At 35.4% G+C, this 72,089-nt stretch overlaps 1 protein-coding gene across 1 annotated transcript; it reads right to left on the bottom strand.

The window, feature by feature from the left end:
• Window positions 1-5,139: 5,139 nt before the first annotated feature.
• LOC149802440 (bone morphogenetic protein 3-like) lies at window positions 5,140-54,353 on the bottom strand. Its single transcript, XM_089951663.1, has 3 exons — window positions 53,645-54,353; window positions 18,060-19,033; window positions 5,140-8,797 (listed from the first exon to the last, which is right to left on the bottom strand). Exons 1-3 carry the CDS (start codon window positions 53,934-53,936, stop codon window positions 8,606-8,608), a joined length of 1,458 nt encoding a protein of 485 aa, XP_089807789.1. The 5' UTR covers window positions 53,937-54,353; the 3' UTR covers window positions 5,140-8,605.
• Window positions 54,354-72,089: the final 17,736 nt, after the last annotated feature.

The following is a 72,089-nucleotide window of genomic DNA, read 5'->3' on the forward strand; positions in this document are numbered from 1 at the left end:
CTGAACAGTCTTAGTGCAGCGCGATGTTTAAGGGGAACTTTAAAGGAGCTTCCATTCAGCTAGTGATCGGCGTATCTCCATGATTTGACCTCCTTTGTTGTACTCTGTGCTAACATCCTCTTCAATATGTGTTGGTGTATACAATTATACTGTTAAATGCAACCTCGTTTAAATTTCGAGCATTTGTCTTCAACCATTTCAAAGACACGAGGTATTGGTTGGTAGCATGTTTGTGTCAGCGATAAAGAAAATGTGATTGTAACGTTACATTTGGGCCCAAAAATAACGAATATATATATATATATATATATATATATATATATATATATATATATATATATATATATATATATATATATATATATATATATATATATATATACATACATACATACATTGTGTAATAACATCTCTAATATACACGAATAACATAAATACTGCTATACGTGGATTTAATGCAATTGCGACTTGAGAAGTGTTATTTAGCTCGTCGGTTCTTACAGATTAAACGAGTGTAAAAGGAATTGACGAGATTAAACGAGTGTAAAAGGAATTGACGAGATTAAACGAGTGTAAAAGGATTTGACGAGATTAAACGAGTGTAAAAGGAATTGAAAAGATTTCGTTGCAAATCGTTCACGAAAGCAGGTTGATGAAATAATTAATCATGGACAGTCATCGTTTTATTTATTATAGATTTTAATATTTATCTAACTGACACTGTATTTGCTGCATTTTTTTCCGAAAACCGAAATGAAACTGAAATATATACCGTGGTGTACATTTTAGTACTTGCATTTGAACTACGATAGATAGATGGATGGATGGATGGATGGATGGGTGGGTGGCTGGGTCAATCGATAGATAGATAGATAGATAGATAGATAGATAGGCAGATATGTAGGTAGATAGGAAGGTATGTAGGTAAATAGATAGATAGGTAAATAGGTAGGTAGGTAGATAGATCGGTAAATAGATAGAAAGGTGTATATATAGTTAGGTAGATAGACAGTTAGATGGGTAGATAAGAAGGTATGTAGGTAATATATATATATATATATATATATATATATATATATATATATATATATATATATATATAGATAGATAGATAGATAGATAGATAGATAGATAGGTAAATAGGTAGGTGGGTAGATAGATAGGTAAATAGATAGATAGATAGATAGACAGATAGATAGATAGATAGATAGATAGGTAGGTAGGTAGGTAGGTAGGTAGACAGATAAGCAGATCGACAGGCATACAGACGGATCAGACAATTGGTTAGTATGTTGGTTGATTGGTTGGTTGGTTGGTTTGTTAGCTAAGTAGGTAGGTATGAAAGTAATATAAAGAGAGATAATGTACAGACAGATGGCCGTTGTGCCAGTACTGTTGTCAGGAGTTGTTGACATTAGTATGGCATCCTTGCATTATTATATAAGCAACTCTGTGTGGTCCAGGGGTTTAAGAATAACAATTCTGTATTTGAAAACACTCCACCCGATTGCTCCTTTCTCCAGTGTCATCTTTAAAATTTTGACTTCATCTTCATTCAGAATTTCTTAAAACTCCCCGACAACGCTAAGTGGATGTTAAACATGCCCCGAAGTCAATTTGTAAGCTCCGTGTTTACACAAATCCCACTCAATGGCAAACCGGGTTCCACTTGTGCCTTTAGTAAAGGCCATTATGGAAGATCTAAAGCCTTTTCATCTAGCGTGATTTGAAACTTAATTATGTGTACTAGAGCCGTCTCTTATGCTTGGACGGAGTACTAGAGCCGTTTCCTATGCTTGAATGGATTATTAGCACCGTATCCTATGCTTGAACGGATTATTAGAACCGTATCATATGCGTGGAAGAAGTACTAGAACCGTATCATCTGCTTGGACTGAGACGAAGATAAAGAGCATTTGTGAAAAACTTATAATTTTCCTATTTTTTTAAATTATTTTTTATATAATGAAATCAGGTGGAACCTTTTCTACGTGAGTGACAGATCGAATGCACCCAGTCTTTGGGTAATCGATTGTAGCGATTCTACTGTATTCTTTTAAAAATAATGTATACCTAGTGTATATGCATGGTGAATTATGCACACTTATCAAGACATAAATATCAAATCAGTGAATATGCATAATGTATCAGTGAGTGTATTGACGAACCGATTGTGTTATGTGTGTGTGTGTGTGTGTGTGTGATTATATATATATATATATATATATATATATATATATATATATATATATATATATATATATATATATATATATATATATATATATATATATATATATATATATGAAGTGTATTTGACGCATGCAGGAATGACGATGTGATTAATAAGGACTTGAGTTCAATTCCCGGTAAGGACGAATTACAAAACTAGCATGAATGCAATTATGTTTTCTGCACGTGATTTACTTCATAACATCACGCTGTCTCCGGTAGGATCAAGGGACATCACTTTCCTCTCTGTGTTTGTATCTTACCATAATGATTTCTACATTCTTTGATGTCTGTTAGAGAAATCTTGTGTTCTTTATATGCATTGATACAAGCAAAGATGCGTCATTAACTTGTGACCATGCTCACGTGATATTATAAATAGTCGCCTAGGTTAAAGATACCTTACGTAAATCAAAACTTCTTTTTCCGTAATAAATTAAAGATCCATATTTGTTATTAACTTTCTGAAGAAATATTTCTTTTCAAAACTTAAGTCAATATGTCACAGCGAGTGACCATTCTTTACCATAGCAATTTCTCCGTGAATTGTTGTGCATTTCAAAGGCTTGATCCTGCCAGTGAAACCTCGCAAGTTCGCGCGGGATATGTAGTTTCAAGAACCCTGGACACAGACAAAAAGAAAAAGAATAATTGTTGTCAAATGTTCTTTTCTCCCGTTTTGTTATTTCAATATCGTAGTTTAATAATGCAAACCTTCTTAAATATGTTGTATTTGAAATGATTCTTTGCATGAGAAAGCTGCTAATAAATTGTTAGAATTTTCTAGCCGAAGCACCAAGCTAAACTAGTATCAACACATTAAGGTTATGTTTGTGATAAATGTCAAGGGGGGTAGGGGGTAGTAAGTCATTTTGTCAAAACAACAATATAAACATTTTGTTCAAATCATATAACGACCTCTCCAAATTTCTTTTATGGTTAACAGAAACGATCATATCTTGTTCACTCTCTCTTTGACCATGTTCTTTGCGTTACTTCGCTAATCTCAAAACTAAAATAGTTCCATGACATATGGTAGGGTTTCTTGCAAGATTGTAAATAAGTTCTCATACCCAAATATCATCCGTTAAGTTGACTTTATCAAACTTTAGATAACATAGGGTAGAGAATAATGTTATTTTATTTTGTTGACTTCAAAATCTGTTGAATGAAAACCCATTTTCCACATTTCCGGAATAATCAGGGAACCATTCAATAATAGCTGAGGACACAGCAAATGAGGCATATTACAATGTTACTTTTCATTCCAACAAAACATATATAACTCACGCTCTACGCGAAACATATTGAAAGAACATCGCATTCTTAATGTTATTTTACGACCTAAGTTCACAAAATATACAAAAGAAATTTAAAGCAATAAATTAAACTTATGAATGCACAATAAAACGGCCATCCTTCTGAGATTATAAGATCAAACAGATTGGTCATGATTTAAAAGGCGATTAACAACAGATAGTAAAATTTCTTGTAAAAAAACCTACCACACCGAACGCCTAACTGCTATTTTAGGACTGATTCTATTATCTCATTTGTAACTCAGTTAGATATGGTTCTATAGTTATCACGGATTGGTAATTAAATGTTGCTGTTGTTGTTGTCGTATAGTTTAACGCCATTTTTTTCAGCACACGATAGGCTATACATGGCGGCCAGTATTAATGGCGGAGGAAGAACCCGGGAAAACCCATGAAAGAACCACCAACCCACGAGAAGCTACTGGCAAGCTTTCTCATATATCCACATTGGCTGAATCCGGGTAATTAAATGAGATATGGATCTATAGTTATTACGGATTGGTAATTCAATGAGATATAAATCTATAGTTATCATGTATTGGTAATTCAATGAGACATAAATCTATAGTTATCATGGATTGGTAATTCAATGAGATATGTATCTATAGTTATCCCGGATTGGTAATTCAATGAGATATGGATCTATAGTTATCATGGATTGGTAATTCAATGAGATATTGATCTATAGTTATCACAGATTCACGGATGTAAAACAAACTGTATGAACATAAGATCCTACTCCTTGCATCTTAAATGTATACATTGATAGCAAAAATATGTCACTAGCAGTAAAATAATTTATACATTGATTGCAAAAATATGTCACTAGCAGTAAAATAATTTATACATTGATTACAAAAGTATGTCACTAGCAATAAAATAATTTATACATTGATTGTAAAATATGTCACTAGCAGTAAAATAATTTATACATTGATTGCAAAAATATGTCACTAGCAGTAAAATAATTTATACATTGATTACAAAAGTATGTCACTAGCAGTAAAATAATTTTAATATGAATACTGGTTAAATTCAAGTTCTGCTCAAGCAGCAGCACTGGGACATATGTTAGGACGAAGACAACGGGTAGAGTTCAGTATAAATGCAACTACTATCACCATCAGCACTGGGACATATGTAAGGACGAAGACAACGGGTAGAGTTCAGTATAAATGCAACTACTATCACCATCAGCACTGGGACATATGTTAGGACCAAGACAACTGGTAGAGTTCAGTATAAATGCAACTACTATCACCATCAGCGTTGGATATATTTTATTCTAAATATTCATGTCCGCTCCTCGAGGAATGAGTTTTATGGACTGAGGGTCTAGCCTAGTATGAGAAATGGTGTAATACTTCAAATTTGGATCAATAACACAATTAAAGCAACAACACTCCCCCCAACCCCCCCCCCCCCAAAGAAAAAAAAAACAACAACAAAGAAACAACAAAAACGAAAAACAAACAACTGGTCAATGTGGTCGTTGTATCTAATGCTAGTTACCTCAAAGACAGTACAGTAGGAATAGACACTAATGCTAGCTACCTCAAAGACAGTACAGTAGTAATGGACACTAATGCTAGATTTCGAACACTTTATTCATGATTTTCACGTACAGTTACAAATTGATAGGTAGTTTTATGAACAGGTTATCGACTTAACATTTAAAGAAAACATTCAAAACATGGGCATATACAACAAATTTCAACATTGGTAGAGGTAACATTAAATATATGGTGATGAAATTTACAATGGGGTGTAATGATAGAGTTTTCATCCATTAGAGAAATAAGTCATGACACATATATAACGACACCGACAGTTGTAAAACTACTATCACAACAAATTACCACATTGACTAAAGTACTTATCATGAGGTAACCCCGCGGATTCGGCATCGCCTCTTTTGTCTCACTTTCTATAAGAAATTCTTCTATTCTAAATTAAGCATTGTTAAAATATTGTCAGTTTCTCAGTCATTACAACAGTAGAAAAAGAAATTTAACTTGTTGCTTCAAATCGATTCCACCATTCTCGCAATCGGGTTGGAAATCGTAAAACTCATTTTGATCCTGACAATGAGTTCTCATTATCAATTAATTCAAGCCTGATGATTAAAAGCAGAGTTCTTTGTGACGGGCTAAGACACAAACTCAAGCTTAAACTCAATGGGATTTCCATGCCAGATTGGTTATTTGACTGCATATATTACAAAGCCAAAGTCACAACACATACATGCATTCTACTGTCGCAGTCGATGTTATTTTACCCATATAATAGTAATAAAATACACGTTTCAATAAAATGCATGTTGACTTCCAACAGATCGTTCTGTCGATTGCTTCTCTGCAGAATGTAATTCTAAAAGTAAGCTTGTCTTTTGCCTCACTTTCCTTTGACATTTCCATCGAATTGGGGTCAATGTAGAAGTTAAAAATTTCATTCGGCAACAAAAGTATAAAATATTCGATTTCTTCAGATCGAAATAATTTGTCTTAATATCGTTTACTACGATTGTTTTATTATTTCGACTTCGTTCAGACTGCAATTTAGCTGCCTTTTCCCTAGATATCAGTTCTATAGAGAAATGAGTTAATCGCGTTGGAAACTTGTATAATGTCCATATATTCCAACACTATATAAGAAGCATTGAACGTTGGATATCGCATTGTTCTTGTACAAAGAGCGTCGAAATACGGACAGCATTGACCAAGATCAACAGTTGCAAAATGCACCCGCAGGGCTGGATCTATTGTGTTCCTTCCGCTTATGAATTCAGATGAACAGAGCGAACCCGGATAAGCCTGTAATAGTTGATGGCACATGTGGGTATACGTTGTTTGTAGTTGTTGTTATTGTTGTCGTAGAGTTCAACGCCATTTTCAGCACAAGATAGGCTATACATGGCGGCCGGTATAAACGATGGAGGAAGAACCCGGGAAACCCATAAAAAGAACCATCGACCCATGAGAAGCTACTGGCAAGCTTTCTCACATAACCACATTAGCCGAATCCGAGATTCGAACCCACGCAGACAGAGGTGAGATGGCAGTGATCCGTAACGGTGAGCGCTTTTGACCACTCACCGTCATTCACGAGCGAGTACAGTAGATGTTAACAATTGGTTAATTTCTGTGGGGTTAAAGGTGAGGTGAAACGACTTTGTGTATGCGAGATGCAGTAATTCCTTTTGGTCAACCGAGAAAAAACAAAAGCCAGAAAAAGGGTAATGAAACCTGGCTTGACATACCTGGACCTGGGACTAGCAGGGAAATAAAATTGTTTGGATGAAATGTATTTGTGAGTATGTGCCATACAATCAATAATTGCATTATAAATGTTTCCACAAACAAGTATCTAAAATCCTGCAACGTTTTCTTTTCTTCTTTTGTTAGTGAGATCACCCAATATCTCAATTTCAAATTGTTGTATCAAGCGACGTTATTTATCATCATTCGGTCTCATCTAATGAAAATACAATTCTTCGTTTTCCTAGCAAACTTATAATTAGCCCCTTAATTAGCCCTAGTATGGGATCTAGATCAGTCGGAACAACTCGTGGATTTTCTGTAAAATTAAATCTCAGATATACGTTGATGGGGTGATGCAGCTTAAAATGGGGGAAATCATGAGAAAATGAAGGAGAACTCAGTCGCACGTTAAAGTACGACATGAAAATTGAACATTGTAAAAGTCAGTATGGTACTTGTTTGGAATTGTTTGTATATGTTCAGTAAAAGAAAGTTCTTTAGTGCTTCAAAAAGAATTTAGAAATGTTTCGACCGAGAATGTCACTCAGTTAAGTCGGGGCCGTCATGGTGCGTGGTGTGTTGCTCATGACTTTTTTGGTAAACAAAGAACATTAATGGAGGCTAGAGAAGCATTTTCGAGGAGTTTTCCCAATCACTGGCAGAAAGGCACGAGCGTGTTCCGACTGGCTCTACATGTAATAAACACACACACACACACACAAATGCACACGCGCACGCTATAACTCATTCGTATATCATAATATAGTTATATAGGATCAACAATGAAGAGTCTGATGAGAGTTTATTGTCACGTTATTCTGAAAATGAGGTAGAATGATAAATCAACATTTATTCTACGAGCTTTTCTGGTAAACAAAACCGAGTTCACATGTGTGTGTGAGAGACATTCTTTCTTAACTATGTGAAGAAATCCAGAGATTCGACGTCCAACTATTCGTAAGGACCAACGTTCTACGAGTTCACTCTACACTAAAACACTGTTAATAAAGATTTCGAAGCCCACACAAGCCGCTCATATTATACTCCCCAATTCTTTGTCATTCATTGTACGAAGCACCGCCCACTTAGGGATCGATTGCTATAAAAGGAACGCATTAAGAATGTAACGGATCGTTTCCGTCCTGCCCTTTTTTTTCTTTCTGAAAACACTATACAAATTGAAAATATTCTCGCTGTTAGGTTTCTACGCTTCCGTAAGAGAATCATCCATTTTCTTTTGAATCCGAGTCGTGACAGTCTTGTGTCAGTGAGAATCGACATCAAGAAATTAGGAAAGAACACAACATCCTCGGTGGATTCGCATGTATTGTTTATTGTATGAAATATTCAGATGCAAAGAACATTTACCACATGAGTTATTTTAATATCCGTCATCTAGGATCCCTTTCAGAACATGGGTCCCGTGTACTGGCCAAAACAAGATACAGACGACGGCGTCCTTTGGTAACGTAGCTTACAAGTTTCCTCCTCAGTTCATATGGAATCGCTGTGATGATCACAAAGTTGTGAAGATCGCTGTGATGATATCACAGCTGTATTGCATCTAAGTTTCTGAGGAATTTTACTTCTTTATTAGAAGCACATAAGTATTAATTACTTACAAAAATGCAAGCCAATATCAAAACAGCGGGATTATGTTGTCACAGTTTACATCATGTAGTTTGCTTGTCAATAATTCTAAAATAGTCTCCGTTACCCGTGGGCCGCCTAAATATTACGTTTTCTTGCCATTATTTGTTAAAGTGACTTCTGAATAACCGTCTTATATAAGCACTACCGACAGGCACACGTTTGTACTGTCATTCCTGGGTAATTCTTCAAAACGACGTTTCTGTTCTCGTCGAAGTAGAGCAAAGTCAATGAAGACAGTGAGTCGGGCACGCAACATGGCGCTGGTACGTCGGCATATATTCCTATGGCATTTACTATACTCTGGATTGTGGCGTGATTAGATGGCCTCAGTTTCTGGAAAAAAGGAATAGATCAGATTTATTTGTAAACTTTAGCTATACATTGACTTGGCTTACCAGCGCCTTTGTATACATTTATATTTGTTCCCTTTTTAAATACCTCTTTTGTTTCCATCCTCCCATATAGTTTCCAAGCAACCGTATTATGCCTCCTTTAGTAATTAATCAACATCTAATAGTAGTGGCCAGTTTAGAAAGTTAGATATTAGACATCGTTCAAACATTACTGAAATAACGAGTCAGCAATTTTAAGTCTTTGAAATAAGTTGGTTAGTAATTAGTAAGCCCCTTTCAGTTGTGAGTATGTGTTAGACCCTTAAAACGCTTGTAATTAGTAAGCCCCTTTCATTTGTGAATATGTGTTAGACCCTCAAAACGCTTGTAATTAGTAAGCCCCTTTCATTTGTGAATATGTGTTAGACCCTCAAAATGCTTGTAATTAGTAAACCCCTTTCATTTGTGAATATGTGTTAGACCCTCAAAACGCTTGTAATTAGTAAGCCCCTTTCAGTTGTGAATATGTGTTAGACCCTCAAAACGCTTGTAATTAGTAAGCCCCTTTCAGTTGTGAATATGTGTTAGACCCTCATGACGCTTGTAATTATTAAACCCCTTTCATTTGTGAATATGTGTTAGACCCTCGAAACGCTTGTAATTAGTAAGCCCCTTTCATTTGTGAATATGTGTTAGACCCTCAAAACGCTTGTAATTAGTAAGCCCCTTTCAGTTGTGAATATGTGTTAGACCCTCAGGACGCTTGTAATTATTAAACCCCTTTCATTTGTGAATATGTGTTAGACCCTCAAAACGCTTGTAATTAGTAAGCCCCTTTCAGTTGTGAATATGTGTTAGACCCTCAAAAGGCTTGTAAATGTTGATCCTTTCATGCATAAGATAATTAAATAAAGGGACTTCATATGATTATATATATATATATATATATATATATATATATATATATATATATATATATATATATATATATATATATATATATATATATATATATAACTGGTTGGTTTGCTGAGAATATCCATTGACCATCGAGAATTGTAGATTATATTTACAAACACAGAACAAGAATATACATTAGGTGTAATATCTGTTGACATTTCATGAAGTGACAAGAAATGTTAGATTTCTCAAATATTGTGTTTTGTTTTCTAAGATATGTTGTGGAGAAAATATTGTGGGGAACGACACGTATTCACTCCATTGCATTCACAGAGGGATAAAGGGAACTAGTTTTGTGTGTGTTTCAACTTTTCAGAATCAGCAATGGTGTTTTTCTGACCCTTTCATAGCGATTTCAAGAAAATTGACCATCAGCTTTGCTTGTGTAGAATTCTGATCCTTATTTCTATCCACAATTAGCGTACCAAACAAACTATCCTTCTCGCTTTGGAATCAATTCTACAATTATCAGCTAATGGGTGGAATGAATACCGCTAAATCTTACGTACTTGCACATGCGTGTCAAGGGTTTATTTATGTAGACAGATCTATGTCGTATAATAATACCCAGAATAAATTGTTTTTAACTCTTCCTGTCTAACAAGACTCATCTACTGACAACAGTAGCATATAAACGCCTGGTCTTTGAAACAATTTCTGACACACTAATAGAGTACTTACATATACTCAGTTCAAATATCACGTCTTTTAAACCTAAATCTATGAGAGTCATCAAAAGAGATAAGTTTTCAGTGAAAAGTTTCAATACTCGTAACTTGAAGATAATCTGTAGAGTGTGAAGCCCTGTTTCCGCCACATACCTGCAGATTAGTTTGACACAAAATCTGCTATACAATGTCCAAAAGCATATTTAATTTAAAGACAAATAGCAGATTTACATCTCAGAAGATGGATGCTATATGAACCTTTCTAATCTCACTCTCAGTGTGATGATGGTTAAGGTGTGACTGCATCCAAGATATACTCATCCTAGTTCGCAGCACATTTCACAAGGGCACAAAGAGGTTCAGATCTTTTGAAGTGAAGTCAAAAACGCTTGACTTGGTGTCTTTTGCGCTAAAGATGACGGAGCCGAACTCGAGCCCTTTGCCCGAGATAAGAAACAGTTAACTAGTGATACTCGAGAGCTACGCTGTTTGCATAGAGACGTAAGGACAGATTCTTAACTCACCAGATATATATTGTAAGTACAAGTGGCAAGTTTATGAATGAAGTCTTTCCACTTGAGGGCCAGAGAATACAAAGACACAAAACACGATGTGTAGTACAACGTATCGTATTTTGCATAGAGTCTAAAAGAATCGAAATAAAAAGAGGGAGTTTGCTACAAAAGATACAAACAATCCTATCAGACTTAAGCTTTAACTTGTCGCTTAACATTCTGGAAGTTTCCCTGAGATTGCGTAATAGGGTAGTTTCCTCCTAAACTGACAATATGACAACTGTGTACTTTAATCTTATAAAGTTTTATCAAATTGTAGCAAGAAGCAAGACGTGGATATTGTATAACAAAAAGTCATAAAAATTATCTTTTATTTGACCCACCATTTTACGATGAAGAGCCTCAAGAAATAAGAACAGTTTCGGACGCTGGTGTATGGAATATGTCTCTCCTTTTGTTTACCTTAATATCCAATATTTTGTTTACGGACGTGCCGACAAGGAGGGATAATGGAATGGCGACAAACACTGGGCCTTTGAGGTTGTTTTACTACGTTGTTTGAAAGTTTACTCAAATACTTTCGTACAATTGAAATAGATTAAGGGGATTAGTTAGATGTTGACTGAAGAGTCATTGTCCAACCGGATCAAGTAGGAAAATAAAGCAAGCGAGTCAATACAGATTCCAGGAGAAAATTCACGTGGAAAATTGACAAATTGAAGATGAAAATGAAGACAACATCAGTCAATTGTTATTTTAATTTCACTAAAGTTGTAAAACTTGACCAAGATTGTTATCTTTCAAACTTTGTAAAAATATTAAGACAAATTCATGTTAATGATTTTTAGGTCATTTTTCTTTCAAAAAATCGACTGAAAAACAATTTATTGATCAACAGGTACAACTGGGAAACAAGTCCAAAATACGCGGCAAAACGGGTGAAAAAGAAGCTGTGAAATAATTGCATAATTATGTCTCATTTTCGGCCGAGAATTACGGTGTCAAAGAAGACCGTAACCATTATTGTGCCAGCTGGTCGCACAGGGGATCACATGCTTCCGGTTCAAGTCAGAATGTAGATTTGCCGTATTTACGGCTGCTTATTGATACTGTCTGAAAGAGACCTCTCAGTCATCTCAACTGTTTCGACTGTGTTTAAAGTACTTTGGTACTGTATAAGTACTGCCTTTTGCCCTTTTAGTGTTGAATAATGAACGGTGTCTTCTGGCATTGAAAGAAAACAAGAATAATTAGGTGCCAGGTAGAGCAAACAGATTTTGTCTAATAAAATGTCCTAAGTGGTTAACTTATTAACGTTCTCCTAGTTGTCGACATAAACGCATAATTTTCACTCGTAATCTATATCGAAACATAGCACCTGCGTATTCTACTTGTGCCGCTAATACATTTTTCAACCTTTTACGTTGTCTGCAGGAATAATAATTACAATTTACTTGGCCATTAAAACAGGCATAAATATATTTTTCTTTCATAGTATTTCTTTGCATAAAAATATCTAAAATATTTACACCTGTCATATACTTCACAAAACAAGCAAATTACACAGGCAATCGAAATCAGTATATCACTACTTTTTGTGAACTTTACGATGAAGTCTCGAATTATCACGTTTCTCTGGGCAAGGTCAAGCGTTTCTCTCGTAAACATTGAGTTTATACCCCGGATCATTGGTAAGCAGATAAGATAAACACCCGCGGGATTCCAATTGTTTCCTTTCGAGCAGGGACCAATAAAAAAAATTACTGACAAGAGACCATTAGGAAAATTAATGACAAGTGGCACGGGGCTAGTAAACATTTGCGCTTACGCACAAATTAGAGCATGAAATTGTGTAAAGGAAGACAAACAACGCACAAGGTTTGCTAAATATATATATATATATATATATATATATATATATATATATATATATATATATATATATATATATATGTGTGTGTGTGTGTGTGTGTGTGTGTGTGCGTGTGTGTGTGTAACAAAGAAAACTGACACATTTTTACATATCAATATTTCTTAACAAAGCGTTTAGGAAGAAATGTGTAAGCTAGTTATTATTATCTTCTTTACATTCTCAGCATCATGCTTCTTGTAGCATACAATGATTTCGACATTTAAGAGAAAGTAGACATATTTCAATCTTATCGACAGATTTCTAAATATAACAAAATACTTAGTAAAGACCTAATAATGTTTCCTATCTTAAATATTTGCAGCATGTTTTTATGTTTTCTAATTTCATGGTGTTTGTTTTTTGCAATCATATCATTATATGTTTTTTTTCTGTTTTTTATGTTATAGGTGTTGTCTAATGCTGTAAAGCGCTTTGAGCTTCTAAAGATTAGGCGCTATACAAAGTCCTCTTTATTATTATTATTATTATTATCTAATAAACATACTCCAACAAAATATTTAAAATAAATTTGAAGAATTCAGTTTCTTTTATCTTTTGCAACTTCTCTTATTTTGTAATGATCCATTTCTATGATATATACAGTGTATTGATTCAATGTCGAATGGAAGAAAAAATGTGTGAGTCAAAATAAAAAGAGATTGTTGGGGTCCACTTTAACCCGAAATTAAGCTATTGTCAACGACTAAAGTAAAAATTGCAAAGCTATTGTTCTGGAGGAGTCAATTCGATTTACAGCAGAAAACTTCAAAACGTACCTACGTATACGAACCAACAGTATATTCAATTATCTACTCTTTGATCACTGATCCTTCATATGAAACCAAAGATGGCACAATCTGTTCTTGTATGAAGTTTTCGAAGACAACAGTATACAATGTCGATATATTTGGTCGACGCAATTTGATGGGTGTGTCTTGGTCAATCCATTTCTCTCACCTTTTGTTCCTTTAAAAGATTGCACTAGGTGCTAATTAATGGCTACTCGAGCACATCATAAATATATTACCTCCAGTAGCAATCAGGAAAATTTATAACAAACACTGGACGAGTGTGTCTACTGCAACTCGATTATCTTGAAGCCACTCCTGTTAAAGTGAAATAAGAAAGCAATGTTCTGTGCTGATATGCAGATGTGATATTTCCTCAGTACATACATTTCCACATCTGGGGTCTAGAGTTTGTGTTTTGCTTTTCGTTCTTAAGTCTAAATAAGGTCTACAAGGGACCATCATTCATCGTGAGAAATCTAGATGTGAAATCACATTAAAAACAATTTTCTAATTTTAAAAAGAATTGAAGCAGTTCACAAGAACAGTCTAAAATATATAATTCACTGTGTCCCCAAATTCCAATGACAGTCCCATGAGCGGCGATCTTCACATTTTGTGTGATAGCAAATACTTTTAGCAAAATTCGACGATCATATCGACGTAAACCATGGAATATGTTTAAGAAAGATACAAACTGTCTCTGGAAATATTGGAACCAGTCTGGTAAGTAGCAAAGCCAAACTGCTATCAGATTTGTCTTCTGAAAGATACATATTATCCCATAAAAAAACAACAACATTGGAACCAGTCTTGTTTGTAAGAGCCAAACTGACATCAAATTTGTCTTCTGCAAGATATATATCGTCCATGAAAATATGCGAGCCAATCTGGCACATAACATAATCAAACTGCTATCTGATTCTTCACTATCCAAACAGTGATATGTCTTCTTCCTTAATCCAAAAAAATATCGCAGTTTGGGGTATTTGGACAGACACTGGTACATATCTGTTATCTTCTAAGAAGCTACTAGTCCGAGTTTCCTCTGACCCTTGCCACCACATTTTTAATATTTTGACATTTATGTTGGGGTGTAGGGTCAGAGTCCATTCCCCATCGAAAATGTTGGAATTCGCCGACACCATTTGGTGTCGGCATGGGGTAGCCGCTTACTAGCTGCCCCAGAAAAATTGAACGACCTTTCATCGAGATGGACCTGTGTGAAATAGATAGGAATATGATTTATTTTCTCAAAAATTGCGATCATAGCATTCGTTCTGTATTTAATCCGCTGACAGACGAGACAAAAATACATCGTTGCTGAAATTTGACCTATATCTGGGTATTTGCATTCTTAGACACGTGACTAAACAACTCTCGCAAACTACATGTCAATGGCATCAGGGGTCGTACAGTCACGTGCTATCAACAATAAATAATTTCTAGTGTTGCTGAAGGAAAACAAATCAAACATAGATGAAAGTCATGTAATTTTTATAAAAAATGAACAAATATAAACTTCTCAAAATATTTATTGTGAAAACAACGACCGAAAATCTGTAAATGGTGCAGCAGTTTGAAGAAAACCAGAATCACAACGCAGAGAGCATATGTCAATATAGTAGTCACGTGACACCAACAAAAACATCGCTGACACGTGCTCGGTACTTCTTGAAAATGGTTTTCTCCTCTCTGCTGCCATACCGACAGCTTTCTAGTCGTTGTTCTCAGAACAAAATTTTTGAGAATTAAGTGTGCATTATATTTACTAATAAACATTAAGTGACTTCTATATAATATGTTCAAATTCTATGTACAACAACTTTGGAAATGTGTTTGTCGATATCACGTGACTATATGACCTCTATGTCACGTGACTATATGACCTCTATGTCAGTTGCGAGATTTGTATAGTCATGTGACTCGGGATGCCAATGGCCAGATCCAGGTCAAATTTCAGCAAGGACGTACTTTCGTCTCGTCTGTCAAGGGATTAAAGACATGACGAATGCTATGCTCACGATTTTTTAGAAAATAAATCATATTCTTGTCGATTTCATGCAGGTATATCTCGATGAAAAGTCGTTCAAGTTTGCTGGGCCGGCTAGTAAGCGGCTACCCCATGCCGACACCAAATGGTGTCGGTGAATTCCAACTTTTCGATAGGGAATGGACTCTGACCCTACACCCCAACATAACTATCCAAATATCAAAAATGAGGTGACAAGGACCAGAGGAAATTCGGACTAAGAAGCTACTGATCCGCTGTCTGAAAAAAACCATAGCAGCATCTTGGCTTATTGTCGGCACCTCTTTGAAAACGCAAATATCATACGATTTGCTTAGAAATTTACCATACTACGGGCCGCGTGTATTAGAACAAACCGATGTATGGCCAAACAAGAAATGCAATGTAGACACTATAAAACTGGCCTAAAATAGTTTTCACAATATCGCAAAAATAGATTTGTTTGAAAACAAGGGAACAAAGAAAAGCGCGAACAAATTTATTTTCCAAGATCTGATATAAAACGGCGGAAATTAACCGATCAACAAGAGTTTCAGAAACACTCACCACTACCCTGTCTTACAAAATGTAATATCACGGAGAAAACGGTTGATAATTTGCCTTGCGAAGACTATTATTCTGTTGAAAACGTTGCAGATTTTCAAGGTAAATAGAGCTACTGACCTGTGAGTTCTGAAACTATCAGGTATTGGACCTGGCAGTAGGTGATTACCGTTATTTTTGAGACGAAGAATTAAGTCGTAGCAAAGCGTTGATTTATATCATGGTTCTAAACATTTTCGAACTATTTATTGTTGCTACACACGAACAAGGAGCAACATTTTTACGTTTCATCCTGTAAATATAAATTTTCAACTGAAAAAAAAGGATTTTTAAAGCATGCCGATTAACAGTTAAAGGTGATGAAGAATGAATTTAAGTAACTCAGAATTCTTCGAAAGTGTTGTTCTTGTAGAGTTTAACGCCATTTTCAGCACGATATAGGCTATACGTGGCGGCTAGTAGAAACTGTGGAGGAAGAATCCGGGAAAAACCCGGAATGAACCACCATCCCACAAGAAGCTGCTGGCAAGCTTTCTCACATAACCACATTAGCCGAATCCGATATTCGAACTCACGCAGAGGTGAGATGGCAGTGATCCGTAACGCTGAGCGCTTTAGAACACTCGGCCACTCGGGGCCCCTTCGAAACTTTTGTTAATATCTCATTAGACAAATGTAGCATGATTATAAGACAGAATTTTGTTAGTAAAGTAATACGATTGGAATTTTCTCTAAATTGTATTAAACCTAATTTTTCATTAAGTTATATTGAAATCAGTTTCAATATAATTCAATGAAAAGTTACTTTAAATACAATTTAGAGAAAATTCCAGTCTTATTACTTTTACTAAAAGATTCTGTCCAAATACAAGTAGCAGCTCATGTTGAGTATACACGAGAACTCGTCTGCTTTACAAGCTTTCTCTTTTTGGATCAATTTTGAGTGTACACAAGAACTCGTCTGCTTTACAAACTTTATCATTTTTAGATCAATTGCAGTTTTTTAAACGTTTGTATGCAAGTCGATTCATTATTAAAAAAATAAAAACTGAGTGTGCACGCCACGTGTAAACTTTCTGAAAAATGAGGCCACACCTTTAACAAGATGCAGAATGTTCAAGATTTCTTTGGAATATATACTTAGAAGACGCCATTAAAGCATTTACAGACTCTAACCCATTGACCAGGCAACGGTCTTTCTTGTGTTGTTATTTCTTTTTCCATTTCTTGTTTTGTATTTCTGTTTCCATGCTTAGTAAGACCGTGACTTTTACTATCACCTACCCAAGGTTGAAATCGTATGGAAACAATAAAACCAGTCTTATATTAGGCACGACATATATTTTGTAAAGTTCCAGTCTGTGAGACCTAGACGGGTTTATGCAGCACAATGTCGCATGCGAAGCGATTTTGGTAGTTCGTTCTGCAACAGACTCTGTGTGTGTGTGTGTGTGTGTGTGTGATTTAGATTTTCAACGTAGCTTTAACAATTTTCCAGTCATATCGCTACGATATCTGCAGTGTGGCAATTTAAAGTGATGTCTAGGACTGGGGCATCATGCCGCCGACATGTAGCATGACGTCCCACCCAGTCACATCCATGTCGACCAGTCATAATACTAACATCTTAACGCTGAGTGCCTAGCGAGGCAGCTATAGAAGTCTTTGGTATGACTCGGCTGGGGTTGGAACCCACGACCTACCGCATCCAGGGTGGACGCTCTAACCACTAGGCCACCGGAGCGGTCGTAACAGACTATGTATGTATGTATGGATGGAGTTTATCGCCACGTCACCACAATCCTAGGAAAAAAAGTTAAACTGTGAAGAAACATTGCTGCTTACCTTTGTTAGAGGAAATGGACAACTCCCTGAACAATAATGAGCTTCAAATGACTTTGGAGAAATAATCCATTCTCCCCAGCCAATGTCATTAAAGTCTACAATTAGCTTTTTCTTGCTACATAACCTTCCACTGTTCTCTTCGGTTGCCATGTTATCATGATAGTCATCCCATTTGAACGGTAGTTCTTGCTTATTTTTCTTGTTTCTATTTTTCCTATTCTTTGTGTTCTTTTGCCTTCTTTTCCACTTTCGCCCGTTTCTGATATCAGTGCTGGAATTTGGATATGGGATAAGTCTGGAGTCAGACGGGCGATGTTTTTGTTCCTTTCTCGCTTGCAGCATTCCAGGGTGTGTCTGAGGCATGTTAAATCCGAATGCATACTTCCGATAATCATTGGGGTCTTCCGGAATTTCGTTTGTGAACAATGATCGAGATTGTCGGAAAGCGCCATCGTTTGATACACCACTTAAATCCCTTTTCGAACGCTGAGAATTTGAACCTGATGCGTTTTCATCTTTGTCTGCATTTGTTATCGCTTTAAATGATTCTGTCAATTTGTCCAATTTTTCCAGACCAACGTTTTCAGTATCATTTGAATATACGATGAGATACGGCACTGAATGGTGATGCATAAATTTTTTCAAAGCAAGTATGGTGTGCTTTCCATTTGGTTTCTCTGATCTGAATTTCAAGGCAAACATGTAAGGATGATCACGTCTGGCGGCTAAACAGCTCTTGACCCCTTCTGTGACGTCAAACCACTGCCATCCGAATGATTCGGCCCTCATAGTGATCACGCTAGTCTGGCTAATATAGTGGGGAGCGATCTCGTATATCAACAGTTCTATGTCTAGGTTCCTCCTACGTAGCTTTTGTTTTCTTTTATACAGATGTATCTCGGCGCTAATCATCTCCTCTGAGGTAACTATTGAGGTCAGGTTGAACACAAACATCGCTTCTCCATTCACCTCCGCTGTAACGAGAAAGAATGTACTGATGTGCTGAAAGCTTTCGGTTTCTTGATAGACTAAATGCAATAGAATATGAGATAGTCAAGCTGATAGACAAGTACAGAAAGAAAGAGGTTAGATTAGCATAAACTGAAGCAATCACATATCAACCTAAATGTATGATCAAAGCGACATCCTATTAACGTCTTAACTAAAGATTTAGCTACATTTTTGCCCTTGAATCAAGTTTGAAAAACTGTACATAAATAAATCGAAATGTAAAAGGTAGATGCTTCGCTGAAGCCTTAATTTGTAGCCTGTTCAAGAATCTTGCTTTAGGGAATGAAACAAGGAAGTTCTTTCAGTCTCCGTTTTGGACATGCTAACTGGTTACTGATCGAGATGGATGCAAGCCTTTCAATCTTCTAATGTAGTAGTACAGTTACTCACAATCGCAGGTATAGAAAAACACGTCCCATTATTCAGTCAACATACAATTAACTATACATTTTTTGTGTCTTAACAGGTTCATTTTCAAGTTCCGTTGAAGGGTTTGACAAGTTCACAGTTAGCATCGGTCCCTTATCTTTATGCGGAGCATTTGTTTCTCCTAATTTTTCTTAATCATGGTGTCTATTTCTTGCATATATCAAACTTATTAGCTCTTAATGAGACACATTTTTTTATATGTTATGCGTTTCGCGTTAATTAAAGAAGGCAGGTGGTGAACCAGTGCTTAGTAGTGCGCTACAGAACGAAAAACGCAAATTGGACGCAACATGCTATCTGCCAGCTTTCTTTTGTAATATACGAGGGTGGTACATAAGTCTATGAACGGTTGGTTGATATTGAAGCAAAGGTACAGTAATAGAAAATATATTTGTAGAAGAAATATCATGTATCTATGTTGTTGTCTTGATGATTTGTCAAACGTTAATTAAGAGCCCTTCTATGCAACTATGTTTATTTGCGACGGAAAGGGTACGTACTACATTCGGACGAAATAATTATCTATTAAGCCGTTGTGTAACTGTAGGTATCAAAGGATTAACGGGTTTCATCTCGTGTCTAAGACAGGAAGTACACACGCCGAAGCTTGTCGTGCTTAGTATATCTGATGAAAGCCGGAGACTATCAATTTCAACGATAGCGACCAATGTTATCCGCATAACTTGGTTGCCATGACTTGCGGCTCCAGTGTATGTACACAGGGATCATGCCCTCAATCGGAGTTTATCAGTTATCTTCCCAGCGACAAGCGGTCTGTGTGCTGTGGCTTGTTGCATCTTGTTGATGGAGAAAAAATTGAAGAATTAAATTCCCTCAAACAAGTCACTTGATAAGATCTTAACCAGCACGAGTGTGAGCGAGAGCTCGGGTCATTGAGGCTAGATAAGGGCACACAAATTGAGAGATTATTTGGATATTAAGAAGGTTGTAAGTACTTGGTAAAATACATAAACTTCGAGAAGAGATTGAGGTATCAAAGTGTCACAAGTCAATCTACGTAAAGGTGGGGATAATTAACGTATTTCCTTCACAAGCGTTTCATAAGCCCCAGATATCATGGGAGAATCAAACATTGATTCCTAGCTCACGATATTCAGGTGTTCATATCTTTATCTTTAAACTTGAAGACTATAATTTATGGACATATTGGAATATGTAAAAATCAGCTTGCTTCCGCGGAATTGAAGTTACATATGATTTGAAGTGTTTTCAACGTTGTTATCATACATCATCAGAACTACGTTTTTCATTCTGAGTCTATAATGAGCCAACAATTAGTAATGTCATGCAAATAATCGAGAATGAGCGATTTTAATACAGTTAATATGAAAAACAGGAACACAACGTCAAGGAAAAGAAGTAAACTTGAGGTCCAGATCCAACATAGTCAAATTTAGGCAAGGATCAATTCTAACTTGGCTGACATTGTCAATACTTTTATTACTATAGGAAAAGAACATGGACCCCATACACGCATCTGATTGGCTGTATGGTTTGTGTTACCTCTTTTCGACAGGTGACACGTGATTTATAACCTTTCACTGTTAAATAGCTTGAATGGGAGCTAATTAGTCTAAACTCCATGCGCAATCAGATCAACCAAAATATGTTAGATTTTTTCCCACCTTGTTACACCAGGCAGACCATGCATATCACAAATAACACCTTTCTTGCCCTACCTGTCTATTTCGGAACTCGTCCTTTAAATAACTGATGCAATTCTCTGTAATAAATCAGGTCTTTAATATCAAACCCAAAAGTGAAAAACTCTGAACTACCTTATTCCATCATAGTCAAACACATTGTACAACAGACTTTCGAATAAGCCAAAACCTGAGACCAGAAACCATATGCTTAGCAACTGGACAGTTTAATAGTTAGCAATACACCGTAGAGTTTGCTTTGTATTTCTAGTTAAACAATTTTTATAGTAAATTTTATAATTCTGTCAGAGAGGGAGGATGGGTGTTGGCTTGCTGTGCTTTATCGCACATCAGCACCTGGTGTTCATGCCGTGATGAGGCATGGAGAGTAAAGCGTCTACCAAGAAACACTTCACGGCACAATACCAATCGCGCTGCCATGTCCATCAAACCGGCCATGTCCATCAGATCGGCCGTATGTCCATCAAATCGACCATGTCCATCAAATTGACCATGTCCATCAAATCGAGAAATAACCGTGGAAGCAGTCGAAGGAATATACAAAACTTAAGTAATTCGCCTCCTGCAAAGTGCACAACAAATAAGCGACAAAAGCGGAATATGTTCCGAGTGTGGCTTTGTCTTCTTCCGTCGCCATATTAACCTAGGTTATTTCTGCGAGAGAAAGATATTCTTCGGGTCAGTATTTCAGTACAGTAACTAACAGGAGAAAGATCAACATTGTGTTTGAAAGGAATTTTTTTGTTTGTGAAAATGGAACTGCAGTCTATTCGGACGACTTTTACAACTGGATTGACCAGAAAGTTGCGAATTAAATAAATAGTTCCATGCATTCGTAATTTCTCTGTTAATACATGTTTCGTAAATAGCCAAGTTTATCCATATGGCAGCTATCGGCACCCATTCGAAATATGATCCACAGGATTGATCTCTAAGTTGCGCATGCGCCATATCGTAACGTAAATTCCAAATATATAATTAGTGAGAGCGAATTGCATTCTAGCTTCTTTCTTTCTCGACTTGCCGAATGCTCCGATCCACCTCTGCTGTCTGACTGGACTGTTAGCTGAAGCCCGGCCTAAATTGACAATCAAATATCATAGGCGGTTACTAGAAAAAAATGTTAGTCGTTTAGTGATGTTCATATATATATATATATATATATATATATATATATATATATATATATATATATATATATATATATATATATACAAATTTTGAAAAGCATTTTTGTCTCCAAAAGTGAAAATGGGATTCATCTAAACAGAGAATAGTGTCAATAGATTATTTATGGCACAAACGGAAACAGCGTTTGTACTGAAACTGACCTTCGCTAAAAATAGACCACGATGTCATTGTTTCAGCTGCTTTTTAATCCACCATCTTGATCTCGGACAGATTATCCAGGTACTTTTGAAATTTACAGACAAGATATAAATTTATTTTGTGATTTAATTATATACGATGGTGACCTTAAAGTATTTTGTATATGACATAGTTACATTTAGTCCTAGTTTCCTCTGACCCTTGCCACCCCATTTTGGACATTTATGTTCGGGTGTAGGGTCAGAGTCTCAAAAATTGCGATCATTAGCATTCGTTCTGTCTTGAATCCGCTGACAGACGAGACGAAAGTACATCGTTGCTGAAATTTGACCTATATCTGGCCATTTGCAATCCTAGTCACGTAACTACACAACTCTTGAAACCTACCTTCAGTGACAGCAGGGGTCATATAGTCACGTGCTATCAACAATAAACAATTTCTAATGTTGCTGTAAGAAAACAAATCGAACATATACATGAAAATCACGTAATTTTTATAGAAAAATGAACAAACATAATCTTTTTTGAATATTTATTGTGAAAACAACGACCGAAAATCTGTAAATAGTGCAGCAATTTGAAGAAAACCAGATTCACTACTCACAGAGCATATGTCAATGTGGTAGTCACGTGACACCAACAAAAACATCGCTGACACGTGCTCGGTACTTCTTGAAAATGGTTTTCTCATCCCTGCTGTCATACCGACATGTTTCTGTTCGTTGTTTTCAGAATAAATATGTTGAGAATTAAGTGTGCATTATATATATTTACAAACATTAAGTGACTTGTATATAATATGTCCAAATTCTATGTACAACAACTTTGGAAATTTGTTTGTCGATATTACGTGACTATATGACCTCTATGTCACTGACATGTAGGTTGCCATAGTTGTTTGGTCACGTGACTCGGTATGCCAATGGCCAAATGCAGATCAAATTTTAGCAAGGACGTACTTTCGTCTCGTCTGGCAGCGGATAAAGGCATGACGAATGCAATGCTCACGATTTTTTTAAAAAATAAATCACATTCCTGTTGATTTCATGCAGGTATATCTCCATGAAAGGTCGTTCAGGTTTGCTGGGCCGGCTAGTAAGCGGCTGCCCAATGCCGACACCAAATGGTGTAGGCGAATTCCAACTTTTCGATAGGGAATGGACTCTGACCCTACACCCCAACATAAATATTCAAATATCAAAAATGGGGTGAAAAGGGTCAGAGGAAACTCGGACTAAGTTACATTGTATCACATCAAAAACATAAAAACCGACAGAGTTCATATGATGTATGATGTGAAGCAAGCAGTATCGAGACACATCAATATTAGTGTATAAATTACTTAGTTATATACCTTCAATTATATTATCAAATATTTTTTTATATATATTTGAACGGCTGAACATATCCTAACATATATAAAAAATGCTTTCAGATATGTTTATCTCCCTTTAATATAAAAAAATATATTTCAGACAAGTAAAGGTTGTCCAGGACACACACACACACACACACACACACACATATATATGGGGTCTGGGGGTGTGGGTCTGGGTCTGGCTGTGTTGAGGGGGTTGACGTACATTGCAATCATTTTGTAACTCCGTTGGTTTCAGAAAGCGGATATCAATCAGCCACAAGACGCCAGCACGACTATCTGGTGTTAACGTAACATTTGGTATGTACAGTTGTTCCGAACTGATGTGACCAATAAATTTGTTACTGTTGTTTGCATGCGAGTCCTGTTTATTGAGTTTCAGATCTAATTATGTTAGAAGATAGAAAGAAATCATGGATTGTAGTAAAAGGGAAATGCAAGACAAAAATAACAACAATATCTTGACATTTGCCCTGTCTGTGTCGTCGTTCGCACGTAAATGGGAACATACTATAGCTGTAACATAAACTGTCTTGGATTACCGCAGATCTGGAGCAACTACTACTTAGTCTAACGCTTGTAACTTGTGATATAAACTTTCCCTTTAAATATTACATCCGCAGAGTGTTATCTGCAAAGCTGACTGGCTGTCGCCAAACCTCTCCTACCACAAGTGATTTGCTTTGGTGCCTCTTGTGTGTAGTCCCGAACGTCGGGCCCTGTTGTATGTGTGTTTAACACTGGCGCCATCCCGTGCATTAAAGTGCCTACAAAACTGCGGGACCATGTGAGCTAATCTCAGTATTGTAACGTTATATTGATACAAGAATATTACCGTAGTTTTCAGCTCAACACCGTAGTCAATTTCGATTACTGATATTCCACATTTGCTTCTCAGTTATGGCGGTATAAGTATGATGATCTTCAACTGTACAGCTGTCAACCATGCTGGATCAAAACTATCGAGAAAAAGCCTAGATTTTCATAAATACTTCGTGAACCACACACACTCACACACACACACACAGACACACACACATTCTTTCTCTTTAATAGAGATCATATTCATCTCTTATTGTAAAAAAGAGTAATGATGACATCACCTGTCTTCATGAACCTCTCAAAAAATATTCGGCAGTCAATGCTCCCTAGCAAAAATATGTTTATGTTACGGAAGTTTGTTCTTATCTTTTCTATGGTAACTTTGTGAAGTCTGAAATTTTGTCCACGATAAGTTGACAATAAATTCGCAAAGTAAATTAATAAATGTTGACGGTATGCATGCAGTTGTGTGGCGGCGCGAGGGGGGGTAGGGGCAAAAGGGTGCCGTCGGGAGCTTTCTTGCAGCTAAAATGTAATGTATTTCATTTTTACCTTAGTATAACGGTGGCAAATTTTCACGAAACTTGTATTTCAGAAGGGGGGAGGAGGGAGATTGACTATTGACATAAAAACTGCCCTTCATGGCTCTGCATTATTTCAAGAGTTGAATGAATCCGTTATCAAGGAGATGTGACGCTTATTCACACAAAGGTTCTTGCAACCGCGACTATTTGTTGTATCTGGCATTCGGTATACCTCATATATTTTTTGATATTTTAATTTTTTTATACAATTAAAATTTCGTCTGATCTTAGTTACCTATCTAATAAGAGCCACGTAACAGTACACTGGATTCCTTAAGCTGCCAGACGCTCTGTCAGTCTATCCAATCTTAAAGCAAAACATTGTTTCAAAATGGCAATATAGCTTGGGCAGGCCGTAGAAAGCCTGGAAAATTACCCAGTTTTGCAGTGTTTCTGCACTGAATATACACTTTGATTTTTTAAATGATTAGACTCTTAAGTGCTCTGTCTCTAGTTCAACCAGAGAACCAGCGGTATTTGCAGTTCTAGGATTATATGATTACTCCAAAATTTCCCTAACACAGATTCACCATAAAACGGATAGTCCAGGCATTTTCTTTTAGTAAGACCAAAATCAGTGTTTTATCCAGACTTCGCCCTTGCTGCTCTTTTCTTTACAATAATATAAGCACGTAAACAAGAACAACTCGCCATAAAAGATACAAAAAAGCCTGTTACATAAATGTTAGCTTGCGCTATGTGTCCCGACTAATACGTAAGTCCACTAAGTCACCAACACGCATTATTTATCACTCAAGCGATAAGGCAGGCTTCTCACTGACAAAGAAGGCTTTCCTCATCGATTGTGTTCTTCTTAATCCAGAGTATAGTACAGAATTTGTTTCACTTTTATTTACGCCGAAAATTAAACGACGACTTGGTGTAAATTTGTATACTATGAATATAGAGATCGCAGAAAGCGGCTGAATTGACGATGTCAACGTAAGAATGAACACTTTCCCTCAGCATCGGTCACAAGTACCGGAGTGATAGTTCTGTCCATCCATCCACGAAGCACACTAAGCACGTGCTTAGGTGCACCAGTGCAACAGTGTCACCATAAAAAATTTAAATTGATTGTGACGTGACGGGTTGTTATGCCGCCATTGTGGTAGGTGTGTTATGGTTGGGGTGGGGTGCCCCCAATATTTTATTTAAATTATTACAGATGTCCCACCCAGGCTCGATTTTGGTTGGAAGTTAAATTAGTGAAAGAAAGATGTAAAACTCCAAGACCCCGGTCAGCAATGCCGACGGTTAAATGATTGAATATGCAAAAAAGGGAAATTCAACGAATAACAATTTAATAAGAATTCAATAGTCAAGTGCTTCAAATTTCCCAAATACTCTCCTTTCGCTCGACCCTGTGATAGCCTATTGCCTCATTTGATAGTAGTGTGAGATAGCTTTCCACCTGTCCTTGTATTATACTCATCTGTTTATTCTTCTCTCCTATTCTTCCAATTCCTTCTCCTCTTCGTCTCGACTTTCTCTAAATTCCTTCTCCTCCTTGACTTCTCTATACTCCTCCTCCTTATCCACTTTCTCCTCCTCGACTCCTTTTCCTCCTCCTCCTCGGTTCTCTCCACCGACTAATCTTGTCGACTCCGACTGCTCTGCTAGTCTCACTTCCGTTTCCCCTCTTTGAGACTCAAAACTTAACAGAACCGGAAGTTCTTTCTCCCCCAAAAGATTCCTTTACGTAGCTTTGTCTCTCCTTAGAATCTCCTCTCTAAGTTATACCGCCAAATTACGAGTGGCTTCCTTGGAGTAACCTTATATCTTCCTAGGCGTGACTAAATTTTTGTTTCCTAATTAGAAGTTATAATTCGGATCGAAATTGTTATCACATCCTCTATTTCAATTCCGATTGGATGTCGTTTTGACCCGATCCAATCAAACGTTGCGAACAATGTCCTTCTCGCTGTCTGTGCAGGTGGGGACGGATTTAGAACACGCCCGTTCCTCGCAGGTTCCTCTGATATTAGGACTAAGCTGTAACACATAAGTGGGAAGTCACGCGATCCAACGCCTGTGCCGATTAAAGATGCGGATCTTCTCTCTGGTCACGGTAGCCTTGCGTAAGAGATTAACTTTAGCCTGCGGCAATGTTTAGACATCAAACCATGGCTTGTAATATTACCTTAGTTTATAAACGACTTGTGAAATGTATCTGCGCGAACGTGACACTGATGTTGAAGAAAAAATTGAATGAAGTATATATGATCAGTTTGATTTGCATGTACGAGTATTTTGATTTGAAATGATGGCAACACTGGTATTTTCCCACCTTTTTACCTTTTAATTTTGTTTAATTTGTTTAGTTTAACACGTTGTAGAGGGGGATGGGCACCATAATATTTTCAGTACTTGGGGTCCTGGAAAGCCTTAATCTGGACATGTGCCCACCGAGCGTAACAAATGCACAAGAAAATGGAATAATGATAATGCTTATACCCACCCCTCCCCTAAAAAATGGTTGTCTTAAAAATTACCAAAATTATGGGGAAAACATGATTTCAATTAGGTAACAATTGCACATCACTCCCAAAAAGCTTACTGTATGAAGGGCACTGTTCTTCGGTTCTAATGTATATTGACTGTAGAAATACTTAAACTAAATTAGAACATGTGATAAATATATGCTAGTTTAGTTTAAAGTACGTTATAATTAAATATCAATTTAGTATCAAAGTATGTAATAATTTAATTTAATTTAATTTAGTATCAAATTAAATTGAAATTAAATATCAATTTAGTATAAAAGTATATTATAATTAAATACTAAGTTTCAAAGTATGTGGTAATTAAATACCAATCTATTATCAATGTATGTGATAATTAAATACTAATTAAGTATCAAACAATGTGATAATTATGTACCAATTCAGTACCAAACCATGTGATAATTATATACAAATTCACTATCAAGAGAACTACTCGTATGAATTTACTTCAGTAAATTAAGTGAATTTTATGTAAATGTGATGCGTAATGGGCAAGTAATAAAAAAGCACAGCCCCATACTCAAATAAATAACACCCCCTCCTGGAAAGCACAAAAGGTCCGAAAAACTCAACTCAGAGAAAGCCGGAGAAAACACTGCATTGAAACTCTGTTCAGCAAATGATCACCGTGTAGTGAGCATGAATGGCAGTATGTCAGTTCACAAGATTTCTCGACAGAGATATGCTGTAAATCTAAACGTAGACTACTTTAACAGTAGGTTTCACTGGCTCTTTCATTCAAAAATCATTACGTCAATTTAAAAAGTTTCTTAGTAAGATTATGATGGACCTAAAATAGGATTGTACCCATTAAATGGTATCGTACTCTCTCTCTCTCTCTCTCTCTCTCGCTCTCTCTCTCTCTCTCTCACACACACACACACACACACACACATATATATATAAATACACCGTAATAAATTTCATAAATGTGGCTAGCGCCGACTTTCACCAAACACAAAATGCACATTGGGTTAGTGAAACCAATTATATTTCTTTATGATCGTTAAGCAAACCTCTGCAGTCAAACTGACATTTCATTTCAGCTGTTATAAAAAAAATCCAATTACTGAAATTAAATGACTTTTAAAAAATTTTCCATTATTTAATTGATTTCGAATTGTACCTGCATCATGTACAGGTGAGTGCTATGCAGGTAATAATGAACCAAATCTGCACGAACTGTCGATGTGCAAAATCCATGGAGTGATAGGCAGGTAATAATGAACCACATCTGCCCGAACTGTCGATGTGCAAAATCCCTGGAGTGCTAAACTGAACACTGAGCCGCATTCGAAGCGTTGATATAAAATTTTCTCAACCGGGTCTCTCAGATAAAATTACAACTTACTATCATAGCAGGAGAAATTTTAATTGAGGATTATTTCACTTTATCAAAGAGAAATTATGTTCATTAATTTTTCCAGCATTTTTACATAAATTAAACATTGCAACATTCGGACCAACAAAAATTTAACATGTGGTAAATCCAGGGACGTGATAAAGATAGGCAAGAGGACTGGACTGAATTTTTATGTTCAAATTTTATTTCGAAGAAGTGTTTACATAACGAAAAATAAAAGTGAAATAAAAATTGATGACATTAAAAAAAAAAACGATTATCTCAACTATTTTTCTCAGTCTCTGAAATGGCATAAAAAGTCAGGTATTTCTGATGAATAGGTTCAAAATTAAAATGGTTGGTATATCTGAAAAATCAGTAAGCATTACAACTAAGTATTTATATATTCTGAAAAGCAGTACTAACAATATTCGCCTTTTAAAGCTGATCTGGCATTTTTTAAAGGTTCGCATCACGTGATTTCTTTCGTTCTTTGTTTTTGTTATGAAAAGATGCCTGCATACTGTTTACATCTGAGAATGCATGTATATAATGCCTGCATGCTTTTTTTCAAGCTGAGATATGTGCAATTAATCTTTTTCTATACTTTATTTCTTGCATTTTTAATTTTCTTCTCCATATGTTTCACAATGTACAAATCGGTGACCTCGATGATCATATTAGGTAAAACAAAGTTTGAGGCGTAAAAAGGGACAACGCTTTGAAGTTATCATAAATCACAAAAAACGCATAGTTAAATTATCTACGGAAACTAAAGAAGTTCCATCTGACAACTAACAGTCAAATAACACGAGAAAGGCTAATGACTGTAGTGCCGTGGGTTACTGTTTTTTTGTGTCAATCAGCTTGTTTGCATGCCCCTGTCGCCATGATGGATTGGCCCACGTTAACAGTGAACAACACACGAATTACATATTCATTTCAGAACGTAGTAGCTGGCATACATTATTCCCCAAGCCATCAAATACTCGTAAATTGGATGTTTATATCGCTCTATATCAAAGGTGACATGGCTTTCTTCTAATGACGACGTCGAACCAGGGCAAAATCTTAAAGTTTGTGTCTACGAGGGCGTGCCGTGGTTGACTCCCGAACAACTGATTACGTCCCTTGAAATAAAGGTCCATAGTTATCACTGAGATCAACTACATAGACATTTGCCGACCTAAAGCACTCAAAGTTGTGACATAAATAAAACAAACAATAGCAGTGAGAACAACAAACATGAAAGCAGAAAATACTGCAAAGTAGCAAAAGAAAATAGTTTTACAGGTTCTTTGCATACCTATTTCGTACATATATTCTTGGCTCCAAACTAAAAGAAATGACGACACAACAACTCACCAAAAGAGTAGGGCAAAGAAAGAATGAGAACAACGAGAAATCAATGTAGAAATTAACAAAAGTGAATTAACTATTTAACTATTGTTCCCAAGAAAACCCCGCACCAGAGAGGAAAACTCCGACAAAAACAAGGGAAGAAGCCAAAAGAAACATCATAAACAGAAACCTAGCAAACAACAACCATTGCTGAAGACAACGGGCAAAATAAGCCACAAGGGGGCGGGGGGGAGAGGCAACACGACTCAACACAACACCTAAAAGAAAAGCATGAAAAATGGAGAATGACTCAATCGGGAGAAGCTGAAAATACAGTAGCCGGAGATACAAATAAGACACCAAGGCACGAAGCACCAATTCAGGCCAGATTATGAAAGAATATCGGGGGACTCACCGACAACTAAGAAAAAGAATATATTAATTAAAGTATTGATAAACGATAAGTCTATAAATCGGACCTAAAGCCCGCTGAAACCAAAAACCAAAACATAGCAAACTATTAAAACAATATATAATGTATAAAATTAAATTATTCCTAAAACAAAAACAAAATGACATCAGGGCAGAGGTCACACCTTTGAAACAACTGGTTAAGAGGAGAAAGGAAAGGAAAACCGACCAACAAGAAATACCTAAAGTCAGGTGAAAACGGATCCCGAAACCGATAACTCAAGAAAACTTGAATATTATGGAAATCAAAACGAGGAAAACCTCGAGCCAACGTTTTTTTTTCAAACATAATAAATACTTAAGCCTTCGGTATTCAGAGTGTTACGATGGGACATTGCTAAAGCTCTAAGCAGCCATATATGCTAGGATGGACTTGGAGGTGTCCACAAATAAAACATAAAGTAATTCATTCAATTCGCTGGCTAAACTGGAATTCATTGCCTACATAAACAACGGTTTACAAAGTAAATTATTCAAACACTTGCCTACTGTTCTCTCAAATGAAAATATCACATGTGTGTGGATTATCGCGCGAAAGCAGCCGCTATTCCTACCCGGTAAATGATTGGAGCAAGTGAAGAAAATGCAATTCAAATGTGCGAAATTTGGCTACATTCCTCCGCACCTCCATCACACTTGACTCGGACATAATGGCCAAGATTTTAGAAATTAGGGTTTGAAAGCCGTTTGTGATGCCGTTTATATATATTGATATTATGTAGTTGCAATGTAGTTCTCTGTTATGCTCGATTTAACATACTCATACGACTAATCGAAAAACCTTGTTATTACTTTTTGTCTCGGCGTGGTCTCTGCGCATAACCAGACGCGGATAAATACGTGTCTCTTGGACCCCGAATGAATGTGTGAATATGAGAGAGAGAGAGAGAGAGAGAGAGAGATGCATGCTTATGAACCATTCAGTTCGAAGAGATACTTTTATACGAAACATAATTTATAATTCATTTAATATGCGGGGCACTATTAATCATTAAAAAAATCATAACAGTAATACACATGTGTGGAATTGTATTCGTCAGGAGCAGAATAAAAAACTACCACCGACAAGTAAATATTCCACCTTGACTAGTACATTTTTCATAACATTTTTACGCCATAGATATGAAATATGTAGAAATGGAATTAACGACCTAGAAAGTAGCAATTATATACTTTGGACTACACTCGAGGGGTTAGGATGGTTACCGTTCCCGAGCATGCGCGCACATATCGTAATCAGCATACAATTTTCTCACACATATTCAGGCTAATTATAACACATTAAACTCCCAAGAGGAACATTTTTTGTTGTTGTTGAGTTTAATTATAGTGGCGTGCGCACAATTGTGCATGTGCCACTTTTTTTCTGACTGCACCGCAGCCTGCTAGTTGCTCCTGGGGAAGGGAATGGTGCCACCTCCCCCAGGCTTTTATGGGTTCAAGGAACCCTGATAGTTTGGCCTCAGTCTGTGGGTCCATAAAGGTCCCTTACATTTGAATGGTTGGCTGCCATTAGTGGGAAGGAGAGCTCGGGAACGGTCCTGGTTGCTTCACATCGCTGGTTTCTTGTTGCATTTGCCTGGTGTTTCTTGCGTTTTTTTTTTCTTCTTTTTTTCTTTTTCTTTTTAAACATGTTCTAAAAAGGGGGGTGTTCTATGCTGTTTATAGAGGTTGTTAGTAGAAATCATGTATGAAGAGAGATTTTCAAGGTTATTATGGTATTACTAGTCGAGGTGTTTAGGGTGTGCTTCCTACAATTATGTTATTTATAAGTTTTTAGATATTGCCCCTTTAAGTTATTTATTTATTAATCTTTTTAGAGATTGAATGTTATTTATGCTTTATTTAGCAAGAGACCGGAGTCCTAGCCGATTACACGGTTGGTTAGGACATCTAGGACCGGAGTCCTAGATGATTACTCAGTTCGTTAAGGACATCTAGGACATCCGATTTTGCGGTTTCCTTAGTTTCTGATAGGTGCTTTGTGACATAGGAACATAACAATGATCTGACCAGTTATTTATAAATAACTATTGATTTATTCGATGGACTGTAACTAGAACATGACAAATCAGACAGGCATACCAAGGAGTACATAGAATAAATATTTTATTAGTTAAAAAAATATAACGTGGGTATTAGAATGCACTGCAGTCATACACAATAATAATAATAATAGTACCACCATGTCGGACAATTCTGCGCGTCGGGTATATCTGCGGAACGATACGTCATTTCTGTAAACATTGGATCACGCTATTTTGGGTAAAAAAAATCCATTTTGTATCAAGAAAGAACGATCGTACTTTAATTAAGAAAAGTAATATTCATAAAGTGTGCAAAAATATCCCACATTTCGACTCGAAATGAATATAAAAATATGATTTCTAAATGTTAACATGAAGACCCACTCCATGACCTTCTTGAACCTGTAACCCAGAAAATCCTATTTACTGTGTATCTTTTAGAATCATACAAATAAATACATTATATCAAAAATGGAAAAGTATACCTTAAAAAATTCTGCATCTTAATCGAAGTTTCCAATTTTGCAAGAAGTTGTTCCACACGTACAAATTGTCTGCTACCCAACGTATCAACTTGCCTCTAGAACGGTATTCTCAAGAAATTCCCCAGCGTATAGTCTGTTTCTAAATTGTTTAGTAATTTTTCCCCATAAACAACACAATGTAAACACATTACATTCTAATCATTGTTATTTCTCTTCCACATAATAGCTTTTTTTAATAAAACGTTGAACTTTCGTAATTTTTAGTTTAGTTTGCTTAATATCTCTTGCTATTTATTGACACTGTTATGCTGAATTTTGTAAAACTAGCAATAAATCTGACCTAATTACTCGACTGAACTGCTGACAGAAACAGTCCAAAGTAATGTATTTCATTTCGAATTTTCGATAGCCCGATGGATAAACATTACATCTTTTCAAAGCTGTGTGTAGAATGGGCCGACATATCACGTCATGAAAACACCGGGGTGGTATCCCGTGTGTCAAAAATTAACATTATTTTGAACAGAATATTTTGGTGACAATTGCCCCTTTTCATATGGTAAGCACTGCAATATTTTATTTTCATCAATTAGTCGAATTAGGTATGCGTTTTTGCTTCAATATTGGAGAGGGAAACCTTACGTGCGCAGAAGTGCCCGACAGCATTGTAGTAATAGTACTACTACGGCTGCTACTACTAACAATAAATCTTCTTTTCAACATCATCGTCAGTATCTTCTTGTTATTATTATTATTATTATTATTATTATTATGTTATTATTATTAGGCCAATGCTATACAGATGAGGAATGTAATTTAGGTGACAGATAGGTAAAGTAGTTGCCACGGTAAGTGAATAAGAACTTAAGTAGGCAGGTAAGTATGCAGATAGGTAGGTAATTAGACACAGATTGCGAGACAATTAAGTAGACAATGTTCAATTTTTCATTTACAGTTGCTAGAGAAAAGCTACCTCATTGCAAATTTACAATAGAATAACAATAGTTTCGTTAGTTGAGAGTTCAAGAAAGAGGCTAAATGTGTGTGTGTGTGTGTGTGCAGTTTCATGGTAATCCTAAAAGAAGTTTAAGAGGAATAACGATAACAAACTTTGATTCTAACTGACAGACCGACGACAAAACAACAATCCATCCCATAATCTGTCCTCTATGACCAGTAGAGTTAAATTCAATTCTCGTTCTATTAGGTACCCCCAATGAGAATATCGTTATCTGTACAAGAATATTGGAGGACAAAAGATAAATTAACTTTTTATGGACTGATTTTGAATTAAAACAAGGAAAGTATGAAAAACGAGAGAGATTGCTATACAAGTATTCAGAAATACCCAATGAATCAAGATTAACGTTTCGGTTTGTTCGTTCGTTGCGCTTTATAACTCTTGAACAAGACGGAAATGGATTTGCAGCTGAAATTTCACAGCGACATTTTTACGTCCTTCAGATATGAAATGCACAGTTTCACATCATTACAGCGTAGATTACCATAGCTTTTACGTGGCATTATCTCAAAGTAATTACAATAAAAATGTGACTGCTTCAGTACGCCTTGACACTTAGCGACATTCAGAGGTTTTGAGAAAATACTTATCTAGACAGGAAGGGAGCACCGTTTTAGTCCTAAGCCATGTATGATACAGGGACACGTAATGAATGGAAAAAATACTATCAACACATCTACAGGCACAGGCCTATTCAGTAAAATTAAATTCTTCAATCATAAAGTTCCTCGTGCTTGACGTATTTTTAAGGCATTCTGAAAGTTCTATGGAAAACATGTTAGTTTTAAATAAGTCCGATTAAAGTATGAACTTTCTGTTAGTTAAGAACGTGCATAATGGCAAAGACCTGATATTGAGAAAAGTTTTAAAGGTCTACAATTTTTACCAAAAAGCGAATATATATATATATATATTTTTCTCGGCTGGCGTCGAGTAGAAATGACAATGTACGAGTATTAACTCCCGGAGCACTCGGAAAGGAATGAAGCGGATCGATATACACGTGCAGCCAAGAAAACAATTGGGTTGAACATTCGCTTGTATACATGTTACATTCACTATTAGGACAGACCTTTGAAATTCTATGACTGTATCAAGAAAGGTCAGAATGTCTGAGGGAAAAAAAAGAAAATATAACAGTCAAGGTTGGCAACAAATTGTCCAGGTAGGTTGAGTGTTTTATGTAATTATGCGTAAAGTGTTAGGTGTAATTAGAAATGCTAATCATTCGTCCGCCACGGTAATTCCAAAGCAATCCGGAATAGATCATTGAGAATCTAATATCGGAAATATCAGTGTGTGTAACCATTTCTAAAGACAATGTAGTCTCCGATGCTTTGGAATGGTCTCCCAGTGCTATATACATTTGACCCAGTTCACAACGAAACATCAAAACAAATTTTAAAATGTCATAAATAACTAAAGAGTGGAATGTTTATCAATTTTTAACAAAATATTTTGAATATAAATGCCAAGGGACTCTACCAAAGATTGTGTTGTGCATCCTTGACCCTGTAGATGGTGTCACACTGATTTTCTGGTACCGGATTCATAATGATTTGTTTTGGATTACTTTGGAACCACTGTCCTTTCGGTCAGACTTCACTGACGGACTGATGACTAGCACTCGTTCTTTTAGGCAGGCTATGATTTGTAAAACTATTTTGAATGGCATCGAAAAGGTTGATAGATATTTATATTGCACCCCACTCACCTAGAAAATGCGTTGCCAGCCTTGCATATTACTGTTTTCGTTTTACTCATATATCAGCCTCGACAAAAGTTGGTTTATTTGTCCATATCATATAGAAAATTGCACTTTATAGGTGCGTAATTAACACAAGAGACTCTCTGTCTGTCTGTCTGTCTCATATATATATATATATATATATATATATATATATATATATATATATATATATATATATATATATATATATATATATATATATATATATATATATATATATAATTAATTAATTAATTGCTGATATAAATCAATAAAGGACATAAGCAGTCCCTTGATTGTGTATAAAATATGTCAAGTGTGAGTCCCGACTGTTTTCCTCTCTGATCTATCTGCCTTAATGCTAATATTGACTGATAACCTTCCCTGCGTTTCTTCTTAATCCCTTATTCGCTCCATTAGCTAATTTACTGAGCAAACAACGCCATATACAAGTCAACAGCTTTATCAGTTTTATCATCTGAAGGCGATTTTCGTTCAAAGGATTGCTGATACGCGGTGACGGATTGACCTGCGGTCTGTCGCCGTCTTAGTCTGGTACTATTTTCATAAAAGTTCGATTTTGTGAATGGCAGGGAGAAGATCTAACCGTAAAGTTGGGAATCGTTGTATTGTACAACTCATTTATTAATCTCATTGATTTATATGCTACAGACAAATGCGAAGTAAAGTTTGGAATCGTTGTATTGTATAACTCTTTTATTAATCTCATTGATTTATATGATGCAGACAATTGCGAAGTAAAGTTTGGAATCGTTGTATTCAATAATCATTTATTAATCTCACTGATTTATATGATACAGACAACTGCAAAGTAAAGTTTGGAATCGTTGTATTGTACAATTCATTTATTAATCTCACTGATTTATATGATACAGACAACTGTGAAGTAAAGTTTGGAATCGTTGTATTGTATAATCATTTATTAATCTCACTGATTTATATGATACAGACAACTGCGATGTAAAGTTTGGAATCGTTGTATTGTATAATACATTTATTAATCTCGCTGATTTATATGATACAGACAACTGCGAAGTAAAGTTTGGAATCGTTGTATTGTATAATCATTTATTAATCTCACTGATTTATATGACACAGACAACTGCGAAGTAAAGTTTGGAATCGTTGTATTGTATAACTCATTTATTAATCTCATTGATTTATATGATACAGACAACTGCAAAATGGACATCAAATTTGGGTGAAAACTGCCTTTTTCCAGCCATTTAGATATATACACTGTAATCTTTAAAGAGCCCTGATCTCTGAACATTTATGAAATGTTGCTAATAAAGCGCAATGGATAAATCCACGAAGACCTTTTATCACAGAAACCCATGTCTTCTAAACGAGAAAAAATATCTAAACCTGTCACCGTATGCCAATCAAGTCAGTTAGTATATCCCCCCGCCCCCAAAAAGTTTCTGACTTCATATAGATTACAGCTATATATTCATTGCTATACTGCTTTGTTTGTATTGACGATCTAAATTTTTTTCTGGTGAGATTTTTGCATCATGCTTCATATGTTTATATTTTGAAAAACAATCCGAAATGTATTTTGCTTGTCGTCAAGCACGTGGTGTTTTACTACATCAAAACAACCGCTCCGGTGGCCTAGTGGTTTGAGCGTGCGCTTCGGATGCGGGAGTTCGTGGGTTCGATCCCTAGAAATGGTACAAACAGCTGTCTTGCTTGGCGCTCTTCATTAAGAGGTTAGTGTTAGGTCAGTCAGGTGTCAGGATAATGTGACTGGGTGGGACATAATGCTACATATCAACGGCATGATGCCACAGTGCTAACATCACTATAAACTGCCACACTGCAGACATTGTAGTGATATGACTGAAAGATTGTTAAAGCTACATTAAAAATCCAAATCACACACACACACACACACACACACACACGCACACACAACAACAACTTTCACAGGAGTTTAAATTTAAGAACCGTTTATGTAGTTCTTTCTTTACAGAAATAAGTATGTGCAATGCTTCACCAGCGTTCATTATTAGTGACGCCTTCTCCATAGGGTAACCGTTAATGGTGTACGATAGTAACATATTGGAGGTTTTTTTTCCGCATGATCTTTTTATTTCAGTTTTTTTAAAGATAGTTTATCTGTTCGTATCAATATCCCTTTCGTTTCTTCTACTATTGTACAAATGTCAACGTCAAGCGCGATAAAAGTAGCATATCTAAGGGAGATAAACCTTGTCGAGGAAAGCTTCAATTGACTCCTGTTTGGATTGAAGGGAAACCTGATAAGAATTATCTGTTTTCCATTCAGGTTTATCTGCAGTCTACTTGCAGAACAGTTTCTGCTCTGTTGACTTATTAATCACTAGGAATGTTTTGTTGCTTGGTAACTTATTAGTCACGAGAAAATTAATGCTGCTGAAAACAGCCAAAGAATTATTACACACACACACACACACACACACACACACACACACACACACAGAGTCATCATGGAAAACAGCAATTACGATATAAAAAAAAGTCCATTTGACTGATTCATTTGTAATGAAATAGACGAAAACATTGGTTTACGGTGTAATTTGAAAACCAGGTAATTTAATGACCTTCACGCCTATAAGATGTCTTAAAGCTGGAATAAAGAGTTTGGACTTGTGATTGGCTAGCATCAACACACACACACACACACACACACACACACACACACACGTGTGTGTGTTTACATAAGAGGTAGGCAACATACGGTCCACAGTCCGTTCCGGTCGGACCGTGGCCTCCCCAGCCCTGTGGAGGTTGCCCGTGCCTAGATTGATAAGTTTTTGTCATTGAGTAATTCCAGTTTATGCTCAGCTACATGTAAAAAGGTTTATAAAATTATATTACCTTACTGAAATCATCTCAAAATCTCCATGACCTTAAAGAAACAATCAATAAATCTCAATGAACTTACTCAAACATGCAATAAATCTCCATGACCTTGCTGAAATAACAAACAAATATCCATGTGGGGTGCCTGCAGAATGAATAGCTCATACCAAGTTTTAAAAAACATATTGAAAACGATGTTTTATAGTAAAATTGTGTTTTTTTATATTGTTCCAAATCAGACACGATGTAATCAATTGATGTCGTAGCCTTGACTTTTAATTTCATGGTTAACGGATGCGTCTATTCAAAGCAAACTAGACTAGTATAAAGTCACAATCAAATTCTGGCCCGATGTATTCGAGACAATGAAGCAGTCTACGGCATGCTTGCTATATGCAGTACATGTTAGGAAGGGGCTACACTGAAACAATTTCACATGCTACGGATACGGAAGCGATGTGTACTAGCAACTGCACTGGCATTTCACTATTTGCTTCTTATCGCATAAAAATAGGAAATAGGTATTTTTCAAACAGTTTTTTTCTTCCAAACAGTTGTTTTCTTCTTCTTCAAATCAATGGTGAAATCACTATATTTCAAGGAATCCTTAAATAAACCTTTATGAAGTGTAAAAGTCAAGGTCTTTTATGAACGTGATATGACCCGCAATGTGATTAAAACGTCATAGTAGTCCCTGGCCCATAATGATATGACGACCCGCAATGTGACAAAACGTCGTTGTACTCCCAGGCCCAAAATAATAAAACCCATAGTGTGACTAAATATCGTAGTACTCCCAGGCCCATAATGATATGACGAACCACAATGTGACTAAAACACCATATTACTCCCAGACCCATAATAATAAAACCCATAGTGTGACTAAATATCGTAGTACTCCCTGACCCATATTGATGTGATACACAATGTGACAAAATGGCGTAGTACTCCCAGGCCCATAATTATAAAACCCACAATGTAACAAAATGTTGTAGTACTCTCAGGCCCATAATGATATGACGACCCACAACGTGACAAAACGTCGTAGTACTCCCAGGCCCAACACCTTTTACACATTGCATTACTTATGAAAATGGATGAAGTCAAAGAAAAACTGAAATGTGACGATAAAATGAAGGAAAATGTCTTTTAACAGTGAGACCCAATTAATAATACTATTTTAATCCACGGACAATAAATAGCATCCTTTATGCTGAACTCGGTGTAGTATTAACAGATTTTTCATTATAAACCAATGCTTAACTAAACCAATACTCAACTAACTTAACTAAGCCAATACTTAACTAACTTAACTAAACCAATACTTAACTAACTTAACTAAGCCAATACTCAACTAACTTAACTAAGCCAATACTTAACTAACTTAGCTAAATCAATACTTAACTAACTTAGGTATTTAAAAGATCTTCTTCACCTTGTACACTGACGCCAGAAGTAAATATTTTTACATGTAAACATTGTTATAAAAAGAAGAAAAAAAAAAAAATTTCCACGTGCATTTTTAACAACGTCGGCCCTATGAAAACCCTGCTGAAGCCTACATTCAAAATAGACTTCATATACATCAAAAAAGTTCGAAACATTCATTATAAATTAAGTGAAATGAAATTCAAATTTAAAATTAGCTTATTTATTGCTCCTGTTACATGAGGAGCGAATATTTGTTGAGCTGAAGAGAATGTTCCACTGGTGGAGAGAAAAAGACCTAGGTAATTAAAATTGTGATGATGAAAATGAAAATGATGGTGATGCTGTAAATTGATGATATTGCCACATATGCAGCTAAACATAAAATATAACAAGATATAGTGAAAAATAGGTTTGTTAAGATACCATTATCAAACCATATTTAGTTGAAATTTACGTTTTCAGTTTAAGAAGCTGGACAAGAATTGGCTACATCTTTTTTAATGTGTCAGTACAATGCCTCGAGTTATGGCTGTTCACTGTTACCTGTATAATTGAGGTTAAATACCCGAAGATATATGGTTATATCAAACTGATAAACCATCTTGAGGCCAGGTAGCTTCTGATATGTAGATAATGTAGTGTGATAGAGAACCAATCGTCTATCTAACAACAATGCCCGGCAAAACATTTCTTCTCCCGTTGACATGTCCATTTCTTAGCTTTTATAAATGTTGACATTTTATAGTGGGCTCAATTTACGATTAATGCTGACTTGCCAATTGAGTTATGGGTCAGTTTTTACTAGTTATTGTTATTAAAGAAAGCAAAGAGATTGGAAACTCTGATAATCAGGGGTTAAATGCCCCAGGAACACGTTTAAGTATAATTTTTATACCCTATTTCCTAACCGTAAACCTAGAACCATTGTATCGTATATATCCAACTATATATTACTTACGTATGTACATACATAGTCGTGTTTCATAATTAATTTATATCAGTTATTTCCTAAAAATTCACACGATTCAGAGGTGTACATTTCGGAATTTTTTGGTAGTGGAAGTATATTTGTCTGGTCTAAATTATCTAGGTTGAATTGGTATGCATTAAAAATTCAACCTGCCATACCAGTGGAATAAACTAAGTACATATGTATAACGACAATAAAATGATTGCTTAAAATTCTTAATTTGACACATTTCAAGCGTGTTTTCGTCAATTCTTCGTCTATAAAAAGAAAAAATGCAAACATTTTGACCATGAAGCTTGTTTGCTCTAATCTAAATTTATCTATCTATCTATCTATCATTAATGCTGACGTGTTGACAATCCTGTCGGGGGGGAAAATGAATGAGTGGATGTACAGGTTACGTCATTGTGATATGATGCGATGACATTAATCGTGTCCCGTACATTTCATTAATCATTTGCCTGAAATTGACATCGCTCTCTGATGGCGGGAGATTGTTTAGTGAATGTGTGCTACCATACGCGCAACTCTCCAATGGGAATACATTTATTTTAAGCAATTGATTAAATAGGTAAACCAGCGTTCGTCTCATTTTTAGTTTCCAATATAAATACATGTAGCACATTAAAAAGTCGTATTTATTCAGAACAATTATAACTGAAATTTTATTAATGGTGATTGAACTATATCTATTTCTTCGTCGTAACTGGACAATAACAACAAATCTAGAATAAGAACCTAACAATACACAACAAAATCCAGAATGAGAACCTAACAATACACAACAAAATCTAGAATGAGAACCTAATAATAACTACAAAATCCAGAATGAGAACCTAATAATAACTATAAAATCCAGAAAGAGAACCTAATAATAACTATAAAATCCAGAAGGAGAACCTAATAATAACTATAAAATCCAGAATGAGAACCTAATAAGAACTATAAAATCCAGAGCGAGAACCTAATAATAACTATAAAATCCAGAATGAGAACCTAATAATAACTATAAAATCCGGAATGATATTACAGCCTGAGAAATGTAAGCTATTGAAATATATTTTTACTGGTTCCAGTCATATCACATGTCTCAGAAAAATAGATGTTATTAATTCATTATCGATGTATTCCTGCTCACTTCTTGTGTGCTTTGACATTATTGTAAACAATACATTTATTATTTTTTCGTGCGATTCATTATTATTTTTATAACCATTTTGTAATTATAAAAATACGCTTTTGGTTTTATTTGGGGAATGGCCTCCCCGTTAAAAATAAGTGAGACTATACAATGTTTCGTATATTTCGGTACTTTCTGTTTGCAGACCTTATATGATATATAATGATGTAAGATTTACGAGTCAATATTTTTATTTAATATTTAAAATTTGTTTTTAAAAAAAGATGTAGCCAACCAACCTACCAAATATATCAAAGGAAAATACCGTTTCAGATAGTTCCCACTGTCAATGTTTGGTCAACTGGAGGTTCTTTTACTATTTCTACCTACGTTTGGGTCAACTGGAGGTGTCTTTTAGTATTTCTACCTACGTTTGGGTCAACTGGAGGTGTCTTTTACTATTTCTACCTACGTTTGGGTCAATTGTACAAGTTACTCAAGCGTTTTTACTATTTCTATTTACGTTTGAGTCAACTTAAAAATAATGCAGATTGTATTCTTGTGAATATAAATATAAAAAAGTAAAAGCAAAATGACTATTTGACTATTTGATGAAATGAATGGTAATATGACTATTTGTTGAAATGACTGTTTGGTAAATGACTATTTGACTATTTGGTGAAATGATTGGTAAAATGACTATTTGTTGAAATGACTGGTAAAATGAATATTTATTGAACTAATAGGTAAATGGCTATTTGGTGAAATCACTGTGGTAAAATGGTTATATGGTTTATGGTTAGTGGTTTTAATGCCATTTTCAGTGCAAGAGAGGCTATACACGATGGCCAGTATATTTGGTGGAAAGGACACCCCAGGAAGAACCATAGTCCCACGGGAAGATACTGGCAAGTTTTCTCACGCTGGCCGAGCTGAGACCCGAACCAGTGCGGATTGAGGTGAGATGTTAGTGACCTGTAAAGACGACTACTCCGCCAAAATATTTGGTAAAATTTCTATTGATGAAAATTACTATTGGGTTTTTAAAAAATTACTATTTGGCATAATAACTATTTGGTCAACAAATACTACTTCGTAAAATGACTCTCTGATAGTTAATTGTTCACTGCAATTGAAGATGCAGCTCGAATGTCGGTTAGGTGATAAAAACTACCGTCTGATGTTCTTACTTAGTCCTGCACACTTGTCTTACATACCTATTTGCACACATGTTTTACACGCTTAAACATTTGCAGTTATTAAAACAGATATGATATAACTTTATAATTTTAAAAAGTTTAAACTGAATTTAATACACACTCTTGAAAGTATGCAAAACGCAAATATTTCTTTCTTTCTCTCAAAGGTAAAATTAATTAAATAAACGAAAATTATGAGATCAATAAAGTGTTTTTACACCTTTATGACCTAACTACGATGAACCACATCCGGCTCTATGGGTTAAAATCATAGCGTAATGGAGAATGTTCCTGATTTGATAAGTAACATGTCCAGGAGCAAAACTATAATAAAGGTAGGCCTTTATAACAATGTCATTTATGTGTAATGAAGGTAGGCCTTTATAACAATATCATTTATGTGTAATGAAGGTAGGCCTTTATAACAATATCATTTACGTCTCCAAATGAAAAATGAACCCCATAAAGCAAAATATACTTGCAAGAAGATAGCTTGGGTGTGCTACCAATAAAATCATGACTAATACGAACCAAATGATATCTCATAATAGAAAAATATTTTTTTTTTAAAATGGAAAATGATGATCTTTGCAAATGCTCCAGATCTTCGTCTTCAAGATAGTTTTAATATGAGAGAGAAAGGGTAAAAGTGTGTGTGTGTGTGTTTATGTGTAGGTACGTAACTGCGTGCGTGCGTGTGTGTGTTTTAAGATGAATTTTAGCTAATGTCGTGTATCAAAGCTGACGATCTTAGGTACTCTTATTTACACCTATCACGGTGACAGGTAAAGGTAAAAAGGAAAAAACAAACACGTGTAGAAGATAGTCTTCCTAATGACCCATGTTGCAGGCGTTATTTGTACAAATAACTGATCGAGAACAATCAAAGAGCGCAGCTACTATCAATGTTGGTGTTCTCTTTCTTTACAAGTATCATACAACAAAAAGTTATGCATTTAAAAAAAAAATAAAACTTGTGGGGAAAATCACCTCACATTATTTTAGGCGCGGTACCCAGTGATGAAAAACAGTTGTCACCGCGAGGTGATTTTCTATTAAGTTATGACCTCTTGTTCTGACGATTTAATTGTAACATCTCAGCTTAATAAATATTTATTTCTGATTTTCATTAGCTAACAAATATTTTGAATTATCACGGTATGCAGAGGCGCTTTGTTTGCAAGATTGCATATTGTACAACATGTGCAAATCCCTTTCTGATAGCAAGTGATTTCGGGGTTATCAGGCAGTTATGTATCAGATGGCGTGGATTCCGAATCTAACAATTATCTTTTTCTTTATCTAACCTTTGCAACTCGTGCTTGAGGTATTAACATACCCGTTGGAAAGATATTTTCCTGAAGTTCGTGTTTGATATTTTAGTAAATAGTGTATCTTTTAACGGTTTTAGCTCCCAATGTAATATGGTGTAATAGGATACATTTCATCGTTTGAATTTTATATCAGAAAGATTGACGGGCGTTAACTGGTACTACTTTATACCTTTTATCCATATAGGAAAATGTAATTATTTTTGCCTGTTTCTTTTGGAAATATGAATCTTTTCACTTTTATTTTAAAACAAACCTGAAATGGGTTAACACAATATAACATATAGTACAAGTTACTGGTTGGTCCCCTCAACGAATTAGGCATACATTGATCTAACACAGAGAAAATAAAGCAATTATTTCAACACAAGACATATATATGGTAGGCAGAAGGTGTGTCGCTCATTCTACCGTCTAAGGAGCACGATCTATAGAGAGTTGATTATTTAAGGCGAGCTGGATCCATAATGCATCATTAAACTAGTTAAGTGTATTAGTTATAACTGCACTTTTCTCCAGCACTAACTTGAACTCAACATTTTAAAAACAATCAGCATATGTTATGACGCAATTTATTAAATGACCGGACTTTTTAGAGCGAATAACCCAATCACGCCTGTTGACTTTGTCATCCTACTCAAACCCTAGAGGCTGAATTCAATTGACAGCTTATATTCTGTTTACGTTTTTGTGTTGTTTTCTAGTGAATACAAGTGACATTCTTCACTAGGCAAAAGAACTTTAGAAGTTCAGTGAAAAGTGTCAGTGATTTACTGGGGACCTATATCAGGCTGAAATGACAGCTGAATGGCTCAATTAGTGTAGTGATGCCAAATAAAGGCTGGTGTCTTCTGCAACGCTATGATTAGCTGTCAAGATTTGCTGGCTATGCAGCTTCCTTCTAGTGAAAAAAGTGAATTGTGCAGTATGTATTCGCTTATTACGAGTCCAACTACAACTGCGCAGACCCAGACCTGTCGTCGTATTACAGATCTATGTCTATGCAATTTGTTTGGCGTAATTTGTAGAACAAACGTATACCCTGATATGCATGTGCCATGTGCTATGGCAGGTTAGGATCTTTGTTGTTTGCAGTATAAGTAAGCATATGCTGTATAGCTACATGGTGTTGTTTTGGGATCTTCTTCGAAACATGGCTCACAGCTTTAGAGCTGAAATTTTCGGGAATGAATAAATCCTTGGCTCTTTATATGAATCAAATACTAAATAAATAAAAACCAAGGGATACTATTGAATCCGAGTCGATTAGTAAGGGTCAAGGTCGCCAAGGCGCCTTACCGTGTAGCGCATCTGCTTCATAATCAATGCATTGTCCCAGTTAATCGCTATAAATAATTTAGTACTGCGCCAACATCTTATTTATACTGTGTATCAATAATGTAAAATTCGTTTTCAGTATTCGTTTTTCATCGAAATCCTATGAAAACTGAGTGCGGGGCAAGAAACTAATTGGGTGATGATAATGAAAGGAAACCATAATGGATGTCAAAGATTTTCCTGTACATTAACCATAATGGATGTCAAAGATTTACCTGTATATTAACCATAATGGATGTCAAAGATTTACCTGTATATTAACCATAATGGATGTCAAAGATTTACCTGTATATTAATCATAATGGATGTTCAAAGATTTACCTGTATATTTACTGTTTGTTTCTTCATGGAATAGCAACATACGTTTCAATTGTTTCCCCCAAATTTATTGACACGTTGAACAAAGAAACATAACACTTTTACATTTTATCTTCAAAATAACTTCATCAAAAGTTGCTAATTTTCTTACGCGAAAGCTGAAAACATGTAACAAAATATTTCATTGTTTTCTTATCGCAAATTTAATTCATAAATGTTTAGAATTTTTACTTTCAATTTAGTGTGCAGGGGAAAAATATACGATGTAACAGTTTTAGACATTTTTAAGCATGTGTGTGTGTTTTTTTTATGAACCATGTGTTTGGTTTACTTTCAGATCAATAATTCTCCCGAAAACTTTGTCCATTATGCGTGAAGATAGCCTATGTGTAAAATTAATTCTCAGAGTAGACGTTTACAGTAAAAACTCCCAATCTGAAGTAAATCGGTTTTGCTAACAAGATCGTGTCGCATTTCAACCAGCAACAATAGACAGTTTATAAAAACGGACTTCCCTGCTCCCAATTGTGTACTGCGATGCTTTAACAAGCATGTATCTAGTCATTGGCAAGCGAGCGAGACACGTTGACTGGAAGCTAATACTCGCTGAATTAACCCCAAAGAATGCTATACAACGAACATCAAACTTGATCGTGTAGCCAGCCGATAGTATTGCATAAAAGCGTGTGTGTGCTCTTTATTATCACCATGACGAAAGAAAAATGAAACACACAACTAATCCAAAGAAATTTTGGCCGACCCACATTTGGAACGAAATTATTAATATGACATCACCTACTTTGTCCCATGGAGCCCTTAACATAACTGGGTTTAAGATAATCATTATGCATTTACTAACAAGTTCAAGCTTAAAAGGAGAAAAAGATTAGTTCAGTGAAAGGGGTTATGGAGGAAACAGGGAATCACCTTGGTATATCATAATATCGATAAAACCAAAGTCGTCACGAACGTAGGCGTTCTTTTGCTTAAGGTGACTACAGAAGCAACTTAATACGCTGGACATAGCATTTTAATAATTCTTTTATAAGAAAATATATAAACACTAAGTTGATCAAAATTAAATAAGTATAGATAAACAACCTCATTGTAGAGAACATCCCATTTGCAAAATAACAGAAATACTTTTAGGGAGAGGTTGACATAATAATGGTCAAGAGCTGTGCTACTTTGGCACAAACGGGGTCTATTTAAATTAATTTGTCATACCTGATTCAAATGATTTAACTATATAACTTTATTTCGCTTGGCAGGCCCAACAAATCTGGCCTATTGATAAATGTGATTTTTCTGTTCAGTGAAAGCGAAATGGTGAGCTTGACGAAATCATAATAAGTTCTAGTGACCTGCGAAAGATAAAGATGGTTCCTAGTCGACAAGTTGTAGAAACCTTGCAAATTGGCAAAAGAGCTTCAACCAAAGTGGCAAATCAGCCCCAGGGGAAAAATAAGCTTTCGAATAAACCGAGGGTGGGAAAGAATTCTCAGTCGTTTATGTTCCATAGTGCGAAAGGAGCAGGGTACTAGTGCCTAATGATTTAGGGTTAATTTGACCAGGGAGCGGTCTAATTCACACCAAGAAGGAAAGGTTCTGTTTTGGAAGGGCTTCGGTACGTTTAGATCGACCAAGCGTAAGTGCATGGCTGATATTGACATTTCACACCATCTTACACTTTATTGTAGATATAATCGTACGCTACCTTGTCGAGGTTCGAGTTGTTGCTTTTAACGAATTTTGTAAGCAATAAAATCTAAACCGCTCTGAAATCAGAGAGAGAGAGAGAGAGAGAGAGAGAGAGAGAGAGAGAGAGCGTGTGTGTGTGTCTGTACGCGCGTGTGTGAGTGTGAGTGTGCAGAGAGTATTATAAAATGAGAGTATTATAAAACAGGAAGTTATCATAAGATTGACAGATCTGTTAGGGTAACTTTAGCACCCAGTACACTAGAATGATATGCTCCACAGATCAGTGCAAGGAAAATAATTGCATTTGATTTAAAGCAGAATAACAAGAGAATCGTACGTTGGATAATCATATGAACTAAGCTAAGACACGAAGAATACAAATAATATATTAAGGAAAAAGTCACCTGGTCCAAACCATCTTCCATGTACTATATCGTTTACATGATTACTAAATTAGTGATATAGTATTCATGAGTTAATGTCTAATGGGCACCCATTTGTCATTTTTTTTATTGAATAATTGTTTTCCTGGACCTTAAACATATTAATGCTTTTAAGATTGCGTACAGCATCAACATAGCGTGATAATGGATTCAAGATTGTGTAAAGTATCAACAGAGAATGTTCATCGTTTTAAGATTGTGTAAATATCAACAGAGCTTGTTAATGGTTTTATGATTGCGTAAAGCACCAAACAGAGCGTGTTAATGGTTTTAAGAATGTGTACAGTACCAACAGAGCGTGTTCGTGGTTTTAAGATTGTGTACAGTATCAACTGAGCGTGTTCATGGTTTTAAGATTGTGTAAAACATCAACTGAGCGTGTTAATAGTTTTAATATTGTGTACAGTATCAACAGAGTGTGTTCATGGTATTAAAATTGTGTAAAGCATCAACTGAGCGTGTTAATAGTTTTAATATTGTGTATAGTATCAACAGAGCGTGTTCATGGTATTAAGATTGTGTAAAGCATCAACTGAGCGTGTTAATAGTTTTAATATTGTGTATAGTATCAACAGAGCGTGTTCATTGTATTAAGATTGTGTAAAGCATCAACTGGGCGTGTTCATGGTTTTACGATTGTGTAAAATATCAACTGAGTGAGTTACATGATCATTTAGTAGATGTTATTCCTGAGTAATTCCATCTCTTTACTTCTCTTCTGCCTATCCGTGTTGTTATCTCAGTGTTTGTTGGTATGTTTGTCCCACTATTTGTTAATCTATCCGATTGGCTAGAAGCATTTAGCCATTTAGTTTCTAAATGACACTTTTCAAAACTATCCGTGACTGCATAAAAAAACAAACACATTCTTGACAGTCTAACAGAAATCTGAAATATCTTACGGACGTGAGCTGGAAAATATCAGACACTTGAAGTGGAGGTCTTTAACAGTTTGTTTCTCCAGAACATAGCTGAAGACTTGAAACGAGATTTTGACACGTTAAATCAGTTTTCTAATTGGAGACTCCAAGAAGCATAGATAAACAAATAAGACGTGTCAACCCAAGCATCAATTCTTATCCATACACGGATGATATTGAATTTCAAGTGAACCACAAACTTGAGTCGGGATGAAAAGAAGTGTTTGAAAAACCAGCTTTCCGGTTGAAGTAGAAAATTGAAGAGTCAATCTAGGGGTTCAGCCTTGGGTGCGATCCGACGCCCGATATAGGGGTGAAAAGAGCATCAATCGGTAACGCAAAACACCTACCCTAATCAAGTCATCTTATTCCGGCAAGCGAAAAGGAATCTGAAAATGTCAAAGGTGTTCTACTCTACGGTACACATTTAAATTCAGATGTTGTATTTACTCTTAAGCATTGTATACTTACTTAATAGCAATTCAAACAAAAAGCCATTGTGGACAAAATAAATCAGACAGATATAGTATATGGGAAACTATGAATTTTGTCTTAGTGTGAAATAGTTACGTCTGTACTCTGTGTATTGATAGTACAAATGTATGCTTGAAACAAACAGATATATTTCTCTCAAAATATAGTTTCTTCTCTAAAATCTATTCTTTGTACACTCTCCAATTTTTAATATGAAGGAATAATATCATGGATTAAATTTATTTTAAAAAAACTCGCAGAATGACACATTTGGCAAAGCAATGCAATATTCCCCAGTCATCCAATTTTGCTTGTATGTATATAATATTTAGAAAGATGAGAAATTCGTATGGTTTTGTTTTCGTGGTTGACAACTAATTTATCTGGCTGTTATTAGCTATACAGATATAATTCAACATTTCCATCCAACATATTTCAACAGTTCCATCCAACATATCTCAACATTTCCATCCAACATATCTCAAAATTTCCATCCTATATTAGTTGCAAACTTATGCAAGTATTTGAATAATACAAAGTGCTTGCTTATAGTTATATTTGTCTCTGGATAACTCATTTTGAGAAATGCACATGTTTTCTTATTTTGTGTTGATTTAACGGCATCTGCAGCATTTCATGTTTGTATCATGCTAAGAAAATCCGACCACATGACCTTTCCCAAGGACAAAACTAGGCAGGCTACCTGGGAAGACCTGAGCGGGTATCGAACCCGCAATCCTTGTACTGACTGAGCTATCGCGGCTCTCCAACAGCCAGTATATTGCAGATATTGGTGAAACCCGTAAAAAGTAAACATAGCGACCTAATATTCGACCTAAAACTCCAATATAAAAGATTTGTTCATTAATACTCGATCAAAAAAAGACTTGGGTTTACGGTTCGCTCGTCAAAGACCGAAATCTCATGCTTGATGTCGTTTACGATCGTTATTATTACAGCCAGTAATATATTTTCCTATTACTTGCATCCTAGATATTACGGTGGAATGCTTTGATCGGTACGTAAAACAAGAAGAATAATACCGCAAGTTTTGGATATAAAACTAAAATCGGGGACATATTTGTAGGTATATCCATACTTAAAAAGAAAGGATAAATGTAGTCAGGTGTTGACTGGTGATCAGATCACACCAGATAAATTTGCACTAGAAACAACTAGTTTGTATCGCACATTAAGAGAACATTAAACAAGAGAATTATTGATTATTAATTTTTACACTGAAAAAGTTCCTTTTACGGAAAGTGTCAAAGAAAAATAAATCATCGGAAGCAATTTAATTGTTTTGCATGGTCCTTTATATCATGCAAAATGGTCTTAGAAATTATTTGCGAAGAGACACTTAACTGCAGCACATAATGTCATTTCAGTTAAGTGAGGCACATTCATTATATGCATTAAAGAAAATCATATCCGGGTATGTTATTGTGTTTGCAGATATAACGTTAATGTATACTGTTTTTTGATGCAATAACAAGTTAACAGTAAAAACTCTTTCACATCTACACCGGAAAGAGAATTAAAATTGAACAGTGTACAAAGAATGAACTCACCTATCCACCCAGACTGACTTATTTTTATTACAAGCAGCTGCATGATAATTTACACACACACACACACACACACACACACACACACACACACATCCGCGAGTATATGTATAGGGCGGTAAATTGTACGGGGCGGCAAAATTCCAGCAGAATATTTTAATTCAAAAGATGTTAAAGTTAATAACAATATGTAAAGCACAAAAACACAAATGAAGTGAATTATCGAAAATAAGAGTTGCAAAACCATTCTCTTCCTTTCGCCTCGCGCCTCTTTGTTACTGAGCGGTTGCGGCACTTCCAATATGGTCCTTGAGGCAGTATAAACCTAAATACATAAGCTATACGTGCGTGTCTAGTATCTGAGTGTAATAAGACGTTAATTTTCAGCGAAACACATTTTTTACAAGTTAGTTTCATCTATAAGAGTACGTACATATGTTGGATATCACGTGGACATATTATCATAAAGCAATATTATTAATTTTATAGCGATAAAACATTAAGCAAGTTTGAAGGATGACGTTTTTTCATAGAGGTCATTATTTTCTTGACAACATTTACGACTTGCATCCAAAATAGTGTTACACAGAGGCGGAGGTCTGACTTTGGAACTTTATTAACTGAACATCACTGTCAAGCTTTCTTCCTAATAAGATCTGGGAACTGCTTGGAGAAATGGGCACTTGCCAAATCAACTCATCGAGTTTCAAGAACCGTCGTGTATCCTGGAAAATTTATAAAATTGAATCTGACGGGAGGCAATTAGTAGACTGGTAGCTTGGACTTCATGTGGAGCCATTAGAGCATCCACACGTTATTTGAAGACGAGTATTTAACCTTCTTTACAATTAAGAATTTATCACCGAAAGAAGAGAACGGTATGACCTCGTCCTATTACGGAGTCTCGTTGCTTTAGGTAGTGGGCTGGGCACCGCCTTGATATGACGGGACGTGCCCAAGAAATCGGTGATTAAGTAAGATACAATGTGTGCTATCAGTTTCAAATGAATGAGTAGTCCTAAATACTTAAATAGGAAGAATTATTGCATGTAGATGTGGAAGCTTTAAAATACAGAAAGTTGATTAAAAATGAGCGTGAACTCCTGAAAGTTCCCAGATTTAAGCGATGAAAGACATACCCTGTGTACCGGAAGAAGATGAAGACGGCGAAAGTGATGGTATCGTGGGACAGTTTAAAACTGCGCGTACCAGTGCTCAGTGAGACGTTAGCAAGGTTGTTTTATCGCAGAGTATATACAAAAATACCTCTACTTCAAATTTTGACGCAAGGGATTGTGTGACACAAATCACGAACTTATAAATGCAAGAGAGATGGATCTTATATATTCTTCGTAGAGTTTTAATGTAAACTTAAAATCTATCATTCAGCTTGAAGCATATACCATTTAGAAATGCTAGTTGTCAAGCTTGGTAGCAAGCTTGAAAACTATAGAGGATTTTTACCGGGATTTGACAGCGGCAACTGAGCCGATTTGTAAGTAAATTATTTCGAAGATAACAGGCACCTGTCAGAGGGAAAGAGTATGGCTGGCCCGACGTCTTGACAAATTGAGTGTATTATCATTATTGATGTACGTACATAAAATACATTATGTATACAGATATATAAACGGCATATATGGCTCAGGGAAAGCAGCGCCACTTAATATACACGATAAATCAGTACTTACCAAAAAATAAAAAAGTAACAATAAAATAAAAATAAAAAAAGAAACATACCTGTTTCTGCCTGAATACTTCTAACTGTGTTCCCGGAAAGTTTTCCTTTAGAAATTGGTCCACTTTTAAACCTCTCGTATAAATCCATCATGTATTTAGGTGCGTCTTTCCCCGGGTTAGGAGGGTGAGGCATGCTGTTGCTCTCTCGGGAAGGAGTTTCGTTAAATCCCAAAAGCGTCCTAACGGTTTCATGCAAAATCACATTTTGTCTGGATTCATTTTCTATTTTTGCATCAGCATACCACAAGATAAGTAAAACAATTAATGCATTAATTTCACTGAATTTAACCATGGTTGAATTTGACTCGAATAAGACAAAATATTGAATAATAAATTTAAAGGCTAACACCTCCTCTGACACAAATGGTTATCTGGAAATGTAATTAGTAGATTTTGACATGTTGCACATCATTTGGTGGTTATTAAAACCATCCGCATCTATTCCTCTCATTATATGATAAGAAGAACAAAATTATACACAACTAAACAATTTTGACTGGAATAATTAGATGTAGAATGCTTTTCTCAAATTCAGGGTGTAAATCCACAAAATAAAACAACAGCAACCAATCGTGTATATTCACTGTTCAAGGAATAGACAATAACACAAAAAACACAACAACAGAGATTAAATTCAAATCCTTGAGTACTCAGCACCTTCCCAACGTAAGTCTACACGGCTTTCACTTCAGGTAAATGGCATTTCATAGTGAAGGAAAAAAACCTTATTGTACTTCAGCGCACACAAGTCTTGTCCGTTTCTCTATCAGTGCAATATGGATTGGAGACGAACATAAAGAGAACTGGATTTTCATTGGCGCGCGTTTTAGGCTCCGCCCAAGTACTCTGACAAGGTATGGTATGCCACGATTGTTTATCACCAACCACGTTAGAGGTTCATTCACGAGTTGAAAGATAGAACACCGACTTAAAACTACAACAATTTGCAACAGGTTATTTTCTTGTACCTCAGGGACACGGTAGACGATCGGTGATTGTCGCGACTTTTCTTTCAGTGTAAAAGCCTATCTCATTACAGTTTTACAACTTTATTTCATCATTTAAATTTTAGCTTTAAAATTTTGCCTTATTTCATTTTTTAAAACTTTTTTGTTGTTGAATATTTTGTGGAATTTTATCACACACACACACACACACACACACACACAGATATATATATATATATATATATATATATATATATATATATATATATATATATATATATATATATATATAAAGCACATAAATAATCACGCACGTTTATTACGAATAATATTTTGGCAAGGGTTATTAAGTACGTAAAACTTATTTACGACTTTAATTGTGAGATTATTCAGCAGTGTGGCCCTTTTATTGTAATCACTTCATACATTAGGGTCAACTCTCATCCTTCAAACTTAACATTTTGTGGTTGCTGTTTATTTTCGGTTACAGATGAGCTTCGTTGCATAGTTTCTAATAAGCGCAAATATTTTGAAACTTGTTAAGAAATCTTCATGATAGAGATATACATTTTGGTGTTAGAAGTGTGATATTTATTATTTTCTTTCTAGCCACAAGATTTGTACTGATGTGGAATATTTTGGTGTAAAATTGACCTATTGGTGTAAGAGATTAGTCCACTGAGGACTTATCTAATGTGTGCAATAAGTTTGTTACTGGTGTCAAGTGGTTTGTGGTAAGACATAGGTATTTAAAATATTGATAGAAAGATTGACTTTGTTTAGAAAAGAACATTTGATGGAAACAAGTAATATAAGTATATGAGGTTCGCCCGCTAAAAACTGGTGTTAGATGTGCAATAATAAAAACTGATGTCAGATGATTAACAAGTTTGTTACTGATGTCAAAGATTATAGATTGTAAAAGTATCAATTTTTATGGTAGAAAGTTTGACACTGGTGTCTAAGGGCGAATATACGGTGGACAAAAGAAATATGGTTATAAGATGTTAACCCACTTTAAACAGGTCTTAAAATTTTAATAAGTTTGTTATTGGTTAGTAGCATTTGTTAGGTACTGTAAGGAAAAAAAGAAAAAAAAAACAACAAACAACAAAAACAAAACAAAAGAAACAGTCGAATAATTTTTGAAAGAGTTTAACACTGAGGTCGAAAGAGGAGTATTTGGTAGAAGATGGAAAATATTATTAAGAGAGTTGTAGGTTACTGCGGCTTATGATGCACTGAACAGTAAAAATTGTCATAGGTTTTCAAGCTCGTGCCATGGTGTAGCAACTGCTCAGGCACAAACGCTGTGGGCCGAAAATTCATATGCGACAACTTTTTTCTATTATTTTTATGGGGAGGGAGCCCTAGAATTAAGTATTACGGTATGGGAGGAATGGCAGAATTTCTTGCTGCACCACTGAGCACGTACCATTCATAACATTCAAGACTCGAACACTAATAAGTCGATCCCCAGACGTCTCTAGTCGATTGTTTGTAACCTGGCTCCGTATGTCTACCATCGTCGAACACTGACAGTTTGGTTTTACTCGTCGTGCCCTGGCTCCATACGTCTACCACTGTCAGATACTAACAGTGTGGTTTTAGTCGGGCATGTACAATAACTGTCATTAAGATGTACATTCATCCGTCAGTCAGCAATCCGTTGGTGAAAATATCCGGACAAAATTTTTAATGTATGTGTATGTATGTAACAGTATATTGTTTGGTTTCTACAAGTACGAGGTGTGTGGTTCTATATTGACATATCAAATTGTAAACATATACTATATTTTCCTGCAATTTTGACACCTGTTAGTCAGACAAGAATACTCTATTTGACAGTAGTTTCAATTTACTGCGGTTACTTAGTCAAGTGATAGATATATTGCTTTTGACAAAACTTGAAATCATTTACACTGTTTCCATGCATTTGTTATTTTTCTACAAATTTGTTATTATTTTTTAAATATTTTGTCTTTACAAAATTAAAGTTTCCAATTTTATTCTCAGTTAGGAATACACCACTTATTGATAGGAAATTACTCTGGATAACCATCCAGAGCAACCCGGGTCCGCCGCTTCACTTTGTCCCAGGATATTGTACTTATATCCCATATCATCTTCAATATGCAGCCGCTGATGTGCTAACAATGGCGTAGATGGAGGAGTCTATCAATTTCAGGGCAATTTTCCTTAGGTCATGACTCCAGCTTGTAATATTTCCAAGTACAGTAAAATTATGAAAGAATGTCGTCTATGCTGCGATTGAAAAGAAATAGATAATTTAGCAATGTTAAGTTAGAACATAACAAATCCGCCCTTTTGCATTATGTGCCTTTACTTATTCAATTTTAGCTAATAACAGCCGCCTAATGAGGAACAATCCTGCGTTTACAGGACTGTACCATTGTCTTGCTACGCTTCCGGCCACCATTACACTTCCGGCACAGGTTAGATTATCCTGATCATTTTCTTCCTGCATAGTGTCATTGTTGTTGATGGATGCATGGGTTGCGATTTATGCGCACTTCTGGTATATTGTTAGCATAGAAATGCAGATTTTACAAAAATAAATGGGAAATTATTGTTTTTGAGAGGAACTGTGACTTTGTACTTCTTATTTTGTACAACAGGAACAATCGAAGAAGATTTCGGTTCATTCTGGTTTGGCTGGGTGTTTTACAGAACAGCAGCACAAGCTGATTAATTATATAAATGGAGTAACGTGTCTTCTCCAAGGACACACCATTACAGCATACCCTGCTAATCCGATGTTATGATTCGAACCCAGACCCACATGGTCGCAAATCTGGCATGCTAACCGCTAAACAATAACGACCCCTACATCCATTTGTTATCTTTTACGGCATGCGGGGTGGGGTGGGGGTGGGGGTATATTATACATCAAGTACATGGGCAAGAAGAAAATGATAATGTAAAATTATGTGAGCTATATTTTATTTAGAAATATATAAATGTTGTGCAATCTATACATAGAAAACATCTTTCACAAATTTTGTCTATAAACTCCATTAACTTTCGTCGGTGTCGCAGGAAGGTCTTTTTTTTACAAGATTATAAATAACGTTTGTCACACAAGGATAGGCGGCACTCTATTTGAGCTTAACCAAGTTATTTATTCTGGTTGGGCAAAGTAAAATACAAATCATTTTGGCTGTAATTTAGTCATGTAATTGCTCTCTTTGGAAGCTACTGTTATCATTTTGACACTGTTTGTCAGGGAATGGCAACATTTATTTTGTGCATATTTCAAAAAGGTTCAACTCTTTTGAACTAAAACCTGATAATCATCACGAAATGGCAATGTAAAAATTTCCAAGCGATAGGTGGAACACATCTGAAAACAGTGGTCATAAAACCTAGTGCAACTCGTGTAGCGGAAGGTAAAGAGAACACTAACTGCAAACCTGAAATGGTAAGAAGTGCCACATTTTACCTGAAGCGTAGAATGTACCAGACGCAAGGCTACACCTGATTGGTCTGTTCACAAATTGCCATTGGGAATTGGAATTGGATATTTTCTTTTCGTTTTTTTTTATTATAAAAACACAACTTATTTTGGACTGCCATGCAGTAGTAACTGAAAACTAAATGTGTGTCTTTTATTTTTATTTTCTTCTATTTCGTTTCCTATTGTTGAAATTTATTCATATATGCTGAACGTTTATCACATTGTCACGTATTTTCCCCCTGACGCCTAAATTGATAATCTGAGGGTCATTGAAAAAAGAATGCTCTCCGTACAGATTTATCGGTCTCGTTATACAGCAGTTACACCTTCGTCAAACACAAGCTAGACTTTCCGTTCCGTGAATGCAAGTATACGGTTGATTAAGTAAATAAATGGTATTTTTTAATGTAATCGGTTTGATTTGAGCTGGTGGCTAGTCCCCTCAGTCCTCCCGCTTCCTACTACCCATACCCATTCCTCTCTCTCTCTCTCTCTCTCTCTCTCTCTCTCTCTCTCTCTCTCTCTCTCGCACGCGCGCGCGTTTGGTTGCTACATACCTATACTTGTAACCAATTAAACAGCGTATTGTTCTAAAAATAGTTTTCGTTGTAGTTGTATAATTCTGCTTAAGGGCGCGCTACATACCTATACATGTAATCAATTAAATAGCGCATTGTTTCAAAAATAGTTATTGTAATCGTTGTATACTTCAGCTTAAGGGAGAATTACTCATGTATAAACTGAGACAAAAGTAATAGAAATGAAATCTTGCTGACGCACGATACAAAATTCATACACTAATATTATCGATATGGTTGTTCTTTTTCTGATGAGAAATTTGTAAACTCTCACGCTAATTATTGTGTAAATAGATACAATAAAGGTTAAATATGTCTTGTTGTCTCTCTACAGAAAATTATGCTTTAATCTCTGTTTTCAATAGGCGATTCTTACACTTAACGTATTGCTAATTTTGAGCAAAGAATCACAGTTCTGTACACAAATGTCTTATACTACAGTAAGTTAAGAATACGAAACAACACGATCATCCGATCTCAGAAATATCGTTGGATAGTAGAATCAAGGTGATATGGATTACACAATAAATTCAATTCCAGTCAAGACACACCTACAACAAACTTCGTAATAAAAACAACCCTAAAAGCTTCAAATTATTATTTACGGTTCAAGAAATACAATTCCAAGTGTCCACGTGCACTCGTTTTAATTGCGAACCTCCGACACAAATGAGACATTCTATTGCTATATACACGACATGAAACTGTTGGGCACAACATTTTGGAATAAAATGCTCTGCACCTTTCGCCGCAAATGAATTTGAGAGTCAAAGAGTTCATTCAGTATATTAAGTGAGATGTGTAGGGGGAGGGGGAGGGGTGTACTTCTTAAAAAAAATGACAGATTTGCATTACGATGGATTTTTGAAAAAAGGAAGAATGATTGCAATTCAATAAAACAAAATAGTAGGGCTCATCATCATTGGTGAACCAAACTGAACGATCTAGTTGGAAAATTATTTATGTACAACAACAACAACAACAACAATAATAATAATAATAATAATAATAATAATAATAATAATTATTATTATTATTATTATTATTATTATTATTATTATTATTATTATTATTAGCTTCGATTTAATTTTTGTTTTACTTGGAGAGATCATTTATGTACAAATGTGTAGTTTAAAGGACGCAGTAGCAAGTTTTTCCCAGTTCCTGGGTTTTGTTAATTAAAAGACTCACGTATACGCACTTGATTGGTCACTTGATTGACCCCGACACTTACGTGTACCAACAAACTAAAATAAATATAGCTGTGGTTGGTCGGATTTGGGACATGCTTTGGACATTGAATTCCGAATCAGTCTGAAAGAGTAACGGCTGATTTTCTGTGGACATTTAATTCGGAATCAGCATTAAGAGTATAAACTGATTTTGTTTTGGACTAATATTTCGAAATCCGCATGTAACAGTCAAGGCTGATTTCAGTGGCTTACTTAGGGTAAATAGCACCCGGGGCGATGATGGCCAAAAAGGGTTTTGGGACCACACGACCTCTTTGCACCCATGGCTTTTGCGCCCCAAGATATCTGGCGTCAGGGGTAACCGCCACTTCCGCCCCCACCTCGTTTGTACACCACTGGCTGATATTATTTTTCACAAAACATTCGAAATCAGTCTGTAAGAGAAATTTCTATGGTCTAAAATAAGCAATAGAAAAGAGCGAAAACCAACAAGTTTTGTAAAATTCAACACAACATTTATTTCCCTAGAATACAAAGTGAGAATTTAAAAAGAACTTACATTATTACGAATTAAATCCCAGATAGTCCAAAACGTTTTATCAATCGACCTAATGAATAAAGTGCCGAATAAACTTTAGTGGTATTTCAAATAAAATCCAACGTTGTAGGTGTAATGACCTGTATTCTCGAATGTACTAATGTAGTGATGGCCTGAAGTGTACCGATGTGCCAACAATCTTGTGATGAATCACAAATATAATCCAAGATGTCTTTATTTGAACCAACTATAATTCCAACATAATGTCTCTGTCCAAAAATAGTATAGATGAGCACTTTGTATTCCAATGTAGAACTAATTTTACTAAATAAATTCCAAACTAAAACAAGAACAAAACACAAGAAATGATTCTGCTTCAAGATCTTAGAGCACAGATGAATAATTTTTAGATAATCACGATTATAAAGCCCTCGCGTTGATCTACACCACAACTGACATTTTCTTAAAAAACAAACAAACAAAACAAGCTATTACCTAATTTAAAATTCCATTCTAGAAGATTCTGTTACTCAAATTATAATAAAGAACACGGTAAACACAATGCCTTTTGACCCACACTCTTCTACCAATATTAGCTACTTGTTCACCAAAATAAAAACAATATCAGTGTGTTGTCAGAAACACAGTGAACTTGACTTTGGAAAAGGTAAAGAACAAAATACGATTATCCGTAGCAAAATGAATTTAAAATAAAAAATAAAAATAAAATAACATACAATACAGATTAAATAAACATAGCACGGACTGATACTAGTATTAAGAAAGACAAATATTTCAAGACATTGTTTAGAACTGAAGAAATATCTTACAGCTAAATTTGTATACAAATCGGACGGATCCATCAGAGAAGTTCAGAATTAACATTTCTATTGCTGGTCACTCACATTTCAATGTGAAGCCAAGGCATTTAAGGAAAAAATATACATTATATTATTTGTTCCAGTGTCAACACATCTTGAAAACAAATTTGTTGTATAGGCACTGACGTAACTAATTGCGCTAAACTGTTGGAAAGTGGAGAAAAATGGCTTGTCATATAATGTGTACCGGTAATTGAATTCAATTGATTTTTTTGTTCCTGTAAGAGTTGTGTCAGATCGTTGTGTGACCTTTCCAAGATTTTACTGCGCTGCTTGTTTATAACACGCATTCCAGTACGAAAGCAAATAGTGAACACCAGAATCTACCGCTGTGTCGGCTGATTAAGGTTTATGTTGTTCGCGTAAAAATCATAGGCGCAGAATAGACCCTGAGTGGGTAGCATCTATCACACAATCTGTAATTGATCGCGCAGACGCAGTATTGTCGTCTAGCCGTGTTAACAAGTTTTAGGTTACATCAGGATGGTCCAACATCTTCAACATCTTGGGCCACAAAGTAAATTTCGTGGGCCACACATATGGAACTAACCTTTCAGAAAAAGTAACATTGGCCTGTATTTAGGCAATTCAGCGCTTGCATAATTGGTAACTCAGTCGGATGTCCAATGCCACATGACAATCGCTTAGTCCGGTAATATTCTAGAGCAAAGAGGCAAGCAGATGCCAATAACGAATAACGTTTACCCCACGTTCGGACCGACCCTTATGGAAATCTAACCCATTTTATTCTTGTGGTCTCTGTTTACAACGCACCACTATTTTAAATGGTATTTTCGAAACATTTTCATTTCCTACCAGATTCAGATTCCTATAGAACCGTCACTAACTCCTTCATTTCTGAACTTTCCCTTTAAATTGAACGGAACATGAACGAAATCTTCTTTTAAAATTCCGAAAATACATGCTTATCCCCACTTTCCGTATTTCTCTCTCAGCATTAACATCTTTGCTTCATGATAATTAATGGTCTGAAGACATTTACAGCATTTTATGATAATTTCGACTTTTGACCAAAGCAATCTTGTATTGCATGTCTTGATAAAAGATACCTATTCCGAAGCTGATCTGAAACAATGTACTCGATGTGCATCTAGTACATTTCCCGCCGTCAACAATGATGTCAACAAACAAGAGTCGCGTGAAGGGAACATATTATTTCGACACTATGGTCTTAAACTAAGTAACATAAAAGAGCGAAAACCAACAAGGTTTCTATAATTCAACAAATAATTTATATACCTAGAATACAAATTGAAAATTTGGAAAGAACTTACCCTATTGTTAATTTTGTAGAGATAATTTCGCAGTACATTCTGTAGTGGACAACGTGACACGTAACCATTATGACTGACGTACGGGTTATGGTCGCAATAACTTGGCAGTTTGTAATGGTTACTTCTCTTGTTTGGAGGTATAAGTGAATTTTAATTTGATAAACACACATTACATTAACTTGATCTGGTGGTCTGGGTACACGTGTCACGTCTTGGGATCTTGCGAAATCAGATGTCCTTCCGCTATCGAACAAGATGCGATACAAACATCATTATTGGGACTAACTCGGCTATTTCTGCGAGATAAACTATTCTTCAAATGTATGTTGGCGCAGTAATTTACAGAAGATAACATATTTGTTCACCATAAATTTCTTCACAGAAAGGAAACCGCAATATATTCCGATCACCTCGGTTTTTTTTCTGCGATTGAATTGACCATAGGAAAAAACGATTTGTTACGAATAACAAAAAATAGTTTGAAGCATGAACTTCTCTGTCAATACTTATTTTGTAAATAGTCTAGATGGTCCGAAAGGTGGCTATCGGTATACATTCGAGGTATGAGGATCCGTAGGGTTGCCTTCGAAGTCGTGAATCAGGCAGCCAACGGTCGAAATAACACCTGGCTTTTTCGTATAATCGAGAATGATACGCTGTATGTAATTCTCAGCTATTTCTTACTATATGTGAACTATTTTTGTTCACCTGACACAATACGAAGACGGAAGGAAACATTCACAATCAGAACACGTTTCATATTTGTGTGTATTACAACTACATCACGTGTTGATTGTAGACTTGACAGAAATGGCTGTGCGATGATTCGATTGAAGCACCCAAAGCCAAACATCCTCTGCATGTTCTGCGAAGGCGAGAAGGAAATCTCCGATGCAGTTCGTGGCCATTGAGAACTATATTTTGAACAACTTTCAATCAAATGGAACAGTACGGCGGCGGAAGGAGACAAAGTCACAGTCGTAACATTCTCAGCTTTAGTTGTCGTGCTCTCCGATAGAGGCGAATCACTACAGTGATGTGTACTCCTACAACTACTTTAGAGGATATTTCACGACCTGATGGAAACGGTCGAGGTAGATTCTAACCGCACCCAAATCATGTACTTCGGGTTTCACGAGTTTTGATGTCCTATTATCATCAGAGTTGGACGGGTAAAACATTCATAAGGGTGTCGTTGATAATCTAGTAAATTTTAATTATATCAGATACATGTAAAATACTCATTTATGATCATCTCTCTACAAAATTAAGGAAAAAATAATGACCCATGGAAGTAAGCCACTATAGGCACGTTGACAGGGATATATTTGCACCCACTTTTATCTTTGTTCGCTAATAGTGACTCGTTTCATCTTCATTGATGTCATGATATTACGAAGGTCTTATAAGATCAGTAATTTGTAAGACATCAATTTTATTTGAAGTCAGCATGACAAATATTTAAATAAATGGCAACCCATTGCTTGCTTTTATTTAGTTTCAAGCCCAATAAAGACAAAATAAATATTTTACTACAGTTTCACCTCTTTATAAAGTTAAAATATTTTATTTAAAAACCTTCCATTATAAAAGTTTTGATCAAAATAATTATATTAATTTTTTTTAAATAATTGTTGGCAAAATCCAATTTTGCGTTTGTAGATATGAATAGGATTAGGTTTTAATGTATCGGACGATCTTTTGTCAACTTGACACCAGTTATAAGTAAATGATCGATTTTGAAAATTTTAACAAAATCAAGACTAATAAAGCATGATGCAGGATTCTAATATTCCAAACTTAATTTAAAAAACAAACCAAGGTAATAAATAGAAGGGAAAAAACCCACAAAAAAACACAACAACAACACGTGTACACACATTTTCCTAATTGCATGTAATATTATGACTCAAATATAACATACAATTCGAACATAATCATATAATTAGCATTAAATTGTATTTATGATTTTCACAAGCACAACAAATAGTATAATTATTTAAAAACAGTTTTGTGCATTCACAAATGAAATATGATTATAAATAATAGCTCACTTCCAATTCAGATATTTTTGGTTTGGGAATTTAACAAAACCCATCTTCAGTTCACTTATAATAACGACAATCTGCATCGCATGTGCCCCAAGCACAACGAAGACTACTTTTCTGACAAATTTTCAGTGATTTTCTGTGTAATTTTTCAAATTCCATTGCAGTGTAATACAAACAGAATAAGCTACATCACGACTCTTAACTCAATATAACATTCCAGAAACATTCAAAGTCATGCTCTCTTTGCCGGTGTTAGGCGGAGGTACTTCACCCCCACCCACCCACTCATAAAATAAACAAAACAAAACACAACAAATAGTCGAGTAAATAAAGCAATGGTCAGACAGAGGACTTTTGACTGTCTCAATAATTTATGATGCTGCAAAACGTCTCAGAAAATGAGCCATTTTGAAAACGGTGGTTGTAACGTTTAAACGTACAGCAACGTTTAAGTTGACGTTTGATCGCATCGGAAGTCAAATATTTTTAGAAATTAGTCTTAAGTACCCCACACGTGATTTGCAGCGTGTGTGTGTGTGTGTGAGTGTGTGCATGTATGTATGTGTGTTTGCGCGCGCGCGCGCGTGTGTGTGTGTGTGTGTGTGTGTGTGTGATCGATAATCCGTTGTGCACAATACTTGTGTTTTTCTTCACAATCGTGTCTAAATCATTCCTCAGGTCTTCTGAAAGATAGAGAGCTTCCAGAAAACAAATGTAATGGGTATGTGAGTGAATGGCTTGTTTTCTTTTAATGGTTGGAAAGAAAATAAATATTAGGGTGTGCGAAACTTATTTTATTTTATTAGCTGTCAAATCCAGTTTATAAAAGCCTGGTATTTTCCATTTCCATTGTGAACATTCGCTCTAATCACACGCAGTACAGTTTATGGCAAACAAGACAGCACTTAGCGAATAAATAATTTTCTGAATGCAAAGAGATCATAACTTGACTTGTTTTATGCCATACAATTTGTCCGTATAAATGTTTCATTGATATTGGCACACCTGTGCGTCGTTTTGTTAATGTGCTCATTTCTATAACATAACTATAAGTAGTAAGATATATATGAATTATCTTTTTTCCTTCTCAATGCATAATAATAATAGTGACGGTTTAGAAAGGGACCTATTTCATTTACTTCAAGACAGGTGGATAAAGTTTTAGGGAACGAAACTATAATAGGAAGATGGCTTATAGCCCTGAGCCATCATTACTTTGTCTTGTACTGTTAAATTTATCTAACACCTGCACAGAATTTAATGTTAACATATCACGTAAGATAGACATTCATAACACAAAAATATCATAATACTTGTTTGTGATATACTTCATTTGGACGGATAATTTTATTACAATTTGCCTTCCCTTTGTGTTTATAATTACTTTTATCTGTATATAAAAATCTTTTCCAACATATTACGTGTGACTTTCACATAGGGTCACTGCCTAAATAACAATTGCATTTTGGAGACGAACCGAACACCAAACACACCAAACAATTCCCGCGCAATTCCCACCCTACCACCACTACAACAACTTATTTGCCACATCTAATAATTGACCAATCACATGTCAGCTGTATTCGCTAATGAGACAAAGTAAATTGCATTCAAGTTTTAGTTGCATTTTTTAATACAATTTTGAACATCAGTAGGCAAAACAATTAAGGGCCGACTATTATAGGTTAAACTAATTTTCGCAAACACTATCGTGCTTAAAATTTTCATCAACAAATTTGTAACAAGTATAAAGCCGAATATGTATTGAATGCTTCTATGGTAAGGTCAAACTAAGAAACTCTGTGGACGTTTCGATAATTATGAACGAAGTAATTAGGGCAGGGAAGTTTTTCAACTTAGGTGCAGCTTTTACCCTACATAAAAGCATTTAGCATAATAAGAGAGAGAGAGAGAGAGAGAGTGTCATGAAGACATGAAAATCATCTGGTTTCTTTCAAAGAACATGATTAAAAATCTTACCTATTAGATGTGTGTGTGTGTTTGCCTGTGTGTGTGTGATTTGGATTTTTAACATAGCTTTAACAATATTTCAGTCATATCGTTTCGATGTCTGCAGTGTGGCACTTTATAGTGATGTCTAGCACTGAGGCATCATGCCGCGACATGTAGCACGATGTCCCAAGCAGTCTCATTATCCTGACATCAGACCGACTAGTCCTGACACTAACCTCTTAATGCTGAGCGACTAGCGAGGCAGCTGTTAGTACCATGTAAGTCTTTGGTGTGACTCGGCCGGTATTCGAACCTGCGACCTCCCGCATCCTAGGTGGACGCTCTAACCACTTAGGCCACCAGAGCGGTTAGTACCTTATAGATAATAAATAGTATAGATGAAGTCAGAAGTAGAAAGTCATTCGTCGCAGGCAAAACGTAGGTGATTAAAATATTTAGGAATGAGATCCCGCGTTAATGTCTATTATGGTTTTTTGTCCATAATGGTTCCATATGAGATGCAGTTGTCGTTAAGTCTCCACAATTACATAATGATTAACTTGCATGATTAATAAGTCATTATTAAGTCATTATTTACAGCACTATGATTAATTTGCACGATTAGTAAGTCATTATTTACAACACTATGATTAATTTGCATGATCAGCAAGTCATTATTTACAGCACTATGATTAATTTTTATGATTAGTAAGTCATTATTTCAACACTATGATTAATTTGCATGATCAGCAAGTCATTATTTACAGCACTATGATTAACTTGCATGATTAGTAAGTCATTATTTACAACACTATGATTAATTTGCATGATTAGTAAGTCATTATTTACAACACCATGATTAATTTGCATGATAAGTCATTATTTACAACACCATGATTAATTTGCATGATCAGCAAGTCATTATTTACAACACTATGATTAATTTGCATGATTAGTGAGTCATTATTTACAGCACTATGATCAATTTGCATGATTAGTAAGCCATTATTTGCAACACTATGATTAACTTGCATGATTAGTAAGCCATTATTTACAGCACTATGATTAACTTGCATGATTAGTAAGCCATTATTTACAGCACTATGATTAATTTGCATGATTAGTAAGCCATTATTTGCAACACTATGATTAATTTGCAGGATTAGTAAGCCATTATTTGCAACACTATGATTAACTTGCATGAATAGTAAGTCATTGTAACAAGATAACCGGGTGGGATATCTCGGATTAACAACAGAACACGTTTTGACGACACAGATATATGGTTTAATGTGGCGATTTATATGAGTAGTGGATTATGAAGATGTGTGCGTATTTATAATCCAAATATTGGATCTATTTAACAAAAAACGCACAGTTTCAAAGATGGAAAAAATATACAAATAAATTTAGTTCAGTAACCCTAAAATACAGGATAAATGATTTCACAAATGATTCAATAATGGAAAGATGAATATAGTTCACTCAAATAGTAAACAATGTAAGCGTTTACACATAGTAAAAAAAATGTATTTGCTCAGGTAGCGAAATTATGTCACTAAACAAGAACGGATATACAATCTATCCTTCCAGTCCTGAATAATACACTGGGTCTTACTAACCCAAAATTAGCATACAGCTAAAAATACATGTGTGGAGATGCACTCCGTCACCCGTGCACCATATCCGCTCCACAGCTCCTCCGAATCAATTTCACAACCAATATAGACTCCGGACCCTCGGAATACTATGATCACTTGAAACATTAGACCCTCCGGACACTTGAAATATTAGACGCTCCGGACCCCCTGGTCCTTTGACGGCTCTACAGCTGGGTCACCTTAGTCACTCTTGACATTCCGGACGCTAGACATTAGACGCTCCGGCACCTTAAACGCTCCGGACACACGGACGTTTCTACCCTCTGACAACACCGGACACCCCGGATATTCCTACCATCAAAAACTCAGCCCTACAGCTGGAGTTGTGCGAATCCTTTAAGCAGGCCGCTTGCTGACAAAACCATTAGTATTGTAAAGGTCCTTTACATGTAGTAACGTAGAATTTTCGTTATTCTTTATCAAAGGCACCTTGCACGTGTGGCACAAGACGAATCGTACTCACGATTTCGAAAAACAATAGACCCTGATATAATCACCCTCGGGCATCGTTGTACAGCGAAAAGAAACGAAACCCGAGTACATGTATTTAATTAACAACCTTTACACCATTCCGTGACAGTCATTATTTATAACACTATGATTAATTTGCATGATTAGTAAGCCATTATTTACAGCACTATGATTAATTTGCATGATTAGTAAGTCATTATTTACAACACTATGATTAATGTGCATGATTAGTAAGCCATTATTTACAGCACTATGATTAATTTGCATGATTAGTAAGTCATTATTTACAACACTATGATTAATTTGCATGATTAGTAAGCCATTATTTACAGCCCTATGATTAATTTGCATGATTAGTAAGTCATTATTTGCAACACTATGATTAATTTGCATGATTAGTAAGCCATTATTTGCAACAGTATGATTAACTTGCATGATTAGTAAGCCATTATTTGCAACACTATGATTAACTTGCTTGATTAGTAAGCCATTATTTACAGCACTATGATTAACTTGCATGATGAGCAAATCATTATTTACAGCACTACACTATCTGAATGTGTTGTATGTGTTTTGGTGGAAAAAATAGCTCGTGACTTGACTCTTCCTGTCCTATCCATCCGTTGTTTCAGCTTATCTTTCTTTTTCTTTGAAGACTGATCTAATGAATAAAATCAATTACTTGATCCATCATTTTATGGTATCTGACGTGCATGAATCAGCAGTGTTAGACTAACGTATCAACATAGTAATTTAACATGTGTATCTTGTTAATGTCCAGAACTTGACATGATGCAGTTTAGTATCTCAGACAGAAACCATTATAAGAAAAATTGATGGAAAAGCAAAACAAACAGCAGACACTCACAAATTCTTTTTCCAATCTGTTTATTCTTTCTTAAAAACAGGTGCGATTCCAGCAAGTATCCGAATTCCTGCTTGTTTCTAAGAAATACAGTATTTGATCAGAAGCACAAAAAGGTTATAAAATACTGATGTGTTAAATTAATTTGTAGAAACATCTCTAAATATTCATATTTATTTCCTTGAAGAAATGTTTCTCATATCCTCGATTTCAAGCAAAGTTCGATTCGTGGAAGATAATTTATACCGGAGATTAAGTTTGGATTCAAAATCAAAACAGTGAACGGAGAACGGATTACATAATTTTCTTCTTATGATATGGTCAATTTAATCAATGACTTTATCCATCCAAACTGTTGAATTTGAATTAAAAAGCTCAAAAATTTACCCAATATTTAAAAACAACATACAGAAAACGACATGACTATGACTACTTTCATGAACATTTTATAATGCGAATCAGTAAAATAAAATAGCGTAATTACTCGCTTATAACTCGAGTCCAACTACAGCTTCACCGACCCAGATCTGCCGGCGCATAATGCGCTCGCAGAACTGGGGCTCTTCGGTATTGTTAGGAGTATTCAGTAGAACAAACAGCAATAGACCCTGATCTGCATGTGCACTATGCTATGAAAGATCATGAGCATTGTTTTTGCAGTTTAATTTGTCTTATAAGCGAGTGCATTCGGTAACAGATGAATGAACAAGCAAGACGACGTTTCCGTCGAGAGCAAGACCAACGTTGATCATACCGAGCTAGTGGTTGAGGCGTTAATCCCAATTTAACAAGAAATAGTTAACTATTATACTTCAGTATAATCTATACTAGATTACTGGTCCATAAAGTAAATGACGGAAATGTATGGTGAATAAAAATATATCGTCATTAAAAAGAATATTTGTTCCTTTTTTGTACGCTAATCTCGGATTAAAGTTATATTTATCCATATTTGGATTAATTTAATGTAAGCAGTGAATATATGGCAAGTAACGGAAGGACTCAAGGTAAATCCTGTAACTCTCTGACTTGACTTCTCTAAATAAAGTCGTTATTATTATTATTGTTATTATTATTATTATTATTATTATTATTATTATTATTATTATTATTATTATTATTATTAACTTTAATAGAAAAAGAATATGATTTATAAATGTTAAAAATGATTTAATAATAATGTAAAATTAAGAGCAAAATTCATGCATTGAATTATAAAATAGTTTTCAGATGTAAAAAAAATATATATTTTTTTCACATATGAAGGTTGTTTAAAGTAATTTAAAATTGCTTTGTTGTTTTGGCTCCATAATGGTCGTTAGAGCCATTGTGTATGAGCATTGTGCGTCATTTAAATCACATATAATAACATGGCTAGAACCGCATCTTTCTTTGTGTATGTGGATGGTTCTACTCAGTGATGTTGAGGCGATATTAGGGAGTTGTAGTAGTTCCGTTGACAACCAATAAATACCCGTAAAGTGACCTCTTGATGAATGACATCGATGTAATTGATAAAAAGAAAACATGTAATCATTGAAAATCAAAACTTATTTAGGTTCTAAGAAGAAAAAAAGGAGGGTGTAATTAGTATCGATGTAAGAATTATATATCTAGTGTGTATACAGATTTGCAATATCTGGAATAAAAACTGTTTATATGTTGGCATAAGTACTCAGTTATAAACGTATTGAATATTCTAACTTGTAAAAGTGCTAATTTTTCCTTTGTGAAATGCAACTACGGATAAGAATTAATCTGCGAATGTAAGGGTATTGGGTAATGCAGGCCAACATTCATATCAGCTATTTGAGAGATACTCCAGACAGTTATAAAATTAAATGCTGTTACTTGATTGGTTGATGTTCCGTTCTTCTTATAATGTTTTCCTTCTAAAAGGCATAGATAAAACCGTACACTGAGTCATAAAGGAATTCCCATGAGCCCACTGAAATTCATAAAAAATGAGTGAGGATTTAATCGTGACTAACATGTGCTCGTGTGGGAACGATTCCTCTGTCAACCAGAACTTTTATTTTATGATACGTGAAAAGATTTGTAAAATATTTAGAGAGATACATGTTTAGATACTCTCGCCCCCTGCACTTCCAAAGAATGCAACTACAGGCCAATGGGAGTTATGTCTCAATTTGCGAGTTTTGGTATTGACTTCGTTTTCCATTCGTGCTCGATATAACTGATCACGTTTTGTATTTGAAATAATTTCCCCATGGTCTAACTTTAAATATTGTTTCCACATTTAACATTTTTACTTTACGCCTGGGATAAAAATTACAAGTTGTTCCGATACTGTTTTAAAAAGAAATATTTTAGATGCACAAATCTAAACGATATATCTGCCCTAAAGTGACTGTACACACGTTTTCATTACAGTACATAGGCTGCCCTAAAGTGACTGTACGCATGTTTTCATTACAGTACATATGCTGCCTAAAGTGACTGTACATACGTTTTCATTACAGTACATAGGCTGCCCTAAAGTGACTGTACACGTTTTCATTACAGTACATAGG

Source organism: Sinohyriopsis cumingii, chromosome 3 (assembly GCF_028554795.1).
Source record: "Sinohyriopsis cumingii isolate HCF-2022 chromosome 3, ASM2855479v2, whole genome shotgun sequence".
NCBI classification, from domain to species: domain Eukaryota; kingdom Metazoa; phylum Mollusca; class Bivalvia; order Unionida; family Unionidae; genus Sinohyriopsis; species Sinohyriopsis cumingii.

What these genes read in the sequence shown, in the direction of transcription:
- LOC149802440 (XM_089951663.1), bottom strand. Translation starts at nt 53,936, where the DNA reads ATGGTTAAATTCAGTGAAATTAATGCATTAATTGTTTTACTTATCTTG. An exon ending in AAGTATTCAGGCAGAAACAG is followed by an intron (nt 19,034 to 53,644) that starts GTATGTTTCTTT and finishes TTCTCGTTACAG; the next exon opens with CGGAGGTGAATGGAGAAGCG. An exon ending in GTCCATTTCCTCTAACAAAG is followed by an intron (nt 8,798 to 18,059) that starts GTAAGCAGCAAT and finishes CCTTTTTTCCAG; the next exon opens with AAACTGAGGCCATCTAATCA.